This window comes from Mobula hypostoma, chromosome 6 (genome assembly GCF_963921235.1).
Source record: "Mobula hypostoma chromosome 6, sMobHyp1.1, whole genome shotgun sequence".
Classification (NCBI taxonomy): Eukaryota; Metazoa; Chordata; class Chondrichthyes; order Myliobatiformes; family Myliobatidae; genus Mobula; species Mobula hypostoma.
Window position 1 is genome coordinate 53,453,871 of NC_086102.1, and position 67,919 is coordinate 53,521,789.

At 41.5% G+C, this 67,919-nt stretch overlaps 1 protein-coding gene and 1 long non-coding RNA gene across 5 annotated transcripts; one reads left to right on the top strand and one right to left on the bottom strand.

Moving 5' to 3' along the window:
* Positions 1–15,085: 15,085 nt before the first annotated feature.
* Positions 15,086–28,861, bottom strand: LOC134348051 (uncharacterized). The gene is made up of 3 exons (XR_010018340.1): positions 28,793–28,861; positions 19,174–19,517; positions 15,086–15,207 (listed from the first exon to the last, which is right to left on the bottom strand). It is a non-coding gene; the product is annotated as an uncharacterized LOC134348051 (long non-coding RNA).
* A 498-nt stretch (positions 28,862–29,359) lies between these two features.
* Positions 29,360–57,265, top strand: LOC134348050 (ADP-ribosylation factor-like protein 13B). 4 transcript variants are annotated; one of them, XR_010018339.1, is made up of 6 exons: positions 29,360–29,707; positions 30,709–30,787; positions 37,713–37,848; positions 41,159–41,251; positions 48,396–48,466; positions 56,931–57,265. XR_010018339.1 is itself a non-coding variant. In XM_063050844.1 (5 exons), the coding sequence occupies exons 3-5, from the start codon at positions 41,193–41,195 to the stop codon at positions 57,182–57,184; spliced, it is 384 nt and encodes a 127-aa protein (XP_062906914.1). In that variant the 5' UTR covers positions 29,361–29,707; positions 30,709–30,787; positions 41,159–41,192; the 3' UTR covers positions 57,185–57,265. The 4 variants fall into 4 exon arrangements, 2 of the variants coding, with proteins under 2 accessions (XP_062906914.1, XP_062906913.1); XR_010018338.1 differs by having other exon boundaries at positions 29,387–29,707; positions 41,130–41,251; XM_063050844.1 differs by lacking the exon at positions 37,713–37,848 and having other exon boundaries at positions 29,361–29,707.
* The last annotated feature ends 10,654 nt before the right edge of the window (positions 57,266–67,919 follow it).

The window sequence follows — 67,919 nt, forward strand, 5'->3', positions numbered from 1 at the left end:
TGCTCTTGTTGATAGGCTGCCTGTTGGGAAAATTATGGAAATTTTATTCTCCTGGCAATAATACATGAGAATAGACATTATAAAATTTAATTCCTTGTAAATTACAAATGAATAACTGGGAAGAAATCATCTGAAAAAAAGAAAAATTATCATTGAAAGTAAATTTACGATACCCCTTTCCACCATGTCTCTTGTAAAAATGCTGTTCACTTTTCTCAGTTCCTTCGTCTCCACCGCATGTCCTCAGGATGAGGCTTTTCATTCCACAACAACTGAGATGTCTTCTTTATCCAAAGAAAGGGGCTTCCCTTCCTCCATCAACACTCCCCTCATCTGCATTCCCTCCACTCGGCTCACATCTGCCCTAACTTCATCCTTCTGCCGCCACACTAGGGATAGGGTTCCTCTTGTCTTCACCTACCACCCCACCAGCCTTTCACCAGGTGAGGTGACACCACCTACAAATCTGTTGGGGGTTATCTATTGTATTTGGTGCTCCTAGTGGGACCTCCTGTATATCAGTGAGACCCGATGTATATTGGAAGACTGCTTTGTCGAGCACCTTTGCTCCGCCCACCACAAGAAGCGGGATTTCCCAGTAGTCACCCATTTCAGTTCTACTTCCCATTCCGACATGTTGGTCCATGGCCTCCTCTACTGAGGCCACACTCAGGTTGCAAGAGCAACACATTATATATTCCACCTGGGTAGCCTCCAGCCTGATGGCATGAAGGTCGATTTCTCGAACTTCCAGAAATTACCCCCTCCCCTCCTTCACCATTCCCTGTTCTTGTTTCCTTCACACCTTCTCTTCTTATTTGCCCATCACCTCCCCTGGTCCTCCTCCCCCTTCCCTTTCTTCCATGTTCTTCTGTCCTCACCTATTGGATTCCCCCTTCTCCAGCCCTTAATCTCTTCCACCAACTAATTTCCTAGTTCTTTGCCTCACCTCCTCAACCTGTTCCGGCTTCACCTATCACCTGCCAGTTTGTACTTCCTCCTTCACTCCCCCCACCTTCATGTTCTGGCTTCTTCCCCCTTCCTTTCCAGTCCTGATGAAAGGTCCTGGCTTGAAAGCTCCACTGTTTATTCCCATCATAGATGCTGCCCAACCTGCTGAGCTCCCCCAGCACATTGTGTGTATTGCTCTAGATTTCCAGCACCTGCAGTACCTCGTCTCACTGAAAGTAAATTGTTACTTTTAGGGAAATGACAAAGAAAACCTACAACTCACTTGTATTATATTCATGCTGATTGTCGTCCTTATGCAAGGCACAAAGGTCTAAAACAATATACAATGGATTCCGGTTAATTGGACCATCAGTTACTTGGGGCAGCCACTTATTTGGGGCAACTCTGAAAGAACAAAATCTAATTGAGAAGATAGTCAGGATTCCCTTTGTTTATTTGAGATACTATGCTGCTTAATCTTGAGTATTGTGAACAGTTTTGGGTTCCTCATCCACGAAAAGATATGCTGGCATCGGAGAGGATTCAGAGGAGGTTCACAGTGGAGATTCCAGGAATGAAAGTGTTATCATACGGGGAGTGTTTGATGGCTCTGGGTCTGTACTAGCTGGAAGTTAGAAGGATGGTGGGGGGGGGGGGATCACATTAAAACCTTTCAAATGTTGAAAGTCCTAGACCTTTCAAATGTTGGAAGTCCTAGACCTTTCAACATGGTGTAGGAAGCAAGGATTTACATTCTTGGACCACTGGGGTATGTTTCGGGGTAAGGATGAATTGTACAAAAGGGAAGGGTTGCACCTTAATAAGCGGGGCACCAGCATTCTGGCAGGCAGGTTTGCCTCTGCAACACGGGTGTGTTTAAACTAAGTAGTGGGGGGGAGGGGACGAACTGGAAACATAAGGATGGAGATAAAGGGAAAGTGAGAATAAGAAAAGTTAAGAATGACAGCAGAATCAACAGAGCAGAAAGCTCAAGAGAGGATCGTACAGTATGGCCAAGTGAAATAGGAATTGACATGGGAGGTGAGGGGAGCAATGAATTAAAAGTATTGTATATGAATGCATGGAGTATAAGAAATAAAGTGGATGAGCTTGAGGCACAGTTGGAAATTGGTAAGTATGATGTTGTGGGAATAACAGAGACATGGCTTCAAGTGGACAGGGCCTGGGAAATGAATATTCAAGGGTATACGTCCTATCGAAAGGACAGACTGATGGGCAGAGGGGGTGGGGTGGCTCTGTTGGTGAGGAATGATATTCAGTCCCTTGAAAGGGGGGACATAGAATCAGGAGACGTAGAGTCAGTATGGATAGAACTGAGAAATTCTAAGGGTAGAAAGACCCTAATGGGAGTTATCTACAGGCCTCCAAACAGTAGTCTGGATGTAGGGTGTAGGTTGAATCAACAGTTAAAATTGGCATGTCGCAAAGGTAATGCTACAGTTGTTATGGGGGACTTCAACATGCAGGTAGACTGGAGGAATCAGGTTGGCACTGGACCCCAAGAAAGGGAGTTTGTGGAGTCCCTCCAAGAAGGATTCTTAGAACAGCTTGTACTGGAGCCTACCAGAGAGAACGCAACTCCAGATTTAGTGTTGTGCAATGAACTGGATTTGATCAGGGACCTCGAGGTAAAGGAGCCATTAGGAGGTAGTGACCATAATATGATAAGTTTTAATCTACAATTTGAGAGGGAGAAGGGAAACTTGTAAGTGTCAGTATTACGGTTGAACAAAGGGAACTATGGTGCTATGAGGGAGGAGCTGGCCAAAGTTCAATGGAACAATACCCTAGCAGGGATGACAGTGGAACAGCAATGGCAAGTGTTTCTGGGAATAATACGGAAGGTGCAGGATCAGTTTGTTCCAAAGAGGAAGAAAGATCCTAAGGTGAGTAACGGGAGGCTGTGGCTGACAAGGGAAGTAATGGACAGTATAAAAATAAAAGAGAAGAAGTATAACATAGCAAAGACGAGTGGGAAGCCGGAGGATTGGGAAACTTTTAAAGAGTAACAGAAGGTAACTAAAAAGGCAATACGCGGAGAAAAAATGAGGTACAAAGTTAAACTAGCCAAGAATATAAAGGAGGATAGTAAAAGCTTCTTTAGGTATGTGAAAAAGAAAAAAATAGTTAAGACCAAAATTGGGCCCTTGAAGACAAAAGCAAGTGAACTTACCATGGGGAACAAAGAAATGGCAGACGAGTTGAACAGGTACTTTGGATCTGTCTTCACTAGGGAAGACACAAGCAATCTCCCAGATGTAATAGTGGCCAAAGGACCTAGCGTAATGGATGAATTGAAGGAAATTTATATTTGGCAGGAAATGGTGTTGGATAGGCTATTGGGTCTGAAGGCTGATAAGTCCCCGGGACCTGATGGTCTGCATCCCAGGGTACTTAAGGAGGTGGCTTTAGAAATCATGGACGCATTGGTAATCATTTTCCAATGTTCTATAGATTCAGGACCAGTTCCTGTGGATTGGAGGGTGGCTAATATTGTTCCTCTCTTCAAGAAGGGAGGAAGAGAGAAAACAGGGAATTATAGACCAGTTAGCCTGACGTCAGTGGTGGGAAAGATGCTGCAGTCAATCATAAAAGATGAAATTACGACACATCTGGATAGTAGTAACAGGATCAGTCCGAGTCAGCATGGGTTTACGAGGGGGAAATCGTGCTTGACTAATCTTCTGGAATATTTTGAGGATGTAACTATGAAAATGGACAAGGGAGAGCCAGTGGATGTAGTGTATCTGGACTTTCAGAAAGCCTTTGATAAAGTCCCACATAGGAGATTAGTGGGCAAAATTAGGGCACATGGTATTGGGGGCAGAGTACTGACATGGATTGAAAATTGGCTGGCTGACAGAAAACAAAGAGTAGCAATTAACAGGTCCCTTTCGGAATGGCAGGCGCTGACCAGTGGGGTACCGCAGGGTTCAGTGCTGGGACCGCAGCTGTTTACAATATGTATTAATGACTTAGATGAGGGAATTAAAAGTAACATTAGCAAATTTGCCGATGACACAAAGCTGGGTGGCAGTGTAAAATGTGAGGAGGATGTTATGAGAATGCAGGGTGACTTGGACAGGCTGGGTGGAGGGACTTCCGGTAGCGCTCATGGAGTGAAGTCGCGTTCTTGACTCGCTCCATTACCTCTGAGTTTTTTTTCTCTATGGTCAGCTATACTTTAATTAACCATTAAGGCATCAACTCTTACAATACTTTGAATTAAACTGAATTCTCCGACAACTGGATGGAACTTAGATCTGCTATGTCTAAGAAGGGGAAAAACGGCAAGGATGGTAAACCTCTGGTTAAACCGAAAGGTATGGATCTCCCCCCGACTGAATCACCGGTGACTTTGAAAGCTATATCGGAGTTAATTCAGAGGGAAATTTCAACCTCTGTTAGGGAGATGATTCGTACGGAAATTGCAGACTCTGTTAAAGACCTGATTCATACGGAAATCTCAATTAATCTCCAGAAAATTGCCAATTCAATTGATAAGATGCAAACATTTATTGCGGAACATCAGTCGGCTATATCTGATCTTCAAAAATTCGCGCAACAAAGTGAGCTTAAGATGGGGAAAATCGAAGAAACAATTAATGTAATGAAGAAGAAACTTGACTTTCTGACTTTTAAAAACTCTGACTTGGAATCTAGAATGCGACGGCAGAATTTACGAATGATTGGGGTGCGTGAAGCTGTGGAATCTAACAACCCCATGAAGTATTTTTCTCAACTTTTAAAAGATGCATTCCCTACTGTATTTCCTGACCAACCACCGCTACTGGATCGTGTTCACAGAATCCCATCATATTCGTCTAGGTCAGATAGACCTAGGCATGTTATCTTACGTTTTCATTACTTTCAAGACAAGGAGAGACTGTTTCGATTCGCTCGATCTAAAGGTTTCATTGATTTTTCGGATCTTAGGTTCCGATTCGTGGAAGATTTCAGTAAACCAATCTGGGACCAACGGGTTCGCTACAGATCTGTGATGTCGGAATTCTATAAGATGGATTTAAGACCAGCGTTGCTGTACCCTGCACGTCTAAGGATTCGCATGTCAAATGGAGTCCTTCGTTTTTTTGATTCTCCATCGGATGCCCAGAGTTATCTGGATCAACTTTCACCTTCAACATCTTAATTGCTATTTTTTTTAATTATCTCCGTTGATCGGAGGCTGTGAATTGGTTGGTTTTAACTTTTTCGTGCCCTATTTGGGCAGAAAAGTTTATTTTTGATTTCTTAATATGGTTGCTAAACTTTCTTTTCAACTGTGTCATTTCTTTCTTTTCCCAGGGGATTCTGGGTGGTTACTTCCTTTTTGTCATCTTACGTATTTCCTGTGTGGCCTTAAATTTTGTAGTTTTTTTTTAAATTTTATTCTGTTTTGCTTTTTATAACTACTTTATGTCAATAATCTTATTTTTTCTTGTTGTTGTGTTTATTCATGGGTTTGGGGTTTATTGTGGTTTTTTTTTAATATATATTTTCTGGCTTTTGTTCTGTTGTGTGTGTATTTTAATTGAGTTACCTTTTTTTTACTTTTTTACTGTTTTACAATTAGCTGATCTTTTTCATATTTATACCTTTTTTTTAGGGAGCGTATACCAGAAGTCATGGGGGTAGTTTTAGCGCTTGCTTCTTTCAGGCGGGTCTGCTTTAGATTTTGCCTTGGGGTCTTGGGGCGGAGGGTGGTGGGAGGGGCTTCACGTTTTAGTTTTTTTCTCTTTGGGCTATATACATTATTGAAGTACTGGTTGCGTCCTTTTTTCCGGTATCTTTCGTATGTTCTGTTTCCTCTCCGGGTTCGTGGGTCGAGCCTATCGTCAATCCTCCTTGTTGTGGGTTGACTTTAGGATTTATGGAGTCTATTATTAATTTTGTCTCCTGGAATACTAACGGTCTTAATCATCCTATTAAAAGGAAAAAAGTTTTTAAAGTGTTCCGGAGACTTAAAGCACAAATTTTATTTGTACAAGAGACCCATGTACGGAGGGGGGACAGACTACGTTTTTTTAAATTCTGGAAGGAACAACAATTTCATTCGAACTCCAATGCTAAGATTCGAGGCGTCTCTATTTTTATAGATTCCTCAGTTACTTTTATACAACAGGATATTATTTCTGATCCGAATGGTAGATTTTTATTGGTTAGTGGTTTACTATTTAATAAAAAAGTAGTTTTGGTTAATGTTTATGCTCCTAATATGGATTGTCCGGAATTTTATAAATCATTGTTTAATCAGTTTCCGAATTTGAACGAGTTTTCATTGATCTGGGGCGGAGATCTTAATACCTGTTTGTCTCCAGCTTTGGACCGTTCGGCTCCTTTACGGACCTTACCTAATAAATCTGCAAATTTGATTAATTTTTTCCTTTCTGACTCTGGGTCGACGGACATTTGGCGTTTTCTGCATCCTCAGGAAAAAGATTTTTCCTTCTTTTCACATGTTCATCATTCCTATTCAAGAATTGATTATTTTTTTATTGATTCTCGTCTTATTCCTTCAGTGATTAAATGTGATTATGATTCTATAACCATTTCGGATCATGCTCCACTTAAGCTTTCTATTAAAATTATGGCCAATATACCAAATAATAGACAATGGCGTTTTAATTCGCTGTTGCTTCAGGACTCGGACTTTTGTTAACTTTATGAATGAACAGATTGAGCTTTTTTTTACAATTAACCATACAGAGGATATTTCGGTTAACACTCTTTGGGACACTTTTAAAGCCTATATTCGGGGTCAGATTATTTCGTATTCTGCTGCTTTGAGGAAGAAACAGAAGCAGGAGGAGATGGCAATTGTGGACAAGATTAAAGAAATTGATAAGAAATATGTTATGGCTCCTTCTGAGGAGTTATAGAAACAAAGAACTGAACTTCAAATGGAACACAGTTTACTACTCTCGTCCTCGATTGTAAACCAATTAAAGAAAACAAGAAGTGACTTTTATGTTCACAGTGACAAAATTGGCAAGCTGCTGGCTAATCAATTGAAATCTAATTATGTTAAATTTCAAATCAATCAGATTTATAACCAAAATGATCGATTGATACTGGATCATGTGGGGATTAATCAAACCTTTTGTGATTTTTATTCTTCTTTATATCAATCAGAGTCTCCTCGAGATTCTAAATATATGAATGATTTTTTAGATAAGTTAGACTTCCCTCAGATTTCACAGGATATGTCTTCTTTATTAGATACTTCCATTACAATGGATGAGATTAAGAATGTTATTTTTTCTATGAATCTGGGGAAAGCTCCTGGCCCGGATGGGTTTACCATTGAATTTTATAAATGTTTTGCTTCTTTATTGATCCCTTGGCTCTGTAGGGTTTTTGAGGCTTCTCTGAAACTTGGTAAACTTCCTGAATCTTTTAATAGAGCATCAATTTCTTTAATACTAAAGAAGGATAAAGACCCTGCTCAATGTGCATCTTATAGACCAATATCTTTATTAAATGTTGATTCTAAAGTTTTTTCTAAGTTATTAGCAAATAGACTAGAAAAAGTACTTCCTTCTATTATTTCGGAAGACCAAACGGGTTTTATTAAAGGTCGTTACTCTTTTTATAATATTCGTACATTGTTAAATATCGTTTATACTCCCTCACAAAATGTTCCTGAGTGTGTTATTTCTTTAGATGCCGAGAAAGCTTTTGATAGAGTAGAATGGCCTTATTTATTTAAGGTGCTTGAAATGTTTAATTTTAGCTTGAAATTTATATCCTGGATTAAACTGTTATATCATTCCCCTGTAGCCTCGGTTCGTACTAACTCTTTAAACTCACCTTTTTTTCCTCTCTTTCGAGGTACTCAACAAGGCTGTCCTCTTAGTCCCCTATTATTTGATATTGCATTAGAACCTCTTGCAATTGCTATTCGAGAATCTTCAAATATTACTGGGATAACTCAGGGATGAAAGTCCCATAAATTATCACTCTATGCTGATGATTTACTTTTATATATTTCTAATCCTGAGAAATCCATTCCTGCTGTTTTAGAGTTATTAGCACAATTTGGTTTTTTTTCAGGTTATAAATTAAATCTTAGTAAGAGTGAACTTTTTCCGATTAATAAACATCTTCCCTTATATTATAAATTTCCATTTAAATTGATTAATAATTATTTTTCATATCTTGGGATTAAAATTACTTGTAAATACAAAGATTTATTTAAGACTAACTTTTTACCATTAATAGACCATATTACTCAACTTTCATCTAAATGGTTTCCCTTATATTTAACTTTGATTGGTCGTATTAATGCAGTTAAGATGTTTTTTTTGCCAAAATTTTTATATGTGTTTCAGGCATTACCAATTTTCGTTCCAAAATCTTTCTTTGATAAAATTGACTCTAAAATTTCTTCATTTATTTGGCAGAATAAGAATCCGAGACTGGGTAAAATACATTTACAGAAAGCTAAGAGAGATGGAGGTTTAGCATTACCTAACTTTAGATTCTATTATTGGGCTATTAATATTCGACATATGAAATTTTGGTTACTTGATCAGGACATACTATCTATTCCTAAATGGGTAGCATTGGAACTACAATCTGTTCAGGGTTATACACTTGGCTCTATTTTAGGCTCCTCTCTCCCTTTTGATTCGAAACGCCTTAAGCAGGTCTCTAACCCGATAGTTAAATATGCTTTGTGCATTTGGTTTCAATTCAGAAAATTTTTTGATCTTAATCAATTTGGGTTAGCGATTCCTATTTTAGGTAACATATTTTTTCCTCCCTCTTTTACGGATCGCGCTTTTCAAACTTGGAAGACTAAGGGTATTTTACGGTTTTTGGATTTATTTTTAGATGGTTCCCTTATGTCTTTTGAACAATTATCTAATAAATATAACTTATCAAGAATACATTTTTTTTAGATATTTACAAGTTAGAAATTTCCTAAGTACTATACTTTCTTCCTTTCCAATGCTTCCTCCTACATATATTTTAGATTCGATAATTAACCTCAATCCATGTCAGAAAGGTGCATCGGCTATGATTTATAATATTATTATGAAACTTAGGAAAGCTCCATTTGATAAGATTAGGGTAGATTGGAAACAGGAATTGGGGCTTACCATTTCTGTGGATGATTGGGGGCAGATTTTACAATTAGTTAATACTTCCTCTATTTGTGCTAAACATTCCCTAATTCAATTTAAAGTGGTTCATAGAGCACATATGTCCAAAGATAAGTTAGCGCGTTTTTACTCGCATATTAATCCTTTCTGTGATAGATGTTCGGGGCAGATAGCCTCTTTAACTCATATGTTTTGGTCTTGCCCTACTTTGGAAACTTTTTGGAGAGATATTTTTAATATTATTTCTAAGGTATTACATATAGATATATCTCCTCACCCTATTACTGCTATCTTTGGACTACCTAAAATTTCTAGTAATCTTTCCCCTTCAGCCCGTAGAATGATTGCATTTCTTACTTTAATGGCGAAAAGATGTATTTTACAACATTGGAAAGAGCTTAATGCTCCAACTACCTTTTTTTGGTTTTCTCAGACGATTTTATGTTTGAATTTGGAGAAAATTAGAAGTAACCTTTATGATTCTTCATTTAAATTTGAACAGATTTGGGGACCTTTTATTCGCTATTTTCATTTAATGTAATATTTACCCTTCTTGTTTTTTTTTCACTGTTTTTAATGGAGGTCGGGATTGAGGACGTGATTTTAAGTTTAACTCTGTTTGGTTTCAAGTTAGCCCATTGCTTTGCTTTGCTTTTAGTTAGTTGCACGGTGGGTTTTTTTGGGGTTTTTTTTTCTTTTTTTTCCATTGATATATATAAAATTTAGTATACTATTATGTTATCTTGGTTTCTTATGTTTAAATTACATTGTTTGTAGTATTTTTTTTGGTATTGATACCTCTTGGAATTTTATTATACTTTAACATTGTATTAATGTTTATATGGCTTACCTTTTTTGTATACTTATTCAATAAAAAGATTTAAAAAGAAAGAAAGGACAGGCTGGGTGAGTGGGCAGATGCAGTTTAATGTGGATAAATGTGAGGTTATCCACTTTGGTGGTAAGAATGGGAAGGCAGATTATTATTTAAATGGAGTCAAGTTAGGAAAAGGGGAAGCACAACAAAATCTAGGTGTTCTTGTACATCAGTCACTGAAAGTAAGCATGCAAGTACAGCAGGCAGTGAAGAAAGCTAATAGCATGCTGGCCTTCATACAAGGGGAATTGAGTATAAGAGCAAACAGGTCCTTCTGCAGCTGTACAGGGCCCTGGTGAGCCCACACCTGGAGTACTGTATGCAGTTTTGGTCTCCAAATTTGAGGAAGGACATTCTTGCTATTGAGGAAGTGCATCATAGGTTCACAAGGTTAATTCCCGGGATGGCGGGACTGTCATACGTCGAAAGATTGGAGCGACTGGGCTTGCATACTCTGGAATTAAGAAGGCTGATAGGGGATCTTACTGAAACATATAAGATTATTAAGGGATTGGACACGCTGGAGGCAGGAAGCATGTTCCCGCTGATGGGTGAGCTCAGAACCAGAGGCCACAGTTTAAGAATTAGGGGTAGGCCATTTAGGACGGAGTTGAGGAAAAACTTTTTCACCCAGAGAGTGGTGGATATATGGAATGCTCTGCCCCAGAAGGCTGTGGAGGCCAAGTCTCTGGCTGCTTTCAAGAAAGAGATGGATAGAGCTCTTAAAGACAGCGGAATCAAAGGTTATGGGGATAAGGCAGGAACTGGATACTGATTGTGAATGATCAGCCATGATAACAGTGAATGGCGGTGCTGGCTCGAATGGCCGAATGGCCTACTCCTGCACCTATTGTCTATTGACCGAGTAGATATGGAAAGGTCATTTCCCATGTTGGGGGTGTCTTGGACAAGAGGGCATAGCCTCAGGATAGAGGGGCATCCATTTAAAACATTGTGCAGAGAAGTCTCTTTAGCCAGAGGGTGGTGAATTTGTGAAATCTGTTACCAGAGGCAGCTGTGGAGACAAGGTCGTTGGGTGTATTTAAGGCAGAGATCGATAGGGGTTCTTGATTGGACATGGCATCAAAGGTTATCGGGAGAAGGCCAGGAACTGGCGTTGAGGGGGAGTTAGAAAAAAGGATCAGCCATAATTGAATGGCAGAGCAGACTCAATGGGCCAAATGGCCTAATTCTGCTCCTATGTCTTATGGTCTTAATTGGGACAAGAGACTGCTGCTGAACAGTTTCAGTCGTGTGCACTTGTATAGCCATTAGACACTACACGGTGTTTAGATTGAACAGTTTTTAAAGTGTCAGTTATGTGTGCTTGTGTTATGATATCCATTTAGGCTGATGGACGCCGACTCAAAAAGCAACAATTTTTGATAATTTTGTTTTATTACTTTGACTTCACAAAGTGATGAAGTTCACATCTGAACTTGAGCTAGCGACTACACAGGATGCCAGGAAATTTATTGTTGGATTACAACTCTCATGCAACAAAGGCAGTCCATTATCTGTTTAGGTCATTGTGCTGATTTTGTTCATTTACAGTTAATCAAAAGAACATGGTGGTGTACACTGGATGAATTCCTCCATCAATAACTATCAGGAACTAATAGACAGTTTTAGATTACTGGTAGTCTAATTTGTTCTGTATTTCATTTAAGTACATCATTTGTTACTTAATTAAATAGTAGTTTGCCTTTATTATACTGTACCTTTTTAACTATTTTCATGAAACCTCGGCTAATTGGAGCAGCCGTTTAATTGGGCCAACATGTGCTGGTCCCAATGTGTTCCATTTAACCAGAATCCATTGTATATGCAGACTAACATAGACTGATTTCACCTGAATGGAAATTTTTAGTTAAAGCTTGCATCTTAATACCCCCATGTGGCTTGTGTCAGTACTACATGGATGTTCCAAAATTCAAGAACACAATAGAAGCAGAACCAGAAACACAAGAGATTCTGCAGGTGCGGGAAATCTTGAACAACACACTCAAAATGCTGGAGGAACTCAGCAGGTCAGGCAACATCTAAAGAGGGAAATAAACTGTTGATGTTTCTGGCCAAGACTTCCTGATGAACGGCCTCTTCCTGAAATGTCAACTATTTTCCTCCGTTGATGCTACCTGGGCTGCTGCCATTTGTGTGAGAAGTAGAAACAGAACCAGGCCACCTGTCTGCACCGAAATTCAATATGATCCCAGCTAATATATTCCAGGCCACAATTCATTCTTTGATTCCCATCCCCATAATCTTCAGTCCCCAAATCTTTCAAAGCAATTTGTCTACGTCCACTTTCAAAACCTAAAATGATCTAATTTCCAAAATTTTCTCGGGTAGAGAATTCCAAAGATTCACTGCCCTCGGCAAAAAGAAATTTCTACGTATCTTTTAAATGACCAACCCGTTGAAACTCTATATCCACAATAGAGACAAGGCAGAATTAATCACTCTATTTATAAACGGACAAGGGTGTAGCACTTCATCCCATTTGAATGATGTCACTTAATTCTGAATGTAATTATTTCAGTTTTAAATGAGACATTGTTGAGCCTCTATTGAAGATACAATAGGAATTTAAAGGAGTTCTAGATTGCCACACAAAAGCAAGCAAAGTTTTACAGAGCTGCAACATTACCTCGTGGCCCTTTACAACAATCTGATGACTAATCAAAACCAACCATACAGCGTCTTAGCCACCCTATTAACTTGCACGGCAACTTTGAGAATCACAGGACGTGAACCCAAGATGTTACTCCACGCTGCTAAGAACCATGACATTTACCCTGTACTCTGTCTTCAAGTCCATCCTTTCAAAGTGTATCATTTCACATTTTTCGGGATTAAATTTATCTCCAGGTACTGAGGACCAGTGCTGGATTGTGCACTGATACCTTCGGCAGGCTAAGGTACCCACCTTCTTCAAGTAGGTTTCAGTTATACCAGTGCCCAAGGAGAATGCAGTAGCACTTACATCCACAGTGATGAAATGCTTTGAGAGGCTGGTGATGAAACCGCCGTTGTCTATAAGGAGTTTGTATGTTCTCCCTGTGACTGCGTGGGTTTTCTGTGGGCGCTCCGCTTTCCTCCCACAGTCCAAAGACATACCAGTTGGTAGGTTAATTGGTCATTGTAAATTATCTTATGATTAGGCTTGGGTTAAATTGGGGGTTGCTAGGTGGCATGGCTCAAAGGGCCAGAAGGGCCTATTCTGTGCTGTATATAAATAAATAAATACAAGTAAACTATCATCCTTTCAAAACTAATCAACAAGCTCCAAGACCTAGACCTCAATACCTCCTTGTTCAGCTAGATCCTCAATTTCCTCTCTCGCAAACCTCAGTCAGTTCAGATTGACAACAATATCTCCTCCACAATCACCATCAGCACGGGTGCACCAGAAGGCTGTGTGCTTAGCCCCCCTGCTCTACTTGCTTTATACTTATGACTGTGGGGCAAGGTACAGTTCCAATGCCATAGTTAAATTTGCTGACGGCACTTGTTGGCCAAATTAAAGGTGGTGATAAAACAGCATAGAAGACGGAAGATTGAAAATCTGGCTGAGTGGTGCCACAACAACAACCTCTCACTCAATGTCAGTGACACCAAAGAGCTAATTACTTACGACAGGAGGAGGAAACTGGAGGTCCATGGGCCAGTCTTCATCAGGGGATTAGAGGTGGAGAGGGTCAGGAATGTTAAATTCCTTGGTGTTATCATTTTAGAGGATTGCCCTGAGTCCAGCACATAAGCATCATTACAAAGAAGGCACAGCAGTGACTCTACTTGCTTAGAAGTTTGAAGATTTGGCATATCATCTGAAATTTTTGACAAACTTCTATAAATGCATAGTGGAGAGTATACTGACTGGTTAAATCACTGCCTGGTAAGGAAGCACCAATGCTCTTGAACAGAAAAGCCTTTAAGAAGTAGTGGATACAGCCCAGTTCAGCACGTGTAAAGCCTTCTCATTGAGCACGTCTACAAGAAGTAGAATGCAGGAAAGCAGCATTCAATATCAAGGATGCCCACCATCCAGGCACGCTATCTTCTTGTACAAGAGCTTCAGGTCCCACACCACCAGGCTTAGGAACATTTATTACACCTCAACCACTGTGCTCTTGAAACAGTGGGGGTAACTTCATTTAACTATTCCACAACATATGGACTCACCTTCAAGAACTCTGTAGCTTACTTTCTTGATATTATTTATTTATTATTTGGTTTATTTTGCACAATTTGTTGTTTTTTGTATACTGATTGTTTCTTCTGTCTTTGTTGAGTTTGGTTTTTCATTGATTTCATTGTTACTTTGTATTTACAATGAATGCCTGCAAGAAAATGCATCTCAGGGTAGTATATGGTGACATATATACATACTTCGATAATACATTTATTTTGAATCTTATCCTACTTCTCAGACTAGCTCTGCATCCTATCAACGTGCTGTTGTAACCTACAACAACCTTCCACAATATCTACATCACCATCAAGCTTCATGTCATCTGCAAAATTACTAAATAGCCCTCCACCCCATCTAAGTCATTTATAAAAACACCACTGGGCACCAACCTCCAGGCAGAATACACTCCATCTATTACCATCCTCTGCCTTCTGTAGTTCTAGTCAATTCTGAATCCATGCAGCAAAGTTTCTCTCGATCCTATGCCACCTGACTTTCTGAGTGAGCCTACCAAGGGGAATAATGCTGATTAAATGTGGCTTTCTCCACATTACACTCTGTTTTGTCTGTTAAATTCAACTCTTCAAATGCTACTTTGTCAAAAAAGTGTACAGTAAGCATCATGTCCCTCTGATTTCATTTTCAATTATTTCTGTAGCATTCATGGATTACACAAATTGTTCCATTCCAATGTGGAGTACATAATACATCTTTCTTTCTATATTCTTCACCACGTCATTGCAGTTTTATCACTTCCATCTACTCCAAAGCAGGCCACTAAAATCTACTCAGCATAACATGGTCTATGGCCATAAGCACAGGTCTCAGTTACACTTTGAAATTCTGATAAGCAGCACATTCGCCATAGTCCAACAAAGCCTGGTCAAAATGCAGACTCACCTTGTTAAATATTTGTGGCTGTTGTGGGCCAATGACTCTTCCATCCAGGTTCGTCACAGATATTACCCCCCCTATGGCATCAGGTACAAAAGACTCAAGGGTTTGCTTCAGCCACTTCTGACGCAAATTGTCCTGCTCATTGCAAAGAAAGTGACCTTTTAAAGAAAGAGAAACTATTCTGAGGCTGTGTGATCGCTCATACATCCCCCAGTGACACAGGAAGAAATTCTATCAGACTACTTGAGCGAAACACACACAAAATGCTGGTCAGGCAGCATTTATGGAAGTTAACAAACATACTTAAATATATTTTTTATGATCGCAAGACCTGCTGGACATTAAGACCTAAAGTAATGCAGTTCTACCCCATCAGCTAGTTGCTGGTTACTGAAGAACTGAAGGAGCTGGACTTGATGTGTATCGTGCTGCTGCCTGCGTCAGAGCGCAACAGAGGTGTGCAGTGGAATACTGCATGGCCTAGGTTGTCTCAAGGACTGGGCCTCAAACCACGGTGTCCCATGTTTGCAGCTGCCCAGGAGAGAGGTGGAGCCGTTGCGCTCCACCGGAGTGCCAGAGGAGGTGTAATGCAGTGTAAATGGAGTCGGCACTGCCTTCCAGTGTTCACTCGGCCAGAAAATGGGAAACATTTAAGCTCAGTGCTAAAAAGACGTTCCTAATCTTTTCTTCATAGAATTAATATTGTTTTGCTGTGACGACAAGACCAAATTAATAAACATATCTGAGGAATATTGTTGAAAAGTAAATAAATAAAAGCCAAATGAGAATAATGGTTTGATATGATCAAATGTACCTCAAATGCAAAAGCCAAGAGATGTGATAGGAATGCAATTATCTTGACATCACTCCTTTAGAATCTGTTACACTTTCTATGGGTATTGGGGAGCTTTCCACAAAGAGGGCGATAGTTAATATTAAATCTTGTTTATTCTTTTTGAGAGCAGTTGTCGTAATAGCAATAGCATGTGGTGAAAATCTGAAGGATAAATTATGGGATGTACTCACTGCAGGTCTATCCAGCAGAGATTATGAAAAAATAATTGTCAGGTTGTATGATATATGTAGCATCTTAATTGTACATATTGATGGAAATAATAGTAACGCAGAAGAGTGTCTAAGTGTGTAAGTATTCCCATCAGGCTATAAGCTAAGTTCAATTGCCAGGTTGAAAAGATGATATAGAGTAAAATTGCTTTGAAGAAAACAACCATAAAGATGAGATCTAAAATGAGAATGTTCCTACTGTAACAATAAGACATAGCATAACATGCTGCAAGATAGATTATGATGAACTTCACTGAACATAGTTAAATGAAATGTATTTCAATTAAAAGTTGCTATATTTCGTAACAATATTCTGTTTCAAAACGTTAAACTTCGCTAAGTAAACAAGCTACTACCTCATTTCTACAAATTCTCCTTACACGACCTAGTTTGCAACTAATCATGTTTCACTAATATAAGAAACTGGTAAAATTGAATAGAAAATTCAAAAGCATTTCAGTAAAGCATTCTACCTGGAAATGTCTGAATCGACTTACAAAAGTGAGCTTTCGAGTCACTCGCAGTCATGTCTATTAGAAAATTAATGGAGCCATCGAAATGGATTCTAAGTTTGCATATGCTATCTGAAGCTAACTGCTCATGTAGAAAATGTCTGTGACAGTATGCGGAAATGTTTATTTTAAAAGAAAAATGTCAAATCCACCATATCATGGAGGTTCCAGGAAAGATCAAGAATAATATTGACATTTTCCATTGAAACATAATGAAAAATATACTGAAAGTTATAGTTCATATATAGACATAAAAGATAAAATATTTTAATGTTTACCTACAAGTTTGCAACCTATAACAATGTTTGGTATGAAATAAGAATAATCTATACCTGCTGTCCAATCATATTTAATGAAATGCAAGTACCACTAACTATACTGTTTTAGTATAAAGTTCATCCTTTAAATTGGGCAAAATTAAGGAATAACTTGGTCTCAACATCCAGCAACTGCAAAGAGGTAGTTACAGATTGAATCCAGAAGTGGTTTTCCAATGGAAGCTTTGAAATATTGTTAATTTGCCACAAGATTCAGCGTTCATACAAAAAAGAAACTATTAGATATCGATTAGACACACTAGAAAATGCAAAGGCACATTTATTAAGTATAAATTATTTTTTTAATGGTGTGAAAGCTCTGAATTATTGATCATCACCTTACAGCAGTGATAATTTAAGGAATTATTACTGGCAGGTATAATTTGACGAATAAATTGAAAATAAAAATTATTATTTTCTTTTACTTGCTGCCTTTTAATTTTCTTGAACTCAAGCATCCTCCAACCTCATTAATTCTGTAAGATGAAAATATGTTCAATTTATGCTTCTTGATCCAGATCAATGTGATACCTCAACAAAGTTTCATCAGGATGATTAGTGGAAGAGGCACCCTACTCCAAGCCAATTAATAAAGGCCCTAGATTCCCTCTGGAAGGCACCATGCTATTGAAGGTTCCTAACAAAGACGAGTTGTCACGCCATCACAAGAGACTCATGGCAGCTCTAATCACGAGGAACAATGAGCCACATTTGCTTTTCACTGACCAAAAACGGGACAACAACCTCAGTGTATATTGTATTCATTGCATAAAATTTACACATTACATGTGGAAAAATAAACTGCATTATGGAGAGTTAGACATGCATTCACAGGTCCAATAGAATAGCCACAGCCCAAAACATTGACTGTGTATTTCCCTCCATAGATGTTGCCCAACCTGCTGAGTTCCTCCAGTATTTTGTATAAATAGAACATGATGCTTGAAGGAGGTCATGAAATACTAGGCAATCTCAGATGTCCTCAGCGATGTCACAATCCTGACCATCTTCAAGAAAGAGAGCTCAAATGGAAATGACAGATCACCTAGATGTCAACTACAGAAAAAAAATCCATCAAGATGCCTTTCAGGTCACCAGGGACCATAATTCTCTGTGTATTGCCTTCTTTGATCTTACAAGGGCTTCATCCCTGCTAATAACCATTCTGGGTAATTCTTCTGAGTTATGTTTACTCCCCAAATATGTCACCACTTTACTCAAGCTCAACAACAATAATAAGGCGTTAATACACAATGTCAGCCTCAGCACAAACTGGACTGGGGTTAAGAGAGAACATCAAAGGGTGGCCTCAAAACTTCTTTCTGCAATTGCTTATTAGGCACTAACAGGCCCCCACCAAGCAAATGGATGGACAGAAAGCCAACTAACCTCATTGACACTAACCCAGAACCAAGAACATCTTGATTTCAGTCACCTAACAATATGGCAGCAATAAATGTTCTAACAAAAAAAATTGGATGTTCAGGCAATCTTCAGCATGTTTACCAAAGATACTGGAAAATAAAAATGCCACTTAATACTAAGACGAAAATCCTCCATCAAGGAGCTTTGAGCGGACATTCCCTTGTTCTTGCAGTGCCAATTCAGAGGAGATTCTGAGAATGATGAGCTCCACACACCATGGAAGCAATCTCCCACAAACAGCTAAATATTGATAGTGAAATCTAATATTAAAAGTGTAGGAAGCCAATTAACCCTCTAATTTGCGTAGCTCTGAATGTGGGATGAAACTGGGTATTGAGAAAATGTGCTAATTCCATGCAGATACCAGCAGGGGGCAGAATTAAACTCATGTCACTGGAGCTGAGGTTGCAGCTCTACAAATAAGTCACTCTGCTGCCTGATCAAAGCATTCTACACCCTAATCCACAGTCTAATAAAGGCTTTCCTTTTGTCATCTCTGGTTCTTTTGCCAGAGATATAGCATGGAAACAGGCTATTCCACCCACCATGTGCACACTGATCACTGACCCATTCATAGTTACTCCCATCTTCCAGCACTTGGCCCATAGTCTTCTTTGCCTGAGCGATCCCAGTTCTCATTTAGTCACTTAAGTTACGTCCTCTTAAATTTGTATCTTAGCCAGAAGGAAACCAAGAGCCAGAAAACCCAGATGTAACCATAAAAATGATGGCAATTACAGAGTGGAAGAAAGAAAATAAGTTATTTCTGTATCCCGCAAGTAACATGCAATAGTACGGAACGTACGTGGAGTGGCAGACTGCAATATTGCCACAGATTTTCCTCCAGGAGCAGCACACATATCTAACACACACTCTCCATCTTGGACACCTAATGCAAGGACAGGCAGTAAAAAGGCCGCATTCAGTAAGTAATATTCCTTTAACCTTTCAGCATGATGTAATAGTCTTGGGAACCAGTTCTGGGTCCTGCTGATGTAACATCGTAATGAATGCTGGGAAAATGGTAACGCATCTCCTACAAAATTCCAATATCCCTGTGATTGAAGACGTTGTTCCAATGCTATACAGTGGCTGAACTTGTTCACCAGCACGCCATACTGCCAGCCGGAGGGAAGCAGCAGCACTTCTCTGAAAGACAAGCAAACAAAAAATAGTAAAAATTAAGCTCTGACAAAACTAGAACCTTTTTGTATCGGAGGATCGTATAGCTACCTGAAAAGCAACAGCTTAGTGGTATTAGAGCATACAATTCATACTACCTTATCTACTGAGCAATGTTTGTAAGGTTATATTGAGGCAATGGAAAGAATACAGGCCTCCAGTGCAGACAAGCTGGCCAGTCGCAGAAGTGGATGATGGAAAAATTGTCTGGCTCAGTTGCTTAACTACTAACATTGCCATGAAAAATTAGACTCCAAATAGATGAATTCACTCTCCTCATCCCCAAGTAGCAGCAATTCTTCCTCAGAAAATAATACACTTGACTTTAAGTCCTACTTATACACAAATACCTGAAGATGGAGACCTGGTCCAAAAGGAAGCATGCCACTAAATCAAGTCAACTGAACTGCAAGGTGTCACAAATAAAGACCAAGTATTTTAACTTTATTTTAAACAGTTCTAATCTTATCAGCTGCTCTGATACTCTTGCTGCAACTATAATATACTGCCCACATGAACTCACGACTTCTGCACACTTAGGAATTTATATTAGGCCCTGCTGTACTACCATATAAACTGTAGTGTTCAGAAACAAAAAATCCAAATACTAGCAACCCAGTTGAAAACTACTGTAGATATTATCCCGGCATATGCAGTAGTTCAAATACTTAATAGCAAAAAAAATGATAAATATTAATATCTACATGGTATTGTTTTTGCAGTAATCCATATAATTTACAATTTTAGATTTAAGCCACACGTACTACTTAGTGCTGAGGCCAAAATGTTCCACTTCAGTCTCATCTGACCCCAAGACCTTCTTCCACATCTTTATGGCATCTAATTATGCTTTGCAAAATCTTTATGGGTAAGGATATGCTTTTTTTAATCGGTACATGTGGCGTAAATCGAATACTGCAGATCAGCCAGGTAAAACCGTCTCTATTAAAAGTATGGTGGAGATCGCACCAAGGTACGGAGATGCTTTTCAGCAGTGGGGATTGGAAATCTGATCTTCTGTGTGGGCCAACCATTACTCTCAGCAGGAAATGTTTACATGGACTGAAAGCTGCACGGCACTTTAAATTGTTAAATGTTAAGAAAATTATAGCTGGACAGCAACAAGAACCATGTGTGCGGGAGCATTTCAGTTGCTGCGTGGCCGTGCACCCCTGCAGCTTAGAGGGAACAGTGACTGGGATGATCCTATGTGTATGGGGGTAATAATCCTTTGAGGAAAGGTTGAACAGGCTGGGACTATACTCAATGGAATTTAAAATAATGATGGATAATCTAACTGAATCACTTCAGGTCCTTAGAGGGCTGGACAGGATAAAAAGTTATAAAAAGGTTTTCCTTTGTAAGAGAGTCTAGGACAGAGAATGTAGTCTCATTTAAGACCAAGAACTTCTGCCCTCAAAGTGTTGTGAGTCTTTGAAATTCATTACTCCAGAAAACAGCGGTGGTTGAATCCTGGAATGTATTCAAAACCGAGTTAGCTCAGTAAATGAATCAAGGAATCTGGGTAAAGTGTGGGAAAATGGACTTGTAGAATGTCATATCAGCCATGATCGTATTAAAGGGCAGAGCAGGCTCAGTAGATCAAAAAGTGAACTTCCATTGCTGTTCTTGTGGTCTCAAAGGCCCACTCCTAAAAGAGCTAGTGAAATCAATAAACAATGTTTTCAATACCTTGCATGTTATAAGTGATGGCTAATTCTCACACAAACATAGACATGCCCTTCCAGATGCTATGGTACTTAGTAAAATTATAGTATCATTTTATTGCATTTTGGTGTCTTAATTTTATTCATTTACAATGTGGATTTTTTTTTAGAGTTGCATCTTATTTGAAGATTAAGACATCTTGTTCAACAATGGCAGCTCAAATGACAGAGCAGGAAAATTCAGTCATCTGATTACAAGCACTTTGACACTAAAACAAAATTTACACCAACAAAGATAAATATTAAAATATGCTGCTTCTCTATGTATTTGTTATTCCCTTATAAGATTGCCAGAGAATTTGAATAAAATATTGCACAGTGGGTAATTGCAATTAAACATTTACTGTATATCATTCAAATGTAATTCCTTTTAAAATAATCTCAATATTGTGACCAATTGTTTTTAAATAGCTAAAATCTGTCTTAACAAGACCTGGGAAAAAAGATTTTTTATTTGTTTACATCTGAAATGTAAACTTGATGTATTGTATTAATATACTGTCAGGGTCATTTCTTTATTCAGAAGCTATATTTGTTTATTTTCACAAATATCTTGCTGGTTTAATTTCTAGTAACTATATCTTATTACTAAAATATCAAATGTTGCATTCTGTAAGTAACTTTCTTATCAGTTTTATTTAGGAAGTTGTAATTGTCTTTTTGAGTTGTCAGTCATCTGCATGTAACATTCAGTTTTTTTCTGTGTATGTTTTACTGTTAGTAGGTATAATATGAAGAAACGAAAAAAATTATTACTTAGCTTTGAACATTTAACATAAAGCACATCGTTTTATTCCCAGCTGACTGTTCAATTCTGTACGTTGGAAAATTGATGTAACTAACTTCATCAAAACTTCCCATGAGGAACGTTATAACCAAAAGGTAACATCATACAACTGTGTGCTCGATAGACCAATGTTTGAGCATACTTAATAAGGCAATTAAGTTTAACCACATAATTGTTGTGACTAAAGTTACATGTAAACCAGAATATGTAGAAGCATTAGGAGTCCTCCATTCAAATGCATTAATAAACATGTTTTTAAACATAATTTGATGGCACTGTTATTGTTTTGGAGAAGAACATACTAATTGTTCCCTACCTGCTTGTGTGATTATAATATGGTGCTGAATGGACAGTTGAGTCATGCTGTGTGTCTGTTTTGCAGTAACAACATTGTCACCTTCTGCCCAATTAGTGTCTTAATCTAAATATCTGCCTAGCAAATAAACCACTAACCTTTTGGATAGATATTGTCTCTCACTGCATTGCTACAGTGATCAATTGTGAATTTCCATCTTAGTGATTCATTTGATCACTTAAGCCTGTGAATCTAGTTTAAACATACAGGGAGATGCTTGTATCAGGCAGGCATCTTGAATTCAATTTTTATGTCAGTGCTAATATGACATCTGGGCAGAGACTGAATGGATTAACAGAGCAATGAAACATAGCTAAGCAACAATATCAAAGCTGTGTAATTCTGCAGCATCTGATCATGACTTTTGTGAGCATGTAAACTGCTAGCAAAAGAAGATGGCCTGAATTTGAATACAATAATGGCTGAAATCAGGATCTTCTAGTATAGATACAGTACAGGATTTACTGAGCAATGTGAAAATGATCCGGATATGTTCACAAAACATAGGACACACTCAATCCACCCAATTAGTTTACACTCAAACATCAACAAAGTGATGGATGGTGTCAGAAACAGAATTCTAAAGTGATAATTGAGCATCAGTGCGAAGGTTGGGTACCCAACGGGCCACTGGGCTTCAGAGCACACCACAGCCAAGTGTGATCAAGGAGCTGAGTTGCAAACAGAAGGTGAGCATGCCTGACCTTGACATCATGGCAACCTTTGACAAAGGGGCAGAGACAGGAAAGCACTCCAATGGACAGAGTTGTACATTGCACAAAGGAAGATCATCATGGTTTTGGAAGTCAATCGACCCAGCCCAATGACATCATGATAGGATTTCCTCAGGGTCAAACATCGTCAGCTGTTTTATCAGTGACCTACCTTCCACATTAAGGGCAGAAGTAAGGATATTTTCTGATGATTTTTGATGATAAGTTACTTTAAAAATGAAGTGGTCCACACCTAAATCCACAATGACCTGAGCCATCATAAGTGGCAGATAACATTTGCACCATAATGTGCTAGGGAAATGTTACTTCCATCAAGAAAACTCAGCTACACGACATTTAATAGCATTATCACTGTTCAGTTCACCACCATCAACACCCTGGGGGGTCATCAATGACCAGAATATCAACTGGACCAACCTCATAAACACAGTGGCTACAAAGGCTGGATATTTTGTTGTGAAGAATTTACCTCTAACACCTTAGGGCCTTTCCACCATCTAAAGCAACAAGTCAATAACATGATGGAATACCCTCTGCGTGCCTGGATGAGTGAGGCCCCAATGACTCAGGAAGATCAACAGCGTCTAAGATAAATCCACTTGCTTAATCATTATCCTATCCACCACCTTAAAAATATACTCTCCCCATCACTATTTACAGTAATATAATGTGTGCTATCAAAAACATGCATTTACTTCCCCAAGCTGCTCCCAAATCTATTACCTTTATTTATCTATACTCCCAAGAAGAACAGGGCATTAAGTGCATGTTCCCCTCAGGTCACACAGCATCCTGATTTAGAAGTACTCTATATATCCATTCTTTTTTCATTCCTCACTACAAACCTGGAATCCCTATGTTACAGGGTTCTTTGGGGTACAATCACAAAAATATCTTCAGCAGTTCAAGAATGCAGCTCAACACCACACCCTCTTATACTAGTCAGGCCGCACTTGGGAGTATTGTCAACAGTTTTGGGCCCCATATCTCAGAAAGGATGTGTTGTCATTGGAGAGAGTCCAGAGGAGGTTCACAAGGGTGATTATGGGAATGAAGGGGTTAACACATGAGACGTGTTTGGCAGCTTTGGGCCTGTACTCACTGGAATTTAGAAGAATGTGGGGGGCATCTCATTGAAACCTACTGAATGTTGAAAGGACCAGATAGGGTGGATGTGGAGAGAATGTTTCCTATGGTGGGGGGAACCAGACCTAAAGGGCAGAGCCTCTTGTTACTTGTTACGTACACCTGTTCGGGCACATTCTCCAGATACCTTAGAAGGTAACTGTAGACTTCAGCCATGAGCAGATGTCATCCCGTGGTTCCCAACCTTCACAGAGTGTTTCAACCCTTAACCATGACACACTCCAGTTGGTGGGCCGGCAGTGGTGTACAAATCACTGCCCATCTGCTCCTGGCTTCCAGCTCCCCTCCTCTCACCTACTCCAAATCCAACAGTCCAATCCATCCTACGAGCTGCTTGTTTTTTGCTCCTTTCATCCAGGCCCAGAGTTGACAACAACCGCCATGCTGATTTGGCTGGGAAACCTCTGCAGTCGATCTCCACAGGGAACAACCATGCCTGCCGTCCTTTGTCTCTACACTCCTGCACTAAGGGCTGGTACTTCAAGGCCTTTCTCCCATGGGCCTCTTCCCATCCCTTCCCGCACGGCACAGTCAGCTCAACCAGAATTATTTTCCTGTCTTCAGTTGACCACAGTACAACGTCCGAGCGTAGGGTTGTGTGCACCACATCCGGGAACCGCAATCTCCTTCCCAGATAGACCCTCATCTCCCAGGACCTGGCCGTTAGCAGCAGATTGGGCTTTGGTTGTTTGGTTATGAAAGGGGTCTTGCTGGACAGCACTGGGGTGCAAGCAGGATATCGCTATTAAGTATTTATCAAGCTTTAATGAGGGCCACATTGGATTAAGGAAGCGTAGCATACATGTCAGCTGCAGAAAGTAATTTAAAAATGCTGGATGATGAGCAAGCTCAGGCCCTCAGGATACGTAGTGGTGCATTCAGAACATCACCTATATCAGCTCTTCAAGTCGAAATGGGGGAAGTGCCATTAAGACTTAGAAGAATAAAGCTAATGCTAAATTACTGGGTTAACGTCATGGGACATAACAACTCACATCCAGCTAAAGCTATATTAAGACTGCTGGAAACATAATAAGTCAAATTATAATAGCTTTGGATGGATCGGGGATGCAGCAGCACAAAAATATTGTCCACACGAAATGGAATATAGCCCTGCAGTTCCAATATCTGATGTTCCTCCATGGCTCTTTACAATGCATACAGTAGATAAAAACCTGCAACAACTTTTAAAAAAAGAAGTCTAACTATAGAATCAAACAGATAGTACAAGAATATAAAGACTTGCATTTTAGAAATGAACTTGTAATATTTACGGATGGATCTAAAGACCCTAGATCTGGCCACACAAGTATTGCAGTCTACATTCCTCAGTGCAAAACCAGTATCAGAAAAAGAACATCAAACCATTTATCAGTGTATACAATGGAATTAATGGCAATATTGAGTGCATTATCTTGGACAGAAGAAAATATTATCAAAAAGGCTGTAACCTGTTCAGACAGTTTATCTGCATTAACCTCGATCAAATCAAGAAAATCAGAAAGTAGACAGGATATCTTTTTGGAGATTCTATGCAAGTTATATACACTGACCAAAAACGGGGTAGAAGTAAGCTTTCTTTGGACTCCTGCTCATTGTGGAGTGGAGGGGAATGAAAAGGTGGATCGTATAGCTGAACAATCGCTCAAATCATCTATAATAGCGGTCCAGATCGCTCTTAGCAAAGCGGAAGTCAAGAGCATTATTAAAGCACGCATTGAGGAGACATGGCAGAAGGATTGGGATGAGATTAGATTTGATTAGATCAGATTAGATTATAAAGACTCGCAGTCCTCTTTATTGTCATTTTTATCGTCAAAGTGTAACAGGGAGACAACTGTACAAAATACAGAGGAAAGTCAGATACAAAAGATTGTCAAGTGGATATAAAAAGACAAAAGTGATCATCAGTCGTCTGAGAATTGGACACACTAGTCTTAATTACTCATTATACAAAATAGAGAAACATCCAGCTGGGTTGTGTGAATACTGTAATCAACCAGATACAGTTGAACATGTATTGATAAAATGTAAGTATCAAAAAGAAAGAGTGAAGATGATAGGAGTGCTTAAGATAAACAAAAAAACTGATTTGGGTATAGAAGACATCTTAAGTGGGAATTCAAGAGAAATACAGATCTGTATCATGAAGTGTCTGAAAGACCCAGGTTTGTTATATAGAATATGGGGAATGCAATTCTTTTCCCTTCTCCTGCTTATCCAACTATCCACAATCCAGTCTAGCAGGTGGTGGTAATGCACCTTAAAGCTGGTTTGCCAACCGCCATTAAACAACACAAGAAGAAGAAGAAGAAGGCCTGGCTCCCTCTTTGATGAAGGTGATGGCCTTCCTCAAATCTGTGCCAGCCATCCTCTTCTTGCATCTCTCTCACTCTAGTGTGTCAGCAAGAAGCACCTTATCATGGCGCCACGTATACCGTCCTTGAGTTAGAGCTGTTTTACACCCGGACAGTATATGAGCCAGTGTCCCCTTTTGACCACAGGACTTACAGTTCAGGTCCTCTCTCATCTCCCATGTGTACAGATGTAATGGCGAAGGAAGGGTGTCATACACAGATCATAAGAGGAAGGAAATATGGAAGGGCTCCAGACTCCTTAACTCTGCCCATGAGATCTTGCGCTTGGACAGATCCCATTTCGTCCAGGCACCCTGGGACCCTTGTTCTACTGCCTTTGACATCCGCTTCTCTTTCTCACGGATCCGTACTTCTGCCTGTACCATGTCTCGCCTGTTCCTTATGCTTGAATTGAATGGCGACCTTTTAGAACAGAGGTAAGGAGGAATTCTTTTAGCCAGAGAGTCGTAAATCTGTGGAATGTTCTGCCACAGACTCTGGTGGAGGCCAAGTCTGTGCAGATATTTAAGGTGGAAGTTGATCGTTTCCTGATCGGTCAAGGCATCAAAGGATATGACGAGAAGGCAGGTGTATGGGGCTGGGTGGGATCTGGGATCAGCCAGGATGGAATGGCAGAGCAGACTTGATGGGCTGAATGGCCTAATTCTGCTGCTATGTCTTATAGTCTGATGGTCTTAAACACAAAATAATCTGCAGATGTTGTTGTCAAAGGAACACTCACAATGCGCTGGAGGAACTCAGCGGGTCAGTCAGTATCAGTTGAAAAGATTAGTCGACATTTCGGGCCGAAACCCTTCGTCGGCCCGAAACGTCGACTAGTCTTTTCAACTGATGCTGACTGACCTGCCGAGTTCCTGCAGCGCATTGTGAGTGTTCGTCTGATGGTCTTCTGGTCCCTCAAGTACAACCTGCCTTGGCAGCAATATTACAATCCTAAAAAATAAATAAATGCAATACTTTTCTGAGACAGTTACCTAAGATCTATCATCTTTGGCATATGGTCATTATTTGGCAAATTAGATAACTCTCTTTGATACAGATATGTGGCATTTTTCAGGGGAGCAACAGTAAATCATTTTAAGCTTCTTGCAACAAGGAGTCATAAACAGAATAAAATTTCCGTTTTTGGATTTTCAATAACATGTTGTCTCTGCGGAGTAGACAGTGGGCTGTTTTAATTACAGACACGAGCATTAGGTTGGTTTTGTTTTATATTTAAGAAGTGATTCAAATACTGAGACTAATTTAGGAAAATCACATATTCTTTTGACCTGTCCATTAATTTCTACTCAATGTGTGAAACACTTGCCTTGAAAATGTTAGGCCTATTTGGCACCATTTGTGCTATTTTCTACCATTACTGATTTATAGGTATTAAATGCCGCACCACTGTAATGTTGATGGAAACAATAAATGTTTGTGATGAATAGGGTAACAATTAACGAATCGCTGTGTACATCATGATTGCATAAAGAGCATCAAATACTCTTTGGTGGCCCCTTTAAAGGCACTGAAAACATACTCTTTGATAACATCTTTTTTCTGGTATATTGAAGGATTAATTTTCACTCTTAGAGGCCAGTTCTAAGTCCTCATTTTTTAAAATTTTCTGTTGCAGGTTTGCCATTCCTCTCACCCTATTTCTAAAGAGGTTAAAAGTGAACTCTAAATGTCTGGAAGGTGTCACATTAACTGTGATCTTCCTGCCATCACAGGAGTTATTCAGCATTTCCAGCATTGCCTTCTTTTTTATTTCATATTTCCAATGTTTGCACTTGGGTTTTTAGTTTACATTTTTATAGTTCCTTCGGAATACCATCCTCTGGTACATATGGAGGACAAGCTGGACAAGAGGGTCACTGTACTGATGTGCCAGGACTAGTATTTACAGGATCCGCTCTGCTAGCACTGGGTTAAGGAAAGAAACCAAGATATCTTACAGTGCCTAAGAAGTACTTATAAAAATCACAAAGATGCTGCATTTTCTTTTGTGGTGTCTCCATTAAATAGCATTACTAAGAGTATGACACATAAAATAAGTGAAAGAACGTTGCCAATGCAGACATCATGCATTACAATGGAATTTCTCACTATCTCATAGATCTAACAGATCACCTTCAGTATCCTCCAGATGCGGTTAAGATGCTTTAAGGCAAAAAGCATCTCCACTCCTCTGTATGTGACAGGGTACCATTGGTGCAAGCAGTGTTCTCTGATTCAGTGGCACTGATATCCCTAGGGTCATCATCCTCAGGTCATTGGAGTGCATACTGGATAGTGGAAATTATTGCCTGTTAACTTTTCTTTTTTAATATTATGATTTGATCTTTTTTTAAGATTGAGGCCATGCAGTCCTCTCTTATTGTCATTTAGTAATGCATGCATTAAGAAATGATACGTTCCTCTGATCTGATCTTCAGTTGTTTCCCACTCTCTAAAAAGAATGCACAGTTGATGAATTTGGTTCACTTCGATGAGAAGGTTCCGAGATGTCTAAATATCTCTTTACAGATTAATAGAAAAGGTTAAAAAATTGTAATAGACGGAAAAGCATGAAACCTATATTTTCTGATATGTAGGGTCTGCAGTGATGCACGATTTAAAATCTGGTCTGCTGAAATAATAAGTTCCAGTTCTTTCGCATCACTTCCATGATCTACAGACGGACGAGAGTGAAATGAGGGATTCACTCGGCGCGGCTGCGCTAAAATCCTAATACAGGGCCGGAGCGAGCGGCTGGAAATGTAGTGACGTCACAGAGCTGCCAGGTGACGTACGTCTCGTTTCAATGTTGCCGGGACGACGATGAACCAAAATAACTCCCCGTGGTTGCAAGCGCGGCGAAAACTTGGCATTCGTGTTTTTACACAGCTAGTGGCGAGCGAACGGCAATCACGGTAGTGACAGAGCGGTGAACATCCAAGAACCGAGCTCGGGTGAGATCAGTGCGGCTTGGAGCACCAGCCTCTGCTCTGTTAGGGAAGAAGGCCTGGGGCCCGAGTTTGCCTCCCGTAACTCTCTTCAAAGCAGGTAATTGACGAGACCGGCGCCGCTGCAGAAAGCAGTCGCAGAGATTTGTTGCGTGGTTTCGTTGGGCGGCGTGAAGTTCATCTTTTCTTTGTCCGAGATTGGGGTTAACCACCGGAGGCTTTCATCGGTACTTTGGGGAGGTTCAGAGAATCCCTGAAGACATCTCGCCTGCTGAAGATCTTTAGTGGGGGGAAGGGGGGCGTCGCTTTGGACATTATTTCTCTGAGTGAAATTATTTCACAAAATCATTTTTGCTGCAAATCTTACATATTTTTGTGATGTTTTTGATTTGTTTCAAATAAATTACTTTACTAAGTTACTCATAGATTGCACGTTATTATTGGGTTAGCACTGCTGATGGATAATAGCGTTCCGTTAACATATTTCAGAATCATTCATCTCTAATGTCATACTTTGTTTTCTTTGCTTTCTACCTTCACCTTACTTGCTTTGTCAAAGTAGCCCTATGATGTGAACGATCATTGTATTTGTATTCTATGACAAAGATTTGCCTGAAAGTGACATTAGGATTTTTTTTTCACTCAGCCAAAGGTTATGATCTGGAATTCATTTCTGTGAGTGATTAGTCAGAGCAGAAATTGTTTACGGTACACTCCTAATACTGAAAATCTGAAATAAATATGGAAAATGCTGAAAAATCTCAGCAGAATGATTCCTTGATTGTTTACAACATTTGCTTTTAATGGTAACGTTTTGGAGGTTTGTCCTCTTGAATTAGTGACTTTCAAAATGAATTGAATGTGAAACACACTTTAGGTTATAACTAAGGACAGAAATAACATTTTTATTTTAAAAATTTCTGAATATGAAGTTTGATCTTGTGTAGTCTGTGACTTCCTTTCAAAACCCTGATAATATCGTTCTTAACTCTGGCATTTTCCGGAGTAGAATTCCTAAATACTCTCTTCTCAAAATGAATGTTAATCTGTTTTTTTAATCAATATTCCAATTAACACAATTCTTTACATTTGATATGGTAGGTGGGAGGTGTTGGAGTGGAGGGAAGAGCACTTTCGACTTCTGAACAACATTGCTTTAACTTCATGAAGCTTTAGTAAGGTAATAATGTCATAATGTTTTTCATAGTATCTTCACTGCTTGATAAATGTGAAATAAGCATGTTTTTATTCATTATTCATTGTCTGGTAAGGTCAGAATTTATTGTCCATCCCTAAATGCCTTAAAGAAGATGCTGGTGGGTTACTGCCTTGAACCATTGTGGTCACGGTACTCTTCAGGAGCTCTGGAATTTAGAGTCAGAGATGAGGAAATACCAAAATAGACATGGGAAGGGAGGCACAGTCAGTAACACACTCACAATGCGCTGGAGGAACTCAGCAGGTCAGTCAGCATCAGTTGAAAAGATTAGATGAGTTCCCCCAGCGCATTGTGAGTGTCCCTTTGACAACAGCATCTGCAGATTACTTTGTGTTGACAGTTAGTAGAGCAGCTTTCTCATCGTTCCAGTCCAGACCTTTGGTGCTGTTTATGTGCAGCGTGTATAGTCTTCCTTTATTCAGAAACACAGTTAATGTTTCAAGTAGAAGACCCTTTGTCCCAACTATGAAAGAGAAAAGAAGCATATAAATCTGCAGGAAGTACCTAGGAGCAACTTTTCTTTCATAGGGTGAAACTAGGTTGACTGTAATGGATAAGCTGTAACTAAGGTTATCTGGTTAATAAGTGAATGGGAGCTGTTTGAGAGGGGGGAAATTAGCCAAGAGAACAGGAAGACATTGTATCACACATGGACAACTGATTGAAAGAGATGGGAGAAATCAAGTGACCAGAAGCTATGGAATTCAGTAGGGAGTCCAGAATGCGGAAACATACTCAGATAGATCAGGTGCTGTTGCCCAAGCTTGTGTTGGGCCTGTTGAATACTGGTGTTTAAATCCAAGGTTTCTTTAGAAGTCATGAATGAGGCTGCTTCATGATTGTTGTATTAAGAGTTGATAAAGCTAATAGAACAGGACCAGAATTGCTCAGCATAAGACAGCTACTTTATACACAAAAGATAAAAAAAAATTCCATAGATAAAAGACCACCACTTAGAAACTACTTATTCAATACTGCCTTAAAATCAACCAATTAACCCTTGCAAGGCCACAGGCCCGATGGAAACCTGTGCTAACCAACTAGCAAGGGTGTTCAGTCTCTCACTGCTGCATTCGGAAGTCCCAACTGCTGCAAAAGTGACTATACCAGTGACTAAGAGCAGGGTGAGCTGTCATCCAGTAGCACTCACATCTATCGTGACAAAGTGCTTGGAGGGGTTGGTTATGGCTAGAATTAATTCCTATCTCAGCAAGGACCTAAATCCACTGCAGTTTGCCTATCGCCACACTATGTCTGTGGCGGATGCAATCTCATTAGCTCTTCATGCAACTTTGGATCATCCAGATACAGGCGTCCCCCGCTTTTCGAACGTTCGCTTTACGAAACCTCACTGTTACGAAAGACCTACATTAGTACCCTGTTTTCGCTTTCAGAAGGTGTTTTCACTATTACGAAAAAAAATTCAGCACGTGATAAAAGACAGTGCGTGCCCCGAGCAGCCGCTCTCCCCCGGATTCGGAACTGCTTTGCTTTAACACGTGCCTGTGAGCAGCCGTTTGCAAGATGAGTTCTATGGTATCGGAAAAGCCTGAAAGAGCTCGTAAAGGTGTTACACTTACGGTAAAACTAGACATAATTAAGCGTTTCGATCATGATGAGCGAAGCAAGGACAAAGTGAGTTTGGCTTGTGGAAGCTGACGAACATGATGTTGAAGAGGTTTTGGCATCCCATCACCGAGAACTGACAGATGAAGAGCTGATGCAATTGGAAGAAAAAAGGATAACAATGGAAACCAAATGAGTATTGATAAAGTATGACTTTAATTTTGAAAGGGTATGTCAGTTTAGGAGATATTTGCGGGATGGTTTGAGTCCTTATTAAAGAACTGTGTTTTAGAAAAATGCGCGAGGCTCAGCAGTCAAGCAAGCCTTCCACATCAGCCACAGCAGACGACGAACCTCGACCTTCGACATCGAGGCAGGCAGAGATAGGAGAAGATGAGCTTCCTGCCTTAATGGAAACAGACGACGAGATGACACCCCAGTGTCCCACCACCCCAACCCCCAGGCCACGGACAGGTACTGTACTGATTCGCGAAGAATGCAGCAGTAGCTGGGAGGCACACAGCACATCTTTAAGAAAAAAGCCGAAATAAACATGCTAATTAATTAGGTGCCGCCGACACGTAATTGTCAGCCCAGATCAGAGGCGACGCAATCCGAAATCTCAATAGCTCAAATGCCATCTATAAATTTGCTAACAATACAACTTTGTTGGCTGAATTTCAGATTGGGACGAGAGAGCATACAGGAGTGAGATAGTTCAGATTTCTTGGATTTCTTGAAGAGGAGGAGATTTCTTGGAATGTATGCAGGATAGTTTTCTGAACCAACATGTCGAGGAACCAACGAGAGAGCAGGCCATTCTGGACTGGGTCTTGAGCAATGAGGAAGGGTTAGTTAGCAATCTTGTCGTGCGAGGCCCCTTGGGTAAGAGTGACCATAATATGGTGGAATTCTTCATTAAGATGGAGAGTGACATAGTTAATTCAGTAACAAAGGTTCTGAACTTAAAGAAGGGTAACTTTGAAGGTATGAGACGTGAATTAGCTAAGATAGACTGGCAAATGGTACTTAAAGAGTCGACGGCGGATATGCAGTGGCAAGCATTTAAAGATCGCGTGGATGAACTACAACAATTGTTCATCCCAGTTTGGCAAAAGAATAAACCAGGGAAGGTAGTGCATCCGTGGCTGACAAGGGAAATTAGGGATAGTATCAACTCCAAAGAAGAAACATACAAATTAGCCAGAGAAAGTGGCACACCTGAGGACTGGGAGAAATTCAGAGTCCAGCAGAGGAGGACAAAGGGCTTAATTAGGAAAGGGAAAAAAGATTATGAGAGAAAGCTGGCAGGGAACATAAAAACTGACTGTAAAAGCTTTTATAGATATGTAAAAAGAAAAAGATTGGTTAAGACAAATGTAGGTCCCTTACAGTCAGAAACAGGTGAATTGATCATGGGGAACAAGGACATGGCAAACGAATTGAATAACTACTTTGGTTCTGTCTTCACTAAGGAGGACGTAAATAATCTTCCGGAAGTAGTAGGGGACCGAGGGTCTAGTGAGATGGAGGAACTGAGGGAAATACATGTTAGTAGGGAAGTGGTGTTAGGTAAATTGAAGGGATTGAAGGCAGATAAATCCACCAGGCCAGATGGTCTGCATCCCAGAGCGCTTACGGAAGTAGCACAAGAAATAGTGGATGCATTAGTGATAATTTTTCAAAACTCTTTAGATTCTGGATTAGTTCCTGAGGATTGGAGGGTGGCTAATGTAACCCCGCTTTTTAAAAAAGGAGCGAGAGAGAAACCGGGGAATTATAGACCGGTAAGCCTGACATCAGTGGTGGGGAAAATGCTTGAGTCAGTTATCAAGGATGTGATAACAGCACAATTGGAAAGCGGTGAAATCATCAGACGAAGTCAGCATGGACTTGTGAAAGGAAAATCATGTCTGACGAATCTCATAGAATTTTTTGAGGATGTAACTAGTAGAGTGGATAGGGGAGAACCAGTGGATGTGGTATATTTGGATTTTCAAAAGGCTTTTGACAAGGTCCCACACAGGAGATTAGTGTGCAAACTTAAAGCACACGGTATTGGGGCTATGGTATTGATGTGGATAGAGAATTGGTTGGCAGACAGGAAGCAAAGAGTGGGAATAAACGGGACCTTTTCAGAATGGCAGGCAGTGACGAATGGGGTACCGCAAGGCTCAGTGCTGGGACCCCAGTTGTTTACAATATATATTAATGACTTAGACGAGGGAATTAAATGCAGCATCTCCAAGTTTGCGGATGACACGAAGCTGGGCGGCAGTGTTAGCTGTGAGGAGGATGCAGGGTGACTTGGATAGGTTAGGTGAGTGGGCAAATTCATGGCAGATGCAATGTAATGTGGATAAATGTGAGGTTATCCACTTTGGTGGCAAAAACAGGAAAACAGATTATTATCTGAATGGTGGCTGATTAGGAAAAGGGGAGGTGCAACGAGACCTGGGTGTCATTATACACCAGTCATTGAAAGTGGGCATGCAGGTACAGCAGGCGGTGAAAAAGGCGAATGGTATGCTGGCATTCATAGCAAGAAGATTCGAGTACAGGAGCAGGGAGGTACTACTGCAGTTGTACAAGGCCTTGGTGAGACCACACCTAGAATATTGTGTGCAGTTTTGGTCCCCTAATCTGAGGAAAGACATTCTTGCCATAGAGGGAGTACAAAGGAGGTACGCCAGATTGATTCCTGGGATGGCAGGACTTTCATATGATGAAAGACTGGATCGGCTAGGCTTATACTCTCTGGAATTTAGAAGATTGAGGGGGGATGTGATTGAAATGTATAAAATCCTAAAGGGATTGGGCAGGCTAGATGCAGGAAGGTTGTTCCTGATGTTGGGGAAGTCCAGAACGAGGGGTCACAGTTTGAGGATAAAGGGGAAGCCTTTCAGGACCGAGATGAGGAAAAACTTCTTCACACAGAGAGTGGTGAATCTGTGGAATTCTCTGCCACAGGAAACAGTTGAGGCCAGTTCATTGGCTATATTTAAGAAGGAGTTAGATATGGCCCTTGTGGCTAAAGGGATCAGGGGTATGTAGAGAAGGCAGGTACAGGGTTCTGAGTTGGAAGATCAGCCATGATTGTACTGAATGGCGGTGCAGACTCGAAGGGCCGAATTGCCTACTCCTGCACCTATTTTCTATGTTTCTATGTATCAGCTAGTTGAGGGACAACACACGATTCCTCATAAGAGGGATCAGAAGTAGAAAGAGTGAGCAAGTTCATTTTCCTGGTGTCATTATCTCTGAGGATCCTGGGCCCAATGCAGCCACAAAGACGCCATGACAGCAGCTATATTTCATTTGGTGTTTGAGGGGATTTGGTATGTTACCAAAGACACTTACAAGCTTCTGCAAATGTACTGTGCAGAGTATTCTAATTGGCTGTGTCACCATCTTGTATGGGAGGGGGGTTACTGCACAGGAAATAAGCTGCAGGGAGTTGTAAATGTAGTCAGTTCCATTTTGGGCACTAGTCTCCGTAGTATCCAGGACATCATCAAGGAGTGATGCCTCAAAAAGGTGGCATCCATTATTAAGGCCCCCCATCCAGCCAGGTTATGCCTTGTTCTCATTGTTACCATCAGGAAAGAGGTACAGACGCCTGAGGCACACACTGAATGATTCAGAATAACTTCTTCTGCTCTTCCATTTCTTTTCTTTTCAGATCTTTTTATTATTATTATCCAAAATTAACAAGAGTACATCGAAGTAGGCAACACTTACAATGTCTCAAGAAAAAAAAACATTGTTTAAAGATTGAAAAAGTTTTGGTGACAAAAAAAAACCCTACTAAGCAAGAAAAAGTGAGGGGGAAAAAACCCATTAGGTGTTCAGCCCCGGAGCCATGCGTCATACAAAAAGCTTCTAAAGCGCTCTTCCATTTCGAAATGGACATTTAACCCTTGAACACTACCTCCCAACTTCCTTATTTCTATTTTTGCATTGCTTATTTAATTTAACTATTTAATATCTATTTATTATAATTAACGTTTTTTCTATTGTTAGGTATTGCATTGTTTTGCTGCCGCAAAGACAACAAATTTCATGACATATGCCAGTGATATTAAACCTGACTCTGATTCAGATTCACTGATAAACTACTCGCTACTTAGTCAAAGAACAAAGAAACTCTAAAATTATACTTTGTATAGCCAATAGAGGCATACCAAACTGTTATGTATATAAAGGGCACAAAGTGCAAATAGCTAATTTATTTTTAAACTGCAAAAAAAAATGACAATTAAAATTAGATGGTCAGATCCAATAATTCCCTCCCCCCATTTATAATCATTACATTTGAAAATTCAGTGGAAGAAAAACCTTGTGGTATTTACATTATGTATAAGTAATCAAAGCTACTTAGATTATGAAGTATCAAAAGTATATATATTCTTCGAAGTATTCATAATATTATGTCATGGTTTGGTAGATCAGTAGGAGTTTGAACTATTCTGGTGATGATTGCCTTTAAGTGAATTTAAAAAATGTAAATTGTGATAAAGCAGATTAGTCTGAATGATATGACTCAGCTTCTAAGACTTAAATGAGTCCAATCAAAGAAATCCCATCCATCAGATTGATGTATTTTTAGCTGTTTTTTTACGAATATGATCAGCCAAATTAGTTATGTCTTTCATGTCTTCAGGCTTGTCAGGTATGTAAGTACAACATTCCATACCTATAACTGTACATGATCCCACCCTCTTAGCTGCTAAGAGAAGATCTAATGACAGATCATTCTACTTTTACCTTTGGCCTTCTCTACCAAGTGGCAATTGACAGAACTTGATAAGGACCTTTCCATCCAGCTCCCAATGGTTCCATTTCAGTTTGTTAAATCATGAACCATTGTGAAGAATCAGGGTGAATTATCCTCCTGAAGATTGTGTTGTATCCTCCCAAGTGGTAGAAACCTGTTGAGAAGCAGACTGTAAAGCTTGAGTTAACTTCAAACAGCAGCTACCTAAAGTGTCTGCCATAATGTGTATATCAGCCTTTCTGAGATTGAAGGCTCCCAGCAGTTATATAAGAGGTCCTGTTACCACCTCAAATGACTTAGTTTTCTTGTTTGGGATTGCTCTGATACTGCACAAGACCATAGGAAGAACCACAGGCCATGGCACTCCTTCCTCATGATACTTGGTCATTGCTTGACGGTTCCATTCATTTGTTTGACTTGTCCTAATGACTCTGGGTGATGTGGACAATGGAAAGACCATTCAATTTTCATCAGTCGATTCGCGGTACGTGGATTATCAAAGTATATGTACAACATACAACACTGAGATTTGTCTTTCCACAGACAACTGTGATACAAAGAAACACCATGGAACCCATTCAAAGAAAACGTCAAGTGCCCAGTGGGCAGAAAAAAAGAACAAGTTGCACAAATGGCAGAAATGAATGAGAAACACAGAATATAAAACATCAAACCACAAGTTAGTTTGGATCCGTTCATTTCAATTTAGTGCTGTGTTGTTTGTTGACTGCGGGCCTCAGAGTCAGTCCACCACGATCAAAAACACACAAAGTAACAATTTTAAAAAAATAACCCAGACATCCCTCCCTGCAAAAACTCATTTAAGGGAGGTAGCACCATGAATTTGCGGGAGACTTCCAGGAGAGATGGGATGTCTGCAATAGAGTAGCTCTTTAGCAGCTGGCCAGCTAGTTTAAATAACATTAGCTATGCTAATGAATGAATGACACCTGTCAAACTCACCTCAACACGTCTTTTACGATCTTAACCCACCATGGGCAATAGAAAAGTCACTGTTGCAAACAGTGCAGCGAGCAACACTGTCATTACTTTGACCCCTATTAGGCAGGGGTACACTTTAGTGTAGTCTGGGGTGACGTATGTTTTATATTTTCTTTGGAACACTCTGCCATGGCGTGCTCTCGCTCGCGCTCTCTCTCCCTCTCTCTCGTGGTCGCTCTCGCGCTCTCTCTTGCTTTCTCTCGCTCGCTCTCAAAAAAATTGATTTCCGTGATAGTGTATATAATTTGCGGGCATCAGGGAGCCACTATTAATATGCGGGAGACTCCCAGAATTTCTGGGAGAGGTGGGATGTCTGGTAACCAGAACCAGAAACACACATAATATGAACTGCAGAGTCTATCCACAAACCGCTTCGAATAAACCTTGCCCAAGACCCAAGATTGTAGCACCATCCTCCAGCAGCATTGAGCGAGAGAGAGAGAGAGATCACATACAGACAGATGGTGTGGAACAATCGCTCGCCTTCTGCTCTCATGCTCATTGTTTCCAATTTTGCTCAATGCTTTGATAGGCGAGGTCTCCAGGCCACACACTCTGCTCGAAACCTCACCCTCTCCCTCGGAAACAGCAAACCGCCAGATTTCTCAAGTGGCCTGAAAAATGCCATCAAAATGTAAATCACAGGTTCCAAGCTTAGTAGCAGAATCATAAATGAAAGAGGAAGTATAATGTAACTTTGTGAACTGACTGAAGGGCATCACCTTTTGTCCTTTTGTTCGCTGGCACTATTTTATGTCAGTAGACATAATTGCTGACAAACACTCCAAGTGAAATGTGTCCCTTGGTCGGAGTTTTTGCTGTGTGAGTGGCAGGGGTTTGCTTTTTGGAATAGCTTCTACTTATCTTGAAAACTTGTTCACTATTACTAGAACATCTGAATATCGTTGACACTTTGACAAAGAAATGTAGTCCACTTGTAAGTGTAAAGATGGACCTGTCGGGGCAGGAGCACTTAGTTGTGGTAGCTTTTCCCCTACTCCAGGATTTGTTTTTTTAGCATGTCATGCATTTCTCAAATATTTTTTGAGCTTGTGTTCTGAATTTTGGATTCCACCACCATTGGGAGAATCTTTTGCACTCCCATTTTGCCCCAGGGAGTATACTTGCTGTGCCAGGGAAAGAGGCAACGTAGCTGAGTTATTTGTCAATTACTAGTGCTATATCTCGATACTCCATGACTGTTTAACCTCCTACCATTCTCCATTGAGAACCACTTTTCCTGGTTAGAGCATTGAGCTTGCATCTTGAATATCTTGTTAGTTCATTTGATATACTGAGTGCCACTGTTTCCATAATTCCAGTTATGGGTTCTTGATACTTCTGTCTCTTTTACACCTTCCCGTGCTGCCTTTTTTTGTAATATCATCCATCAATGCATTTCCATGGTTTTCAATTGTTGTCATTTTAGAGTGGCTTTTACATTTTAATACACCAACTTCTGACGGCAATTGTATCGCACCCATAAGTTCTTGTACTAGTTGGCCATTCTTGATTGAGATTCCGACAGCTGTAACAAATTCTTTGTCTCCATAAGTTTCCAAAATCATGAACAACTTCAAAAGCATATGGAAAATCAGTGGGCGACTTCCTACTGGACCCCTCATACCCCATCCATTATTTATTTATTTACATACACACATTCTTTTTCTCTCTCTCCTTTTTCTCCCTCTGTCCCTCTCACTATGCCCCTTGCCCATCCTCTGGGCTTCCCCCCTCCCCCTTTCTTTCTCCCTAAGCCTCCTGTCCCATGATCCTCTCATATCCCTTTTGCCAATCAACTGTCCAGCTTTTGGCTCCATCCCTCCCCTTCCTGTCTTCTCCTATGATTTCAGATCTCCCCCTCCCACTTTCAAATCTCTTACTAGCTCTTCTTACAGTTAGTCCTCACGAAGGGTCTCGGTCCGAAATGTCGACTGTACCTCTTCCTAGAGAAGTTCCCAGGACCCAGGTTATTGAGAGAGGTAAGATTGCTGGGGCCTTGACCAATATCTTCCTGTCCTCTCTAGCCAATATGGAAGTTATAGATCTGGGTTGTAGTTCCACTTCAATGGTAGGAATGTTACACAGGTTGATAGGGTGAGTTCAGGAGTTGGGAAGTTGTGTTGAATCTTTATATAGACCACATCTAGAGTATTGCATTCAGTTCCAGTTGCCCCTTTATAGGAATGATGTTGGGGCTTTGGAGAGGGTACAGATGAGCTTTAGCAGGATACTGCTTGAATTGGATTACATTGCTATGGGAGATGTTGGACAAAATTGCCATGTTTTCTCTGGAATGTTGGAGGCTGAGGAGAGATCTTATAGAGGTTTATAAGATTATGAGAGGCGTAACTATGAGAGGCCAGTGTATTGTTCACAGGGTTGAAATGTCTCATACTAGAGGGCATGTATTTAATGTGAGAAGGGGTAAGTTCAGAGGAGATACGCGGGGCTAGTGCTTTTACACAGAGACTGGAGGGTGCTTGGAGTGCACTGCTTGGGGTGATAGTGGAGCCAAGTACAATCATGGCATCCAAGAGGCTCCTATATAGTTGAATGAATGTGCAGGAAGTGGAAAAATATGGCATTGTGTAACTTGGATAATTAATATGGAGATTTACCAGTAAATTAATTAAAAAATCATTCTTACTGGAAATCTGAAACAAAAACATAAATGCTGAGTATGTTCATTAGGTCAGGCAGTGACAGTGTTTTGTTTCTCTTTCTACTGATGCAACCTGATTTGCTGAGAATGCATACAGGTGTATTTTGCATTTGCCAACCTGGGTTGAAAGGGCTTGGTCATTAATGCCCAAACTAAAATTTAATTTACATTTTCTTCATACTTTAAACTTTAGTCATTTTTTTTGCATGAAGTGGCATTGAGTTTGTTATTTCTAATTTTGAAAGTGCTTTCTTGTAAATGAGTTGATGTAAGCTCTCTTTATTCTGTTGCAGATACTGATTTCTAGTTGGTTTATCTGCAGCTGAAGTTCGATCCTCCAGTATTTCAGAGAAGAAATGTTTAGTCTCCTGGCTAACTGTTGCTTCTGGCTGAAACGTTGGCGAGAACCTGTCAGGTATGACTTTAAATTTGCTTTGACTGAACTTCTTGTCAATAACGCTACATGATTGATCTGTGTACAATTGGATTGGAAAAGCAACTTCTCCCGAATTACAAGCTTCATTCTAATAAAGTCAAGGATATTTCCAAAATAAACTCCCCTCAAAAATGCAGTTTTTTTCAAAAAGTTGCACAGCAATAATTCCTATCTGTATGTCAGACAGCAACATAAATTATACTATCAAAGGAAGGGAATTTCACCATTTCTAACATTAAATATTTACCTAATATTCTAGTTGTGCTTCAGTGTCTTTAGCGCTCTCAGTTATTTGTTATCAATGTAAGTTTGCTTGTGATTAATCTATTAATGTTGCTTAGATGTCTATGTGGTTAAAAACAAGTGGGTATGAATGGGGAAAGGTAATTGTTCACCTCAAAATTAATATTAGCGTTACGCGCATAAGATACAAAAAGAGGGTACCATGAATGCTTACAATAGAGTAATTTGTTTTCAATCATCATTTTCGTTTAACACTTAAATTATTTTTTATGCATGGAAGAACTGGGTTATGAGCACAGTGAGTAAATTTTTCTGTGGATTGAATGCTACAATTTGTTTCTCTTGTCTCCAGCGAAATTGGACACTCTCCCACATCTGTACTAACCTGGTGCAGATGCAAGTCTTCAACTGTCTTGGTTCACCTTGTCCTAATACTTTAGTATTTCCATCCCCCATCAAAAAGGTGTTAAGTCTCCACATTTTCTCTTTTAGCTCCTCCCACTTTCTCCAAACTCAGGGTGTAGCCCTCAGGGCCGTATTTAGTGGGTCCAGGGCCCCTGGGCTGGAGGCCCTGATAGGCCCCTGCCGACACCATAAAATGCTACTGTACAAAGCAAAAAAAAGGCAAGAGCAAGAGCAAAGGTCGTACTGGTCTAAATATCAAAGCTGATCCTGCATTTCTAAATTTCTGTATGTACGCCTTCAAAAACGGGTCAAACTCACTTATTACCTCTAGAATGCCCATGTAGTTGCCGTTACAGGCCTGCCAAATATGTCACTGGAACCTTCGATAGCCAGTCCCCTCTCGATCGAAAAGTTCACAACCAACACCTCTCTTCTCAATACGTAGGTCCAGTAGACACACTCTGACTCGAACTGTTTTTGCAGTTCTGTATCTATTCTTCCGCTGTCAGACGCTAGTGTAACATAGGTCAGTATTGTTTTCCTGGGTGTTCGCTATTTTCATGCTCTCCTATGCGCTCAGCGGCATGTTTCCAGTTGCTAAAGCCAGTTTCAAAGATGGGCTGACAGTTACCATCACTGAAGATGCGGCATGCAAAACAAAACACACAGCCAGTGGAAGGGGAATATAAGAGCCATTGCCTTGATATGTACTCACCATTTACGAGCTTCTGAAAGTGAAATTTGGAGAAAAAACGTCTCTGCTGTTTGTCTACTCGTTCCGAAGCTTTGATATCCACATCGTTATTCTGGCAGGACTCCGGGCCTTTCTTAGCCCAGTACACTCGGACTGGATCATAGAACCATAGAAACTACAGCACAGAACAGGCCTTTTGGCCCTTCTTGGCTGTGCCAAACCATTTTCTGCCTCGTCCCACTGACCTGCACACGGACCATATCCCTCCATACACCTCCCATCCATGTATCTGTCCAATTTATTCTTAAATGTTAAAAAAGAACCCGCATTTACCACCTCGTCTGGCCGCTCATTCCATACTCCCACCACTCTCTGTGTGAAGAAGCCCCCCCTAATGTTCCCTTTAAACTTTTCCCCCCTCACCCTTAACCCATGTCCTCTGGTTTTTTTCTCCCTTTGCCTCAGTGGAAAAAGCCTGCTTGCATTCACTCTATCTATACCCATCATAATTTTATATACCTCTATCAAATCTCCCCTCATTCTTCTACGCTCCAGGGAATAAAGTCCTAACCTATTCAACCTTTCTCTGTAACTGAGTTTCTCAAGTCCCGGCAACATCCTTGTAAACCTTCTCTGCACTCTTTTAACCTTATTTATATCCTTCCTGTAATTTGGTGACCAAAACTGAACACAATACTCCAGATTCGGCCTCACCAATGCCTTATACAACCTCATCATAACATTCCAGCTCTTATACTCAATACTTTGATTAATAACAAACAATAACTTACCTACTACCGACGTTAAACTTACTGGCCTATAATTTCCGGGATTACTTTTCGATCCTTTTTTAAACCACGGGAACAACATGAGCCACTCTCCAATCCTCCGGCACCTCACCTGTAGACAGCGACATTTTAAATATTTCGGCCAGGGCCCCTGCAATTTCAACACTAGTCTCCTTCAAGGTTCGAGGGAATACCCGGTCAGGTCCCGGGGATTTATCCACTTTAATTTTCCTCAAGACAGCAAGGACCTCCTCCTTTTCGATCTGTACAGTTTCCATGATCTCACTATTTGTTTCCCTTAATTCCATAGACTTCATGCCAGTTTCCTTAGTAAATACAGACGTAAAAAACCTATTTAAGATCTCCCCCATTTCCTTTGGTTCCGCACATAGCCGACCACTCTGATCTTCAAGAGGACCAATTTTATCCCTTACGATCTTTTTGCTCTTAATATACCTGTAAAAGCTCTTTGGATTATCCTTCACTTTGACTGCCAAGGCAACCTCATGTCTTCTTTTAGCCCTCCTGATTTCTTTCTTGAGTATTTTCTTGCACTTCTTATACTCCTCAAGCACCTTATTTACTCCCTGCTTCCTATACATGTCATACAACTCCCTCTTCTTCTTTATCAGAGTTGCAATATCCCTTGAGAACCACGGTTCCTTATTCCTATTCACTTTGCCTTTAATCCTGACAGGAACATACAAATTCTGCACTCTCAAAATTTCTCCTTTGAAGGCTTCCCACCTACCGATCACATCCTTGCCAGAGAACAACCTGTCCCAATCCACACTTTTTAGATCCTTTCTCATTTCTTCAAATTTAGCCTTCTTCCAGTTAAGAACCTCAACCCTAGGACCAGATCTATCCTTGTCCATGATCGAGTTGAAACTAATGGTGTTATGATCACTGGAACCAAAGTGCTCCCCTACACAGACTTCTGTCACTTGTCCTAACTTGTTTCCTAACAAGAGATCCAATATTGCATCCCCTCTAGTTGGTCCCTCTATATATTGATTTAGAAATCTTTCCTGAACACATTTTACAAACTCTAAACCATCTAGAACCCTAACAGTATGGGAGACCCAATCAATATATGGAAAATTAAAATCCCCTACCACCACAACTTTATGTTTCCTGCAGTTGCCTGCTATCTCTCTGCAGATTTGCTCTTCCAATTCTCTTTGACTATTGTGTGGTCTGTAATACAATCCCACTAATGTGGCCATACCTTTCCTGTTTCTCAGCTCCACCCACAAGGACTCAGTAGACAAGCCCCCTAATCTGTCCTGCCTGAGCACTGCTGTAATATTTTCCCTAACAAGCAATGCCACTCCCCCACCTTTCATTCCTCTGCCTTGATCACATCTGAAACATCGGAACCCTGGAATATTAAGCTGCCAGTCCTGCCCCTCCTGTAGCCAAGTTTCACTAATTGCTACAACGTCATAATTCCACGTGTCAATCCACACCCTCAACTCATCCGCCTTCCCCGCAATACTCCTAGCATTGAAATATATACACCTCAGAAAATTTTTACCAACACTCACAACCTTTCTATTAGCAGATTTGCTTGAAATTTTAACATCATTTATTTTCACCCCAAGCACACTGTCAGCTCTGGCACTCTGGTTTCCATCCCCCTGCAAATCTAGTTTAAAGCCCCCCCAATAGCATTAACAAACCTCCCTGAAAGGATATTGGTCCCCCTGTAGTTCAAGTGTAACCCGTCTCTCTTGTACAGGTCCCACCTGCCCCAGAAGAGGTCCCAATTATCCTGAAATCTGAAACCCTGCTCCCTACACCAGTTCTCAGCCACTTGTTCATCCTCCAGAGCATCCTATTCCTACCCTCACTGGCACCTAGCACAGGTAGCATTCCTGAGATTACCACCCTCGAGGTCCTGCTTTTCAACTTCCTACCAAGCTCTCTATACTCACTCTCCAGGACCTCCTCACTCTTCCTTGCTATGTCATTGGTACTGATGTGCACCACGACATCTGGCTGATCACCCTCCCACTTCAGAATGTTATGCAATCGATCAGAGACATCCTTGACCCTGGCACCCGGGAGGCAACAAACCATCCTGGATTCTCTGTCACGACCACAGAACCTCCTATCTGCACCTCTAACTATCGAGTCCCCTATCACTACCGCTCTCCTCTTTTCCCCCCTCCCTTCTGCACTGCAGAGCCAGACTCAGTGCCAGAGATCTGGCTACTGCAGCTTGTCCCAGGTAAGTCAGCCCCCCCAACAGTATCCAATGCGGTATACTTGTTGTTGAGGGGAATGGCCACAGGGGAACCCTGCTCTGCCTGCCCTTTCCTCTTCCCTCGCCTGACAGTGACCCAATATCCTGTCCTCTGCTCCTTTGGCGTAACTACCTCCCTGTAGCTACTATCTATAATCTCCTCATTCTCCCGAATGATCTGCAGGTCATCCAGCTCCTGCTCCAGTTCCCTAACGCAGTTTGTTAGGAGCTGCAGCTGGATGCACTTCTTGCAGGTGTCATTGTCAGGGACACCGGAGGGCTCCCTGACTTCCCACATCCTGCAAGAGGAGCATTCCAACATCCTGCCTGGCATTCTCTCCACACTAGACAATCTGAATAAAAAACTTACCAGAACCTACCCTGGCCTCTGCCTGTTCACGCCTAAGCCTGTTTGAGCCAAAGCCGTCCCACTCTGACTCAGTCCACTCCAACGATGGCCGCTGTATATGGTGGTCTGCTTTTTCAACCTTGGCGCGCTACGTCACACGCCTGCGCAGTGCAGACCCTTCTCCCCAAGCAGTTTTTAAGAAAAAAAAACACTTTTTCTACCCGAATTCTTCCACTTTCTTCTTCAGCTGCTTTCTTCAACTGAAACAAGAACCATTGAAATTTTCCCTTTTTAAACCTTGGCACGCTACGTCACGCGCCTGCGCAGTGCAGACCCTTCTCCCCGAGCAGTTTTTAAAAAAAAACAACTTTTTCTACCCGAATTCTTCCACTCTCTTCTTCAGCTGCTTGCTTCGACTGAAACGTTTCCTCTCTCCAGCAGGCAGGATCAGTGCTGTAAGGATCCTCAGTAGCGGTAACGTTAACATTAATGGTTAATGTTAATTAAAGGTTAATGACTTGGTTCTTTGGAGGCCTCTGTGGTCGGGAATCCCAAAGTCATGCTCTCTGCCTCTTCAACGTTAGCTGCTGACTGTGGCCAGGACGGTGGTCCTGTGCTAACGCTGGTGCTAACGCTAGCTGTTGAACAAGTCTCCATTTGTCCACCGGTCTCAGACTGTGACAAGAGCGATGGTACTGCTGTATCATCGAGAACAGGTTAAAAAAATTCAGTCAATTTCAGTGTCTTTTTTAATGCTTCTTTGTCACAGTCCTCTTTTTCTTGTTTCTTTTTTCTTTTCTGTGCTCCACTCTCGTATTTTTTTTTGTTCGCCATGATGATAGCTACCTATTTTGGGCCCCTCTGCAGCTGTGGCCCCTGGGTTGCAGCCCAGCCTAGCCCTGCCTAAAGTCCGGCCCTGGTAGCCATGGGCACCCACATGGGCCCCAGCTATGCCTGCCTTTTCATTGGCTATGTCCATTTTCCAACCCTTCCCTGGTCATGTTCCCAAATGCTTTCTGCTCTACATTGATGACTGCATTGGTGCTGCTTCATGCACCCATGCTGAGCTCATCAATTTCATCAACTTTCCCTCCAGCTTCCACCCTGCCATTAAATTCACTTGGTCCAGCTTCTTGATTCATCCCTCCTCCTCCACCCACCTGGCTTCGCCTGTCACCTTCTTCCTTCCTCTCCCTCCGCCATCTTATTCTAGCATTTTCCCACTTCCTTTCCAGTCCTGATGAAGAGTCTCAACCCAAAACAATGACTATTGATTCACTTCTAAGATACTGCTTGACCTGCTGAATTCCTCCAGCATTTTTTATGTGTTACTTTAGTGCTGATTTGATCTCATTCAGTGAACTGCTGACACTCTGCCTCTGGTATGTCCAAACAGCCTTTGACAGAAGATAAGACTTCATCAGTTTTGTCTCGTCGAAGTCTGTAAGAGTTTTTATGCTTGTTTGGTCATCAAAGGTATTTAAAAATAATTAATCATGTTAATGATTCAAAGAAATTAATTTTAAAAATACATTTTATTTGCAGAATAGGAATCTGCATTCAGATTCATGGGTATTTCTATCTTAGTAAATTTCACCCACTGTAATGCTGGGAGAAATTTGCCTACAACTCTAATTTTTTTATAGTTAAATAAGAGCTATTCAGCTTAATTTCTTTCTGTTGGCTCCCTTGTAATTCAAAATCTGTCAACGCTTGATATATCTACAGTTTACCAGTTGTATAAATAATATCCGGCCTCCTACATGGTAGTTACCTTTGTGGTAAGATAGTTCTATAAAAGAAAATCATTTATAACTAAGCAGGCTACTTTCTGATAACCTTGTTTCAAAGGGAAATTTTCCATGTTAGATGTAAGTCAACTGGGTGAGCCACTGGAAATTGGCTTCTGCAGATTAATCTGTCGGTGCCGTTTACCTTTTGACTTTTTGTGGATGGCGGTTCACTGAAGTTCATTTCACTTGTTCAACATCTGCCTTGTGTTAGGACTTCCACAATACTGGTACATTATCATGACAGGAAAACGGAGTCACTGTTTGAATACTCTATTAGTAACACTTGAATGGAGTATTCAGTAAGTTTTCTGCTTGTGTGAAGTAATATCAATGTTGGAATTTGTTACTTAGCAATACTTGTGCAGTTCTGTTTTTGTTGAATATTGCAGAGACAGAGTTTAATTGCATCTTGGAAGCACTAACTCATGAATCCCTCTTGGGGTGAAAAGTAATTTAAAATAGAAACATGCACTAGCACATACACACATGATATTACAGTATAACAAATGAAACATAGGAGAACTGAATCTGCCACCAGTATAGATGATAAGCCAATGATCAAGTATTGTTCAAAAGTAATGCAGCACATTTATTCTACAGGAAGGTTACTCTACTAATGGTGGGATTGGATAATGCTGGAAAAACTGCAACTATAAAAGGGATTCAAGGAGGTAAGCAATCTCTGGAAAGACATTACGTTTTTACTCTAATTCTCTTCCAGTTGTAGGATTCAAAACACTAAGTTTAACTCAATTTTATCTAATAGGTTCAAAGGTCAAGTTTGATATCAGAGAAATGTATACAATATACATCCTGAAATGCTTTTTCTTTGCAAAACATCCACGAAAACAGAGAAGTGCCCCAAAGAATGAACGACAGTTAAGTGTGAGAACCCCAAAGTCCACCCCCGAGCTCCCCCGCATGTAAGTGGCAGTGAGTAACGATCCCCCCTCCCCCAAACAGCAAAAATAAATTTGCATCGGTACAATCACCGAACCCAAGCGGGTGCTAAGCAATAGCAAAGACACAGACCAAAGTTACCCCAAAAGCTTCACATTTCATCCGAATTCGACAACCCACAGGTTCTCTCTCTCCCTGGCAAGGGAGAGGGAGGTGTCCCCCATTTTCACGGCAAGCGGGAGACATAACAACAACCCGCTGGCTTACAATCTTAAAAGTCCATTTCGTCGCTTTTTTCGAGCTTTGTGTCCAAAGATGGCAAAGACCTTGGGTCTTCGGGCCCACGGTGAAAGATTTTCTGGCCTCCCCGACGACACACGAATCTTCGGCTGTGACACTGACCCTCGATCCACCCGTCTCCAGAGCCCCAAGATCTTAGGCTTTCGAACACGATTCAGATTCTCAGGCCAAACTCTTGGCATGTCGAATAGCGGCCAGTCATGGAACCCCGAGAACAGGTCCCATTCCCGCAAAGAACCGAAGCCTGCGTGTAACTGCAGGTCAGGTTCTTCAAAAGAACCCTGAGAGGAAAAATAAAGATATTAAAGGTAGAAAAGTAGAAATAGAGCTGTTTCCAAAGATGCAAGCAAAGGAGTCGCCATTAAGCGCCATCATTTCTCCTAAGCTCCACCCCAATTCCTCTTGCTATACTCTGAACTTAGTTTAATCACTTGATCATTTAACTATGCTGTAGTTACAACTGGAAAGCTGGAAGGAAAAAGAAGCAGAGGCAAACAGAGAATGAAAATGATAGATGGAATAATATCGTGGTTAGAAACGGGAGGCAACAACTGCAATTCGGAGGGTTAGGGACCGTGATGGATGGAGAGACATGATTGCCCACGCCGAACGGCAAGGCACCTGAATTATTGTAGAAGCATTAGTTTCAGCTAAGGATGCTTTCCACTTGCATAGAAGAAAGCATGTTTGATAAATCTAATAGATTATGGGAAATCATCTTCAAGATTATTATTCAGTGACCCTATGTATCATAGACTTTTAATTTGGTGGCCAATACGTTATAATGGAATCTTGCAGTCTGACTTTTTTTTTGAATGTAGCTACTGCCACAGAATTGTATCTTTTAATGTACATTGAAAATAATCAAGAGTATTGAAGAGGGAACTATGAAAATGAAACTTGTACAGTCATTGTGAAATTTTATTTCATGATTATTCTCGAGAGCAAGTTATGGATTGATGCCAAAAAGCCTGTAAATGTGCTGTCTCCTGAGCCTATTTCAAAGTTATTTGGATTCAGCAGTATGTCTGAAATGAATATAAATGCTATAATTTCCTATACTTCAAAGTGGTCCTTAAATTAAATATCAAATGCTTATATGATATGAGTTATTATATGCAAGTTAACCTTTAGGGATCCCCAAGTCCCTCTGCACTTTATACATTCTACATTACGTTCCATCTGCCACTTCTTTGCCCAATCCCCCAATACAAGTCCTTTTGCAAACACTCTGCTTCCTCAACATTACCTGCCTTTCCACCTATCTTTGTATCATCTGCAAACTTAGCCACAAAGCCATCAATTCCTTCGTCCAGGTTATTGACATACAATGTGAAAAGAAGAGGTCCCAGCACTGACCCCTGCGGCACATCACTCGTCACTGGCAGCCAACCAGAAAAGGCCCCCTTTATTCCCACTCCGCCTTTTGCCTGTCAGTCAATCTTCTATCTATTTTCTGTAATACCTTGGGTTCTTGCTTTGTTAAACAACCTCATGTGACACCTTGTCAAAGGCCTTTTAAAAATCAAACTACACAACATTCATCTATTCATCTTTGTCTATCCTGCCTGTTATTTCCTCAAAGAATTCCAACAGCTTTGTCAGGCAAGATTTCCCCTTTAGAAAATCATACTGACTTTGGCCTGTTTTATCATCTGCCTCCAAGTACCATGAAATGTCATCTTAACAAACTCCAGCATCTTTCCAACCACTGAAGGCAGTCTATATGGCTTACAATTTCCTTTCTTCTACCTCCCTCCCTTCTTGAAGAGTGGAATGACATATGCAATTTTCCAGTCTTTAGGAACCCGCACAATGTCATTTTGCAATTGTGATCACTATTGATTTTTCTAACATGACAATACACAGGGCATTAAGTCTTTTCTGATTTTGTAGGGTAGAGTTTTTAAATTGGCTGCATGTTTTGATGGTTGGGGTTTAGTTAAATATACACCACAGATTATCTGCCACCGTGTTTGCAGTGTTAATTGGCAGTTTGCACTTTTTAGGGCTAGAGTTATCAGATGACCTATTCCTCCCTTTAGATAAGTGTACATGTTTTAAAGTGAAATTTTTTCAGCTCAGCATATATTTTTAATATATTTCAATTTTGTGCTAGCGATATTCTTTGGGTTTAATGATGTAGCTGGTAAACAAAAGTTGTTTCTGTATCTCCTTTAAGGTAAATGCTTCAGAAGGGATGGTGCTTTCACTGGTGCATCCAGTGCTAGTTTCTGAAACCTTCATTTACAATCTAACATCTCAGGAAATCTGGCAAGTCGCCTTCCAGCTGTGTAAGAGACTTGTAGCTCTCATCACAAATTCAAGAAACATGATTTTTTGATTGCAGGTTGAAGCCATGGTAGATGCTATATGAGAAGTGGATTCACATTATATTAACTACTGATATTTGATTATGTATAGGCTGGAAGCGCAACTGGTTAGAGTGCCTTAAGGTATCAGCATTTTAGTATGCATTCTAATAGCCACATCCATTCATTTATAATCATCTGTAATGATGATATTACTGTGGTGTTTCTTTTTTTTTGTAATTTATTTTTTTATTCAATTTCATCATCAAACAAAACATTTCCATAAGCTGTATTTCAGATACTGTACATATATATCATATAATCATATTTGTCACAGATCTCCACATAATATTTATAGAAAGAAGAGGAAAGAAAGAACAATCGAAAGAAGAAAACTATGTACAGAGTAGGGAGTGATTTTTTTTTTACAACATATTCATTGATTGTGAGAATAAAATCAGGCCTATGAGGTGTTATGTAGTTAAACCATTTTTTCCAGTATGAATAAAATTGTTCCAACTTATGATTAACAGATACTGTTATCTTCTCCATTTTGTAAATGTCCATTGTAATTTCCATCCATACATTTAAAATTGGGCTCTCTTGAGATAACCATTTCCTGGTAAGGGTCTTTTTACCAGCCACCAGCAGTACATTCATTAAATATTTATATTTATCTCTTTTCAACCATTCTTGAGGTATATACCCAAAATATATGGTCTTACTCTCTAAGTGTATTTATCTGTTAGTATATCATTGAAATTTGCAGAATATAACTTAAACGATCCGAACAAATAAGAACCAAGAGAAGTGAATAATGTAACAAAAAGTAATGGAAGTGTGGTTCCAAGGCTGGGGTCTCTAGATGACCCTGGGTTGGGCTAGAAGAAAAGTCTAGCCGTGGGAGATAGCCCCTCCTACCTGTGGGTTGAGGGCCCCTGTTGCAGTACCAATACAAGTAAGTTTAAAAAAAAACTCTGTCCATTACACAGAAATGATTTCCCTGTATATTCCTCCCATGTATATATTCTCATTTAGGTGGGGTAAAAGGAATGAATAAATGAATTTTTTTTAAAAATTGAGTAATATAAAATCCACATTATAACATGTATTTCTCGAGACAGGTATATCACCGTCTATTTTTGCTTCCGTTTAGTTTATCAGCACTTTTAAAGTTAGCCAACCCTTATGGCTCTTCTGGAGGAGGTGAGGGCTGCCCTCAGAACTGACCGTCTCTTCCTAAAATCCTCCTCGCGTCCTGCTCCTGTCCCCTGCTTTCTAGGTTCTCTTACTATTTCCCAAGCAGCTCGGGACAACTGCTCAGCCAGAGTTTCTCTTGGTTTGACCATGCTAATGGGCAGTCCTCTGTTGTTCATGTCTGTAGTCGCCTCCTCCACCTTCTGGTCCAGATACACCCCTTCTTGGTAAAATACCCTCAGTTTAGCAGGGTACGGGATTTGGAATTTAATCTTTTCTTGCTGTAGCCCCCCCTGGCCACCCTCAGAGTCGCTCGGCTCGCTATCGTCTAGGGAAACAGCCTCGGCCCGCCAAACTGGATAATTCGTTTGTGTGGATGCTGTGTGAGGTACCCCACCCCGCCCAAATAACAGACAATACACCAGATGCAATTAAATGATTTACAGTTTATAGATATTACTGGAACTATATAATTAAAAGAGAATAAAATATAAAAGGAAAATAAAAGGCGCCACACTTATCAAAGTTCAATCTCTTCGTGCACAAAACCGTTGGAGCTCAAGGACCTTCTTCTTCACCCTGCGACCCCTCGGACCACCTCGACCGGCCGCCTGGGACCAACAACGGTGGTCAACCAGACGCTCCACACGAGTCCGTCTCCGTCTCCTCGCCGAACGTCCCGCTCGGGGTCCAACCCCGTTAGCGGACTCACAGCACCTCGTCCATCCTTTGTCTCACTCTCCCGCCTTCTGCCCCAAAACCCCGCGCATACAGTATCTTCAAATACACCAAAACCATAACAATTGGTTAATAGCACCCTCTTATCAGACTCTAAAGCAAAAACAAACTGTTAGCGTAAACTTTCTCAGTGTTTAACACAACAAAGCCGCATTTCCCAGATTAACATAACAAAGACGCCATTTTAATTAGCCTCCGCAGTAACATAAAAATCGAAACCCCCTTACATTGCTTTAATTTCGGTTTCGCTTCGGAATATTCCTTCCATTTCTGTAGGACCGCTGGGGGATAATCATGATCGAAGTATATTAACTTCCCATTCCAAAGCATCTTCTTCTTATCCCAGGCCCTTCGTAGAATCTCCACCTTGCTCTTGAATCAAAGGAATTTAAGTACTATGGAGTGCGGTTTACCTTCTCTGTCTCCGGGAGGCCGCTGGACCAGCGAACGATGCACCCTTTCAATTTCAGTCTCCATAGTCTGAGGAATCTCCAGTGCTTCCTGCAGCAGCTTGTCTACAAAGTCCATCATCGACAATCCCTCTGCTCCTTCGGGAACATTATAAATCCTGATACTTTTCCATCGCGATCTTCCCTCCTGGTCAAGCAATTTACTTTCCTGTTGATTTAATATTTTTATCATCTTAATTAGTATCTGTTCCACGTTTTGCACGAGATCTTCCATCTTCTCAATTCGAGTCTCTGCCACCGCTATTTTCTGATTGACGTTGGCGAGCTCTGACTTTATATCATTGAGTTGCTGCTTTATATCTTTTTGGACTTCCCTTATCTCTTCCAGAATCTTTATCATATTTGCCGCTTCGCCCGCACGAAGCCCAGCGTCAGCTTCGCCGTCACACGCACGTGTAGGAGAGCCGCGCGTTGTACCTCTCTCTTGCATAGGCTCCACAGTGGTGCTTTTTTTCATCTCGATTCTTTCTCCCCATTATTGCCCCCCTTATCAATTCTGATATTTTCAAAAGATCTTATACTTGATAGATTAACTGGGCAAAATATGCGTTTTTCCGGAGGAGCTGTTGATTTAAGCTGCCATTCTGAACGATGATGTCACCGGAACCTATTGTGGTGTTTCTAAGTCCTGTAGCTTTTTCTTGCTGGCTCTTGGAGAACATGACGTAAGGGTATATTTTAAAATCTAGTAATCATGTTTTCCTTATTTTCTGCTTAACATACTATAACGGATAATAAGCTGCAGTTTTTCTACACTGGGAAGACTAGATTCAGATTGGATTATGAGACACATCTTTTTGGACTATAGTTAGACTCTGAACCTGTCCTGTTAATTTTCTATTTCATGACGTTCTCCTTTGGCTTCCTGTACTACTGTAATATAGCTCACACAAACAACAGGAATTCTGTAGATGCTGGAAATTCAAGCAACACACATCAAAGTTGCTGGTGAACGCAGCAGGCCAGGCAGCATCTCTAGGAAGAGGTACAGTCGACGTTTCAGGCCGAGACCCTGCGTCAGGACTAACTGAAGGAAGAGTGAGAAAGGGATTTGAAAGTGGGAGAGGGAGGGGGAGATCCAAAATGATAGGAGAAGACAGAAGGGGGAGGGATGGAGCCAAGAGCTGGACAGGTGGTTGGCAAAGGGGATATGAGAGGATCATGGGACAGGAGGCCCAGGGAGAAAGACAAGGGGGGGGGACCCAGAGGATGGGCAAGGGGTACAGCCAGAGGGACAGAGGGAGAAAAAGGAGACTGAGAAAAAAAATGTGTGCCTAACTTCTGCTAATGCCCCACCTCCCCCTCGTACTCCATTCGTTATTTATTTTTATACACACATTCTTTCTCTCGACTGTACCGCTTCCTAGAGATGCTGCCTGGCCTGCTGCGTTCACCAGCAACTTTGATGTGTGTTGCTGTAATATAGCTCAATGGAAGGTTGTGGAGCAGTACCTAATGAGTAGTTACTTTGTATCCTTTGACTGATCAACTGTATTCCATTATTCTGGTCATAATTAATCTTGCCCTTTCTATTATTTTCAGACGTTTCCTTTGTCATTTACGACTCATCTGGACTCTTGTCCCGTCATCATTCCATCATTTCATTTAATTCCTCTAGCCTTTCACTTTATTGTAGACCTTCTGTTTTATTCATTGTTCCCCTATCCATTTTTGAAAGCAATAATATGTCCAGCAGTTTACATCTTTTTGTATAATGTCTTAAATATACCATAAAGATATAGGGGTGTTTATCAAAAGAAACAGAAAATTGACAATGAGCCACAGGTGAATTAGAGCAGATGACCCTACACTTGGTCAGATGGAGATTTTAAACAGCCTACCAAATATGGGAAGAGCTACAGAAGTATTGTGATAAAACAGTTCTCTAACAGAAAAGTTAGATGAACAGAGGAGATTTGGTGCCTGTACAACTGGTCCAGGTATGAGGTTGGATCTCCCTGGGCGCGGAGCCGATTTGAAGAGCTCGAGAGTGGCTTCAGGCTGGATGGCGAAATATGGGCCCAGATTGAGTCGCTAGATGGTGTGGTCTAGGCCTGGAGCCTTTCACTGCCACTGTGTCCTAGTGTGAGGTACAATTTGCTGTTTAGACAATTTAAACGCTGGCCCAGATCGGAAGGGAGAGCGGATTCTTGCTTGTTCTCTGTGATGGTCACTCCTTTCACCCGTGTTCCAGAGCTTTTCACTATTTAGCTAATTGGTCAATTTAAACACCAGCCCAAATAGACTGGAAAGATAGGGTGTTGGCATCTGGGGTGATGGCCAATTTTGCTCACTGTCTGTGATGGTCACTCCTCTCCATAGCATTGAGGCTATGAAGACTGCCCTGGCTGCTGTGCTCTGTGCCTGCTAATATGTTTAACTGCTCAGCAAAGCTTTGGGTCGACTCCGGGTTACTCCGTGGTTCAGATCTGAGGACTCAGTTTTGGTTTGGAATATTGTTGTTTGCTTCAATTGTTTGCATGATTTGTGTGTGTTTTTTTTTCTTTCTCTTGCGCTTTGGGTGTTGGTCTTTTTACTTTTCTTCTTTAACTGAGTTCTTTCGGCTTTCTTGCTTTGTGGCTACCTGTGAGCAAGCAAATCTCAGGATTGTATAATTTATACATTCTTTGATAATAAATGTATTTGAACTTGATATAAAGAGGAGATTCTAGAGCTTTAGCAGTTGAAGGTATAGCTGCCATTGGTGAAGTGGAATGAAGTTTCTTGTGTGAGAAACCATATATAGACATACTGAGGGAGAATGCTGAAGAAGTTACTGAAAAGAAGATGGATGCAATTATAGAAAGATTTGAAATGGTGATGAGGGTTTAAAAATGTATCTGTTGCTTAGGAATGGTATAGATCAGAGAATGCTGAGTGAATGGATTTGCTTTTGAGTTAAGATGTCCTCAGGTTATCTAATATACATAGAGAGATGCAGCCCTCCAAGTCCATGCCAACCATCAGCCACCCATTTCCAGGAGTCGTACATTAACCCAATTTTAAAAAAATTCTTCCTACATTCTCATCAACGTCTACCTCTATACCCCAGCCGATCCAGATTCTACCATCTACACATTTGGGGCAGTTTACAGTGCCAATTAATCTACCAACCCACGTGTCTTTGAGATGCTGTTCCCCACAGGATGCTTTCTTGTTTTTTTATTTCATATTTCTGACACCTGTAGTTGTTAATTTTTTTTTGTTTTTTTTTACAGAACCTCCATATTTTACAGATCCAACAGTGGGGTTTTCAAGAGTTGATATAAAACAGGGGAAATTCGAAGTCACCATTTATGACTTAGGTGGAGGGAGAAATATCAGATCTATCTGGAAGAACTATTATGCTGAATCCTTTGGCGTTATTTTCGTCGTGGACTCCAGTGATGTTATTCGAATGGAAGAGGTTAAAAAAGCTGTGACCGACGTCATAAGGCATCCTGGGATTTCTGGAAAACCTGTGCTTGTGTAAGTGTCTCATCTGAATATAAAACAAAGCCTATCTCTTTGCAATGTTTACTTCCTCCAATTCCTGGAAAAGTAATAACACACAGTGCAGTATTATGTCTGACAGCAAGAAGCTGAATCTCTAGTAGCTAAACCTCTGGGCTCCTCTGCTTCTCCGGACTCAATTGTAAAATTTCCTGTTTTGCTGTAGGGCACAGAATGGAAATACTTGATCTTGGGCCATTATGATCAAGGCATTGGATTTATCATGTCAGCTTAACAAATTCAAACAAAGGAGAAAAGCAAGCATTTCAATTATTATGTTGACAGCTGAGTTTTACAATGTAATATTTCATATTAACTGTACGGGGTCTTGCGTGCGTGCTAAGTGGGGTCGATTATCGCATTCCGGCAGATGTACTAGTGCGAGGGTTGAGTTTGATTAAAGGTATCGGGCAGGTAGAACTTATAGCTAGAAGGTGTGGGAAAGAACTGGAGTCCAGCTGGATGTTGGTTCGGACGAGTGCCGTCGTCATGACGTTGGAACTACCACCGACAGTCCACATCCAGGGGGAGGCGGGACTGTGGGGTCTCCACACCCTCCCGGAGGATGAAAGTGAGGAGGTGCCAGAGGAGGAGCTAGATGAGGCCCTAGGGGAGGTGCCAATAGCCAGCAGTGGAGGCATGGAGTGGGAAGGCTTGGCCAGGCCCCGTCCCCCAGTTAGGGATGAGACCTCCGAGTTAGCGGCTGCCATTACCTCTCTGGTGAGAAGGGTTGAGGGGCCCCACCCAAAGCTGAGAATCTTCTCAGGAGCCAGTCCCACCCCGGAAGGGGAGGACGAATATGAGGCCTGGATTGAGAATACGTCCCAGTTGTTAGAGGTGTGGCCAGTTTCGGATGAGGAAAAGAGACAGCGATTTGTGGAAAGCTTAAGGGGCGGGGCGGTCAGTGTAGTCCACGAGTTGAGAGCGGAACACCCTTCGGCTTCCCTGTCGGAGTGTCTGGACGCTTTGGAGGAAGTATTTGGACTGTCAGGAGATCCCTGGCAACATTTAGCGGAGTTTCAACAAATGGGGCAGAGAAGAGAGGAAAAGCTCTCAGAACACATTTTCCGGCTGGAACAGAAGCTTACGGGGCTGCGGCGCCTAGGGGTAGTGAAGGCGGACGAAGTGGCGAAGTTGAGGATGAGCCAGATATCCGGGAGGATGACAGGGTGGCTTGGAGTATCCAGCCGTCATATAAGAGGATCCCCCCTCCATCATTCGGGCAGCTGATTAGAGAGGTGCGGGCGGAGGAGAGTGCTTCGGGCCGAACAGGGGGCTCGGACCCTGGGGGACGGTCTTCAGCGGTTCAGGAGGTGGTAGCCGGGTTGAGATCAGAGAAATGCAAGGGGTCCCGGGGGGGCGTACTGGGAGGAGAGAGGCAGTGGGTAACGGGGGCTATAACTGTGGGAGGGAGGGGCATTTCCAGCGGGAACAGGAATGGCTGGGAGTGTCCTACAGCTGTGGGGAAGCAGGTCACTTGCGGAGGGATTGTGAGAGATGAGATACTCCGATGGGGGAGGGCCCCCAGGCCACTAAGAAGGGAGAGGTGTCGGAAAACTTAAGAGAGGCTCAGTGAGGGAACGGACTGGAGTCTCGGGAGGAACACATTCCCAGAAAGCAGCCATGGAACCCCAGAAAGTACAAGCCCAAATTCCAGATGGACTGGTGGGACCCCATTCCAGCGTGTCCCTACAGATAGAGGGAATCTTTGAAAAAGCCATCCTTGACACCTCCGAGAATTCCCATCTCACTGACAGGTACCCATCGTACAGGTAATCCCTGTCACTTATGCCCCAAATCTCCAGTGCATTAAATGGGCTTACTGGCAAATGCTTCAGATATTTGTTGTAGAACGACCAGTACAGTAAGGTAACCTGCGATCCGGTTCAATGTGGGAGTGTCAGAAGCCTTTGAGACGCTGGTGTTGGTCTGTCCAGACCTGGTGGAAACTAGTGGTGCTGCCCTGCTAGTGGGGACTAACTTCCCTCTGAAGCGACGACTCTTGGGAGCCTGTAAGAAGGCGGCGGGGGAGAACTTTCTGGAGACCCTCTCGGTACACCCAGTGTTCTGAGTGGTGTTCGAAGAAGTGGGTGACCCCCAGGGGCTGGATCCTGAGTGCAAACGAGGGACGGTGTGGTGCACTCAGGCGAGGCCCAAGGTGATACGACCAGGGGAGGCGGCATTAGTGATAGGGACCCCCAGATTCCCCGGAGTACCGGCGGGCGAGGCCCTGCTAGTAGACGCCCCAGACGACCTGGAAGGGGAGTCCCGGTTCCCGGCTGGGGCGCTGGTGAGACCTGAATTGCAGAGGCCCTCAGCTGTACAGGCACGGTGGATGGGGGTGATGGTAAGGAACATAATGGAGCGGGAGATCACCTTTAAGTGCGGGATGCACCTCGCGCACTCGTTCCCGGTGACGGTGATGTCTAGCGCCCCCGTGAGGCCCACTGGAGGAAAACTGTTGGAGATCAGGAGGCTGACCAAGGAGGCCTTTAATTTTGAAGACTCCCCTGTACCACCGGAGTATAAGAGCAAGCTGGTGGAGAAGATGCTGGAGCTAGGGGACGTCTTTTCTCAGGGCGAGTTTGATGTGGGATATTCCAAGAGCACTCGACACACTATCTGGGTGACAAATGACACTCCGTTTAGAGAAAGGTCGCGGTGGTTGGCCCCAGCAGATGTAGAAGATGTGCGGCAGCACAAGGATGCAGGGATTATCGCGGAGTCCCGAAGCCGCTATGCATCCCCCATAGTGGTGGCAAGGAAGAAAAATGGGAAGGTACACATGTGCGTGGACTACAGGACCACCGTCAGGACAAAGGGTTCCGGCCCAAAAGGTCGACCGATCTTTTCCACGGATGCTGTCCGACCTGCTGAGTTCCTCTAGCGTGTTGTGTTTAAGAATGTTTTAGTCTTTCAATGCATTAAAATTAGATTTTTTTTGGAAATGTTTCTTTATTAATTTTTAATAGATTTTGTCTGGTACTGAATGTTAATGAATATTGAAGATGTTCACAGTAATTTGATGTCTTTAGGTACTAGGCATTTTTGTGGGCAGAGTTTGCTATTTATGGCCAGGAATGATTAGGACCACTGCATCTGAAATCCACAGTCACAGCCATGGGTAGAATTAGAAGTGGTAGAGGCAGGTTCGATTTTGTCATTTAAAGTTAAATTGGATAGGTATATGGACAGGAAAGGAATGGAGGGTTATGGACTGAGTGCAGGTAGATGGGACTAGGTGAGACTAAGTGTTCGGCATGGACTAGAAGGGCCGAGATGGCCTGTTTCCATGCTGTAATGGTTATGTGGTTATATGGGACTTCAGCAAGCAGTGTCACTCATGAGTGCAGATCCCCTTTCAGAAATGGAAGTGGGGACGCCGTGCTGGTCTACAGGTATGATTGAAACACTTCCGACTATCTTGCTGGTGAATGTACATTCTAGAAAATAAATTTGAAGACCTCGGAGCAAGATTGTTGTACCAGAGGGATGTCAGAGATTGCTGTATACTCTGCTCTACAGAAATATGGCACACATCCACAATTTTTTTGCAGCGCTACAACCTGATAGCTTTACCATTCTCTGTAAAGACAGGACAGCTCAGTCCTTTAAAGGCAGAGGAAATGGAGTATGCTTTATGATTAACTCATCTTAGTGCACCAACATGACAGCTCTTTTTCAGTCCTTCTCACCTGACCTGGGATATTTAATAGTCAAGTGTCATCCATTTTATCTCCCAAAGGAGTTTTCATACGTCATCCTGTTAACAGTGTACATTCCACCTTGGTTATTCATCACATGTGAAGGAGCTGAGCAATGTAATCAGCAGGGATGAAACTGCCCACCTTGATGCCTTCCCTATCATTGTGGGAGATTTAAACCAGACCGGCTTGAGGTCTCTGAATACTACCATCAACATAGCACCTGTGGAACCAGAGGAGCCAATAGACTTGACCACTGTTTTATCACAAAATACACTTATCACACCATCCCACGCCCACATTTTGGAAAGTCCGATCATTTGTCTGTACGTCTACTCCCAGCGTATAGGCAGAGACTAAAAATTGCAGCACCGGTTGTGACAACAAAGAAGGGGTATGGTCGAGGGAGGTGGAGGAGCAATTACAGGATTGCTTTGAGTCTTTGGTCTGGACAAGATTCAGGGATTCATGTTTGAATCAGAATGAATACTCCACAGTTGTCATCGACTTCATTAAGACCTGTGTGGATGAGTGTGTGCTTCGAGAATATACCAGACATACCCAAACCAAAAGCCGTTGATGAACAAGGAGATTCATTGTCTACTAAGGGCTAGATCTATGGCTTTCTAGACCTGTGATCCAGAACTATAGCAGAAGTCCAGGTAAAACCTATGGAAGGCTATTTTAAGGGCAGAAAACAATTCAGATCGAGGTTACAGATGCAATCAGAAGCATATCAGCTCTGGCAGGGTTTGCAGGCCATTATTTCCCACAAGCCTAACATGAATGGCTGTGACGCTTCAGTCCCAGATGAGCTCAATGCCTTTTATGCATGCTTTGCAAGGGAGAATAAAACTTGACCTATGTAAATCCCTACTGCATCTGGTAACCCTGTGATCTCTGTCTTGGAGGCCAATGTCAGAACATCTTTCAAGACGGTGAATCTTTGCAAGGTGTCAGGCCCTGATGGTGTACCTGGTAAGGCTCTGAAAACCTATTCCAATGAATTGCTGAGAGTTTTCATGGACATCTTCAATCTCACACTGCTACAGTTGGAGGTTCCCACTTGCTTCAAAAGAGTGCCAATTATAACAGTGCCCAAGAAGAGTGGGGTGAGTTGCCTCAATTACTGTGAAGTGCTTGAAGAGGTTAGTCATGGATAGAATCAACTCCTGCCTAGGCAATGATCTGTAGCCACTGCAATTTGCCTATCACCACAAAAGGTCTACAGTGGATGCAATCTCACTGCCTCTCCTATTAACCTTGGATCACCTGGGCAACAGTAATACCTATGTCAGGCTGTTACTTATTGACTACAGTTCAACGTTCAACACATCATACCCTGATTTCTAATCAACAAGCACCAAAACATGGGCCTCTACTTCCATCTGCAAGTGAATCCTTGACTTCCTCACTGGGAGTTCATAGGCTATGTGGATTGAAAATAACATCATCTCCTTGCTGACAGTCAACGCTAACACACTTCAAGGATGCGTGGTTAGCCCACTACTGTATTCTTTCTATGTCCGCAGTTGTGTGGCTAGGCACAACTCAAATGCTATCTATAAATTTGTTGACGACACAACTACTATTTACAGAATTTCAGATGGTGATGAGGAGGCATACAGGAGCGAAGTAGATCAGCCAGTTGAGTGGTAACACAGCAATAACCTTGCACTCAGTACCAGTAAGACCAAGGAATTGATTGTGGACTTCAGGAAGGGGAAGTGAGGAGAACACACACCAGTCCTCATTGAGGAATCAGAAGTGGAAAGTGTGAGCAGTTTCAAGACCCTGGATGTCAACATTGTTGAGGATCCATCCTGGACCCAACATATTGATGCCATTACAAAGAAGGCACAACAGCAGCTGTATTTCGTTAGGAGTTTGTGGAGAATTGGTGTGTCACCAAAGACAATTGCAAACTTTTACAGATGTATCATGAAGAACATTCTAACGAGTTGTATCATCATCTGATATGGAAAGAGCCACTGCTCAAGATTAGAAAAAGCTGCAGGAAGTTGTAAACTCAGCTGGCGCTATCATGGGTACTAGCCTCTCCAGCATCCAGGATACCCTCAAAAGGTAAAGTCTGAGAGGCAGCATCCATCATTAAGGACTCCCTTCACGTTGGACATTCCCTCTCCTCATTGCTAAAATCGAGGAGGAAGTACAGGAGCTGGAAGACAGGCACTCAATGTTTTGAGGAGCAGCTTCTTCCACTCTGCTATCAGATTTTTGAATGGACAATGGACCCATGCACACTAAATCAGTATGGTTTTTTAAATCACTTTTTTGCACTACTTAGTTAATTTTTTTATATGTACTTATTGTAATTTATAGTTTTTATGTATTACACTGTACTGCTGCCACAAAACAACAAATTTCGCAACAAGTGCCAGTGACGTTGAACCTTTTTGCTTCTAGTTCTATTTCTCTTTAAAAGCAAAAGCTTTGAAATTGATTAGATAGGCTAGAATGCGCCTTTAAAGTAACGTTGAACCGATTGTTACTTGCACATAAAAAGGGACTGCAGTTTTGAACATAGAGCATTGAACAATACAGACAGTACAGGCCCATGGACCATGATGTTTTCCCAACCTTTTAACCTACTCTAAGATCAGTCTAGCCCCTTCCTTTCACATAGTGCTCCATTTTTCTTTCATTCTTGTGCCTATCTAAGAGTTTCTAATGTATCTGCCTCTACCACAATCCCTGGCAGTGTGTTTCACGTACTTACCACTCTGTGTTTTTTAAATAACGCAATCTCTGACATCCCCTATACTTTCCTCCAATCATCTTAAAATATTTTTTGTGGGGGGGGGGGAGGCACTAGCTGTCCACTTTAACTATGCGTCCTATCAAGTTAAACATCCCCATCAAATCTCCTCTCGTTCTTCTTTGCTCCAAAGAGAAAAGCCCTAGCACACTCAACCTTTCCACATAGGGCATGCTCTCTAATCCAGGCAGCATCCTTGTAAATGTCATATCCTGCCTTTAATGAGGTGACCAACATTGAAACAATACTTCAAGGGTGGTCTAACCAGAGTTTTATAGAGCTGCAACAGTACCTTCTTGCTCTTGAACGCAAACCACTGACATATGAAGACCAACATACCACATGGCGTCTTAACCATTCTCTCAACGTGCGTGACAACTTTGAGGGATCTCTCGATATTGACCCCAAGATCCTTCTGATCCTCCATACTGCTTAGAATCCTGCCACTAGTCCTGCACTCTGCCTTCAGCTTTGACTTTCCAAAGTTTATCATTCACATTTTTCTGGATTGAACTCCATCTAGCACTTCTCAGCCCAGCTCTGCATCCTATTAATGTCCTAGTAACCTACGACAGCTTTCTACACTGTGCAGAGTGCTACCAATCTTTGTGTCGTCTGCACCTTTCTAACCCACCCTTCCACTTCCTCATCTAAGTCATTTATAAATATCACAAAGCATGTGAGTCCCAGAACTGATTACTGTGGAACATTAGTCATGGACTTCCAGGCAGAATACACCCCCTCAACTATCACCTTATGCCTTCTGTGAGCAAGCCAATTCTGAATCCACACAGTCAAGATTCCCTGGATCCAATGCCTCCTGACATTCTGAATGAGCCTGCCAAAGGGAAACTTGTCAAATTCCTTAAAATTCATTTATGTTGATACTGTATCCACCGTTCTACTTTCATTGTCACTTCCTTGAAGAATTTAGTCTGGCTTGTGAGGCAGGACCTGCTGCCGCCCGCACCCCCCTCCCCAAAGCCATGCCTACTATCCCTAATCAGGCTATGTTTATTCAAATGGTTGTAAATCCTGTTTCTAAGAATCCTCTCCAATAGTTTGCTTACCACTGAAGTAAGGCTGACTGGTCTATAATTCCCAGGATAATCCCGATTGCTTTTCTTTTACAAAGGAATAGCAGTTGCCTTCCTCTAGTACCACTACTCGTGTGGCCTGTGTGCAAGCAAAGATCATCACTAAAAGCACATAATTTCTTCCCTCGCTTTCCGTAGTAACCAGGTTTTGTTCCCTGATAGGCTGAAAGCTTTTCTTGCTTTGACTGACAGAACATGGAGACATCTTCATGAATCCCCACAATTCCTGGTGACCCTGGGATCTTAAGTCTCTTGAGGCCGATGTGAGACCATCCTTTCGGGGGGGGGGGGGTCAATCTGCAGAAAGCATCTGGTCCAGACAGCGTAACTGGCCAAGTACTGAAGACTTGTGCAAGTCTCATTACAAAACTACCTCAGATTGCCAAAGTAAGAGATTGGACATGTTCAACTTCTCGCTTCAGCAATCTGAGGTACCCACCTACTTCAAGTAGGAATCAATCATAATATTGCTCAGGAAGAACAAGGCAACTTGCCACAATGACTACTATCCTGTATCACCTACATCCGCTGTGATAATATGCTTTGAGAGGTCAGTCAGGAAACATATCAAATCTTGCCTGAGGAGTGACCGAGAACCATTACAGTTTGCCTACAGTCACAACCGATCAACCAGAGATGCCATTTCATTGGTTCATCACTCAATTCTGGAACACATGGACAATGAATATGCACATGTCAGGATACTCTTCATTGACTACAGCTCAGTATCCAACATTGTCGTCCCCAATGAAATTCATCACTAAGCTCCATGATCCTGGTAGCTCCCTGTGCAACCGGATCCTTAATCTCCTCACAAGTCGACCCCAATTGTGCAGATTGGCAACATCATCTCAACACTCACAACACGCTGCAGGAACTCAGCAGGTTGGACAGCATCCGTGGAAACAATGAGTCGACGTTTCAGGCCGGAACCCTTCGTCAGGACTGTAGAGGGAAGGGGCAGAGGTCCTCTACAGTCCTGATGAAGGGTTCCGGCCCAAAACGTCGACTCGTCGTTTCCATGGATGCTGCCCGACCTGCTGAGTTCCTCCAGCGTGTTGTGAGTGTTGCTTTGCTCCCAGCATCTGCAGATTATTTTGTGTTGTTTTGGCAACATCATCTCCTGCATGCTCACCATCAGCACAGATGCATGTTAGGGCTGTGTGCTTCACCCTCTGCTCTACTGGTTTTACACTTATGATTGTGTCACTAAGTGCAGCTCCAATGGCGTATTTAAGTTTGCTCACGACAGCACAGTTGTTGGTCGAATCAAAGGTACTGATGAATCAGCATGTAGGAGGGAGATGGAGAATCTGGTTGAATGGTGCCTCAGCAACCATCTCTCGTTCAAAATTAGCAAAACCAAAAAGCTGATTACCGAGCAGGAAGGAGCCAGAGGTCCATGAGACATCCCTCATTAGAGAATGAAGCTGGAGAGGGTGAGTTGCTTTAAATTCTTTTGCACTAACATATCAGAGCATCTATCCTGGGTCTTCATATAGAAGGTGTAACAGCACCTCTACTTAGAAGTTTGTGTAGATTTGGCATGACACCAAGAACTTTGACTAACTTCTGTAGATGATCAGTGATGAGTATCCTAACTGGTTGCATCACAGTGTGGTGTGGAAAAACCAATGCTCAGTTTAATATGCTTCTAGTGGTAATACAAAGTATAATTCTGGAAAGCTCTGGAAGTTTCTTTGCATTACTTGAATTATGACATTCATGAGTTCTTGTATTAACTGGTCATTCTTGATCAGGGCAAGAGACACAAAATGTTGGAGGAACTCAGCAGTCCAGGCAGCATCTATGGGAAAAAAAGTACAGCCGACATTTCAGGCTGAGACCCTTTTACAGGACTGGAGAAAAAAAGATGGGGGAGGCAAGAGAGAAACACAAGGTGATAAGTGAAACCAGGAGGGGGAAGGATGAAGTAAAGAGATGGGAAGTTGAAAGAGATACAGGGCTGGAGAAGGGGGAGTCTGATAGGAGAGGACAGAAGGCCATGGAAGAAAGAAAAGGAGGGAGGAGCATCAGAGGGAGGCGATGAGGTGAGAGAGGGAAAAGGGGATGGGGAATGGTGAAGGTGAGGGGGCATTACTGGAAGTTTAAGAAATTGATGTTCATGCCATCAGATTGGAGGTTGCCCTGACAGAATATAAGGTGTTGTTCCTCCACCTTGAGTGTGGCCTCATCGCCATAGTAGAGGATTGACGTATCAGAATGGGAAGTGGAATTAAAATGGGTGGCCACTGGGAGATCCTGCTTCTTCTGGTGAACTGATCATAGGTGCTCGGTGGAGCGGTCTCCCAATCTACGTTGGGGTTTCACCGATTATATATGCAGCCACACCAGGAGCACTGGGCACAGTATATGACCCCAAAAGACTCACAGGCGAAGTGTCGCCTCACCTGGAAGGACTGTTTGGTGCCCTAAATGGTAGTGATTCTTTGGTGTAGGGGTAGGTGGAGCACTTATTCCCCTTGCATGCTCAGGTTGGAGGAATCAGTGGAGATATTCGCTGATCTTCCTTACAGGCTTCGATCAAAGTTTTCTGTTCTGCCTGTTGCACAGAGGTACCAGGAGCCATGCTTCCCGATGCCAGCATTCCAGTTTCAGAAACAACAAGGCAGGATGACACAACCGTGGTTAACAAGGGAAGTCAAAGCCAACGTAAAAGCAAAAGAGATGGCATATAATAGAGCAAAAAATAGTGGGAAGATAGTGGATTGGGAAGCTTTTGAAAATCTGCAGAAGGCAACTAAAAATGCCATAAGGAGCAAAAAGATGAAATATGAAGGTACACTATCCAATAATGTCAAAGAGGATGCCAAATGTTTTAACATTAGTAAAAGAGGCGAGAGTAGATTCTAGACTGCTGGTAAAAGATGCTGGAGATGTACATCAGTGTTCACTGTGAGAAGACTCTAGCAGTATGCCAGAAGTTTGAGAATGTCAGGGCAAAAGTGAGTATGGTTGCTATTACTAGGAAGAAGGGGCTTGGGAAGCTGAAAGGTCGAAAGGTAGTTGAGTCACTTGGACCAGATGGACTACACCCGAGGGTTCTGAAAAATTTAGTTGAAGAGATTGTGGAGGCATTATTAATGATATTTCAAAAATCACTATATTCTGACA

What these genes read in the sequence shown, in the direction of transcription:
- LOC134348050 (XM_063050844.1), top strand. Translation starts at nt 41,193, where the DNA reads ATGTTTAGTCTCCTGGCTAACTGTTGCTTCTGGCTGAAACGTTGGCGA. An exon ending in CGTTGGCGAGAACCTGTCAG is followed by an intron (nt 41,252 to 48,395) that starts GTATGACTTTAA and finishes TTTATTCTACAG; the next exon opens with GAAGGTTACTCTACTAATGG. An exon ending in TATAAAAGGGATTCAAGGAG is followed by an intron (nt 48,467 to 56,930) that starts GTAAGCAATCTC and finishes TTTTTTTTACAG; the next exon opens with AACCTCCATATTTTACAGAT.